The following is a 72,089-nucleotide window of genomic DNA, read 5'->3' as shown; positions in this document are numbered from 1 at the left end:
CGAGCATGCTATGAAATGATCACCGGCAATCTGGCACTATTTACTACGGAGCCCGTAAGAGGACATTGCAAGAAATCTTTTTCCTAAGTCGTTCCCTCGACTTACTAAGTCGTTCCCACGACTTATTAAGTCGTTCCCACGACTTACTAAGTCGTTCCCTCGACTTACGTAAGTCGTTCCCACGACTTACTAAGTCGTTCCCTCGACTTACGTAAGTCGTTCCCTCGACTTACGTATGTCGTTCCCTCGACTTACGTATGTCGTTCCCTCGACTTACATTCATGCATAAAAATGCTCCATATCTCAATGTGTTGAGTCTCTCCTGCGGTTGAGGTCTGCCGTGCGATCGCTGGGGATTCAAAACAGAGGAAGTTGAAAAATTGTCGATTTTGATCCCATTTATTGCTCATTTTGTCTTGTATTAGAAAGAGCTATTTCCTTAGACTTACTTTTTGGAGGAATTTTCGTGAAAATGAGAAACTTGTGTTTTCTAGAACTGACAAAGTTGTGGCCGTCGCGAACACTCTGTGGGCACGCAGTTCATCGATAATAGTCCCACACATTGCTTTTTGTGTTGGCATCTTTCTTGTTGCATTGGCAAGCTCCTTTTTCTGCTGCCAGGGCTCTATGTTTAGTACCGGTATGTACAGTATAGGCTAGATTTGAAAGAAAAAAAAATCAATATCAACTAGACTTTCTGGAAGTATGAAAGTGTGAAAAGGATGTGAAAATAATGTTTATTGTAAAAAACCGCTACTTTCAAGCAGGATTCAGGAGCTATCGGTAGAGTGCTGGTGCATGGTGATCCGTGATTAAAAGTGCTACTGCTAGGCCTACGGCTACGCCTAAAGGATTACCTGGTACATACCGGTACCCTAGTTAATTACTACCATATACATAGGCCTACCCCACCCCTTGGCTTCATTCCCCTCCTGTACATGTATAAAACTAGGCCCTACAAATCATGCTGTAGGCTAGTTATTATACTGCGACACGAAAGCTTGTCCAATTTAGTGTTGACTTGCTGGATCAATGAAAAGCTAGGACTTACAATGAACAAAGGCCACGTACATCTGTTTTTTTGGGGGGAGAGGGGAAGGGAAGAGAAATTGAACCATATCCATAGCAAGTAGCTGAAAGTGATTAGAGATGCAATGATGGTACTGTAGTACCAGTAAAACCTTAAGTTTTGTAATACAATGTGTAGGTCTATAGTCACCAGACATTTCAGACAAGAAGCGTACGATAAGATCAGCAAACTGACTGTAGGATATCCAAGCAAAAATATAGTGCTTTTGTTGAAAACAAGTGGTTGAAGGGGTTTTTGAAAGCTACAATGGCCTGGAATTCCAGTGATTTACTTGATGGAGTCATAGCTACACGTATGAGCACAACAAACTGGCTTCTTTATGCTCTTTGTTTGTGGAAAGAACAAATAGTCCTTGTTAAAATGCATTAAAACAAATGGTATTCTGGACACTTACCAATTTGATACCAGAGTTTGCATATCGGGTAGAAGTAGGCCTACTCTACTAATTTCAATAAAAGATGTGTGCCACCGTATAGTGTAGCTGTATGTAGGCCTACTCAAGCCCCACCCCTGGATTTAGGGGATGAAGAAACATGAGAGGAGAGTGCTTGCAATAGGCAGGGCACATGAGGGCCTGAAAGATATAGGATGTACAATGTATATAGAGTATTTTAAAAATAGATTTTTGTACATGTCTGCGTATGAATATGAGTGGGGCTGATGGATTGATGTACAGTCAACCGTGCCTAAGTAGAATTTATTTGGACTAAAGATATAGATTCGGCTACAAAAAGAAATTGGCTTTTGAGGGATCAAATTTAATAGAATATAAAAAGATAAGGATGAGAAAAGATTGTAGACTTTGGTGATCATGTGACTTTAATGACTGTATAGAGGGTTAATTTGTTACAGAGGGGAGGATATGAAAGCAGTTCAAACAATGTTCTTACATTATTGTAATACACGTATTGAGAAATAAAAAGTGTCTGCTTCTAAACATAAGATGTCCATTTTGTTCCTACATTGATTGATTGCAAATTTTCATTCCTCTTTTGTACTTCTGCATGATAAGACAATTTTATCTATTCTATCAACAGGCAAAGGAAGAAAAAGAGGGAAAAAACATGTTTCTTCATGGCCGAGACTCACACCAGCATAAGACTTCCAGCTAGTGCACACAGAAAGTAAGTGAACATTGTAAATTGTACAATTATTTCTAGTTATAGAGAGAGAATGAAAAGTTAAGAACCTCACAGCTTGAAATGTTTATAGATTGATTTGTTGGAATCTGTCTGTATTGTTTTCAGATAACTTCTGATATGACCTCTCATTTGAGGATACTTGTACATCTGTGACTTCATCCTCCTGAACAAGAAAATGTACAGCATGGCATAGTTATGAATAAAGAAGACTTCACAGCAGTTCATTCAAGATTGTAAGCAAAAATGATGCAACGAAATTTACATAACACAAATTTACCAATAATGAAAGGAGTGTTTTGTACAGTAATACATGTAGCTTATATTGTGTTTACTATATAAAAGAGTTTGGACATTCAAATTTCTTCATAAAGCCCTCTAAAAACTGAAAATGCTCCACATGTCATGACAGAAGTACAGGCCTTCGTGATTCAGGTACATTGTGTAATTTTGGTGCATGAAGTTGCATGTAATACTCATCAGTATCTCACTGATTGTTATGTGAAATTTCTTTCATTTTTAAATGAAGATGTTGGCACCATCATACCTTTATACAAAACACCTTTTAGATCTCCACAAAATGACTTTTTTAGTGCAATGTTGCCATTTTTATTTTCTTTTTCTTATTTCTTCATTATTTCTTATATCATGTATAGGTATAACTTCTGTGAATCAAGGGGAATGGCAGCTGAGGGCAGACAGGCCAAACTTGTCGTCAGGAGATGGTATACACTGCAAAGGCTGAGCAGCTCGCTGTCAACAATGAGGAGAAGAGCAAACAGAACAAGGCGCTGATTTTTTAAACACATTTCATCAGGCTGAGGTCATCACCCTTAAAAAGCAAGGGAAACACCAAGCAAGCAGTGTTTCAGAGCTTTGACAAGTGCATGGGCAGTAATAATCTCGGCTACATCAAATGCATCCAAGTGTGATGATTACAATGATAGAACATTGTGCTTTTCAAAGATATTGAAAAGTCCTCTGGATATTTTACCCCTGATGAAACTCATTTTTTCTGCAGTATTAGCACTGATAATGAGACACATCATCATTCTTTCACTGTTGTAATAATGAACATCGTTGAATTCAAAACTGCCAAGGTATATTGCGAGACATTTCATGTTTCTCGGTGGTTAAAAAAAAAATCTAATAAGTACTGGTTAAAATTATGATGATGTTGATCTTGTTTATTGTGAAGCACCACCTGGGGGCAGGTGAACCTTTGCTGTTGCAAGATGGCACTGAATTTGAGCAAATAAACCACTTATTGTATTGCATTCATGGGTCCAGGGGTGGTTCCTTCAGGTAGTTATGAGATACGTAATAAACCATATTTTCCAGCAAGCTGCGTCTGTTTCACACTAGCATAAAGGATCAGTAGACATACTGCTGTGGACCAAACCTCATATAAGATTACTAATCAGTTGTACAAAGTTATACAGTGTATAGTGAACACAATGGCAAATCTATTTTTGTTAATATGCTGTTTCTCAATTGACTTTGTGATATTGTAGGATAATTGTTCACATTTCTAGGGCATTAATTTTTGCATACACTTTTGAGCAAAATCAACAGTTCTGCATGTTGGAACTATTTTTCAGTGTAACATTTGGTTACCATAAACTTAATAAAGGCATGTTTGTATGAGTAGATCACAGCACAAGTATACAAATGCAGATAAGTTACATGTAGATAAGTTAACTTTATACCTGGTTGTATTGATATTCAGCTTATTTAATAGTACATCTTTGACCAAGCATGCTTAAAAGACGTGCATGAGTGTTTGACAGTGTGGAACACACACATGAGCCCATGTGTTCAGCCAAAGATGTGGGTTCATTTTGAGATCAGTGTAAATTGATGGTAGGATCTGGGATGTATAGGGTTTATGCAATGGGAAGAGAAACTCGGTGTAATTCAGATGTGATTGCATGATGTTGTCATGAAGATGTTCATGTCATACACTGTACATATGTATGTGTGCATTCGTGCTGAACTGCAGAGAAGATATTTGGTATAGAATACAGATTTTAATGTCGAGGCTTTGACACATTTAGCGATGGGCCTACATGTCCTTAGAAGAGAGAATGTGAAGTAATCCTATTCATGAGGATAGCTAGTTGACTGAAAGTTTCCAGCAGACTGTCACCCAGTTGGCAATTAAGCATGATACAAAGAACATTGAATTTATCAGTTTTAAGTATTCATGGGGTTAAACTGTTTATTGATTAAAAAAAACATACAAACAAATAGAAAAATCACAAGCAAGGGAGTAATGAAGTCATTACTCTCTGTTCACAGCTTTGATGGAGTCAATCACACAGTGAACAGGGAGCTATGTAAAGAGAAGCATGTTAGAAACATACGGATTATCAACAGTAAGGAATTATTGAAACTAGTAATTCTTTTTAATAGTTTAATGTTAAATATCATAACAATATTGACACTTTGATTTGCTCACCCCTTATCCTTTTGTAGGTGTAAACAGTGTTTCATATTGTGAGGAGTGTATGAATGGCTCTTCTGTACTCAGCAAGGTGTGCATTCTCATTAACTGCCTTTTCATATTAGTGGTATACGTACTTAATATGCTTTTCTTTTGCACATTTCTCTTTACCATCATTCGTTATATGATAATTTCTTTGAATATGAGATCAAAATTGAAGAAAAGAGGTCCAATGTAGGGGTCCTACATATCTGTGAGAGTGCACACTGTCTTGTTCTTGGTAAAGAGTGTACATTGCATAAGAGCATTCAGCATTATGAAAACAATACCAGTATCTATGTTCGACAAAACTGTAAAGAGACAGTGTGTCTTGTGTCTCCATCACGTCTTGTCATCAATCGCCCATCATCTAATAGGTTGGGGGAGGGGGAGGTTGAGGAGCAAGCTTAATTTGCTGTGCTGTATACGCCATATATTTAGCAAGTACATGTATTTATCAAGACTTTGAGACAATTGTGCAAGTACTTAAATTCATGATTGTGGGGTACACAGTATACTGAATGTACAAATACAATGTATATGTATGCAGATGCCTTCTCATGTCAGTGTCAGTGTCAGAGTTGATATTTTTGTGTGTTTATAAATTCATGGATACATGTAGCAGCTGTCTTGGGAAATTCGTGAAGATCACACCTTGCAGAATATTGAGCGTATACAGTAGGTTAATTTTAGTGTGGTATGGTGTATATGTATAGCGTGTAATGCATCATATTCATAATTTACATCTAAATTGAAAAAAAAAAGTCATTCTAGTGCTTACAGCTGCTTTAAAATACTTCTTGTACAGCTCTAAGTTACCATCTCGACATGTGCCAAAATTTCTTCTGAATTTCTTAAGAACTGCAGATGAATTTAAATCTACATTTTTAAACCTGATTTCAAAATGCACTGTTTCCATGGCAACAGAATTTCAACTGTACTCTTGACAAATGTGCCCAGCACAAATTTGCACTGACCTTGCTATGTGTGTGTGTGTGTGTGTGTGTTTGTCTGTGTGTATACATGTGTTTAGTACATTGTGAGTACCTGGTGAGTTTGACTGCTGCAGTAACCGTGGCAACACGTGAGGTACAAACACAGAGCGTCTTGCATAACTACACCTATAGATTATTGTAGGCCCTACATACTGAGTTTGAAATAAATTGCTTAAACACTGGAAATAGTTCACTCCACAATGTTTGGGGGAAATTGTGGTTACCATGGCAACGCTTTCTCCGACAAACGAACAAACGAACAAAAAATAATGTCTGGCATATCTACACCTCAATGTCATCATGTAAACCATATTTAAGTTCAATTGTCTCAAAATTGTGGAAGTAGTTCACTCCACAAGATTTTTCAAGAAATATTCAACAAGATTTTTCAAGAAAACATGCCGGTACCATGGCAACGCCTTGTAGGGTACAAACACAAAGTGTCTTACATAACTACACCTATAGATCATTATATTGTTACCATGGCAACGCTTACAAAACAAAAAACATGTCTTGCATATGTTCATCTCAATGTCATCATGTCACCAGTTTCATTGAAATTGCTTCAAAACTGTCGAAGGAGTTCACGACGCAAGATTTGCAACGGACCGTCCGACCTACCACACGCTGATTCCTATTATACCCCCTTAAACGCTTTGTGTATGCGGGGGGTATTAAAAAAAAGTGTATCTCACACAATCATACATATCATTAAAATGTCATTTGTACGGAATATTTTCCTCTTTTTTTAACAAGAAATGAACAAATTTGGAGATTTGTCCCCCAGCATTTATATAAGCAGCTGCTGTTATGACATTTGCAATCTATCCTTGAATCTAATGCAAAGTTGCAATTGATTTAATAGCAATAATCATCTTTTTGATAGTGTTTTAGAACCAACACTTGCTGTCGGGCGAAAGCTCGGTGGTCTAGTGGAGATGACGCCTGTCCGGTGATCAGGAGGTCGTAGGATCGAATCCTGCCCATGATTTTTATCATGGCTACTACTAAAAAACACTGATCAATTCAGTACTTATTTACGTCGATGTAGGGCAATTTGCCAACCAGTTGCAATGAAAGTACATCTCGACGGAAGAATTTGATGACTTTAAAAGAACCTCTATACAGGTATAGGTAATTTGTGTGTTCGGATTAAATTCAATTCAATTCGATTCAATTTTATTGTCCGTTTCTGGAAATTTGTTTTGTTTGCATGCATATCCGGTTACATACATAATATACAAAGCACACGTATGCGTTGTAACATAGATACATAGGCATGATAGACATACAAAAGATATAAATCAATACAATATCACTATCATTGTCATAAATATATAACATCAAGAAATACTAATCTGTATAAGTCAACATTGTATTGGATGTGGTGTGCATAATTGTTATATACGGGTGTATAGATAATATGTGTCAATTGATAATTGGTATGTTTGAATGCATATCCGGTTACATCAATACATTATACATATTATACAAAGCACACACATACATTGTAGCACCTTCGGAATAACGAACAGCACCCGATTTGGTATGCATGCCCCTGAAAGATGAATTTCTGGCCAGCATGCTCCCCAAAGAGTTGGAAAGGTGGATTTCGCAAGTGCAGGAATTGTAATATATCTAGTTACTGGAGTATCAATAAGGTTTTCTGCTGAAGGATTCATGTACCATCTTTCTAATCACCATAAAGAGGATCTGCTTTGTCAAACAATGTTGATGAATCAATTTCACATGTACGTTCCATCAGGACTGGTGTCGACCTATAGCTTCACTTTTTTGATGGAGCATGCCTGAGGATTCTCTCTATTTCGAAGTTAATAAGTAAATGGTATTATTCTCAAATGACCTTTACACATTCGCAAAACTTCCGTAAAGCTGTAAAATTCTTAGAGATGATTTACTTCGTGTAAGGTGCTGTACAATATATATAAAATGAAAACATTATTATAAAATATTGTATGTTGATACCTCTGCACGTTAAGAATATAGTGTTGTGGATGTTGCCCCCAAAACTGGGGGAGATCCTCCTCCACCCCCCGTACAATAGCTATGTTGTTTTTAATTGTGGAGATATCAATAGAATACTTGAATGGATTCTTTTATTCAGACAGGCACAATAGCCGTATAATCCAAGCCAATCTAATTCATAACTAAATTTCAGGAGAATGAACTCCAGCCTCCTGTCCTGCATGTGGACATTTTCACGCTTAGATGTGTATCATTCCTTATTTCACCTTTATAATGTGACTTACGTAAGTCGTGGGAACGACTTAGTAAGTCGAGGGAACGACTTACGTAAGTCGAGGGAACGACATAGTAAGTCGAGGGAAGGACTTAGTAAGTCGTGGGAACGACTTAGTAAGTCGAGGGAACGACGTAGTAAGTCGAGGGAACGACTTAGTAAGTGGAGGGAACGACTTAGTATGTCGTGGGAACTACTTAGTAAGTCGAGGGAACGACTTAGGAAAAACATTTCTTGACATGTCCCCTTAGGGGCTCCGTACTATCTGCTCTTTTCATCAAGATAAAATGATGAGATCAAAAGTAGTTTGATTTTTTTTTTTTAATGTCATCGCCTTGCTTCACAAAGTACACACGGTATAGTTTGTGTGTTCAACAGTAGTTGTGGGCGTGTCTCTATGAGATTATGCGTAAGTCGAGGGAACGACTTATAAGTCGTGGGAACGACTTACGTAAGTCGAGGGAACGACTTACTAAGTCGAGGGAACGACTTACGTAAGTCGAGGGAACGACATAGTAAGTCGAGGGAAGGACTTCGTAAGTCGTGGGAACGACGTAGTAAGTCGAGGGAACGACGTAGTAAGTCGAGGGAACGACTTAGTAAGTGGAGGGAACGACTTAGTATGTCGTGGGAAGACTTAGTATGTCGTGGGAACTACTTAGTAAGTCGAGGGAACGACTTAGGAAAAACATTTCTTGACATGTCCCCTTAGGGGCTCCGTACTATCTGCTCTTTTCATCAAGACAAAATGATGAGATCAAAAGTAGTTTGATTTTTCTTTTTTTAATGTCATCGCTTTGCTTCACAAAGTACACATGGTATAGTTTGTGTGTTCAACAAATGGCTTCCGCGTTGATTTTTGAGGAATGTGTATATATTGAAAGCACACCTCAAATAACAAGCGTGTGTAGCGAAATTCCATTGAGTGTAAGAATCTCTTTAACACATTTACTATTGACAGCAGTCACCCATGTCTACTAAATTTGTGCTTTATTTCACACTCTGCCGTGGGAGATTGATTTCCAGATTCCCAGACAAAATGCAAGAAGGCTCTTCAAGAACATTATCAATCGGATGAGTCACCTTAAACATGTTCGGAAAGAGTCAATTTTCTTGCTCATTCATGCCTATCGCGCTGAAATCATATATATAAGATTAAAAGCTTAATTTACTCTGTTGAAACAATTGCATCAATTCAGCTACAACTTTGCTTCCATTAATTACTACACTTTCATTTCCCTGGTAATTCATCCACCGCGAGATGGTTGTCGCAAACGCTATGCCGTCCAGTTGGTTTCTGTTCTTATTGATTGAGCTGTCCTAGAAAAACAACTATATGTACCAAAAAATGCAGCGTATTTTGAAAAGAGGGAAAAAAACAACTACAACTTAAATTTCAGTCATTGGAGAGGAGGTTAACCACTCGAAATGAACGATTCTCATAACGTGGTAAAGACAAAATTTATATACGACAAAATAATTTGATGTAAGGTCAGACCGGCAGTCTGAAGTAAACCGCGCAAATTTTCCGTTTTGCTGTTGCCTTGGCGATCAATGGCGTACAAGTGTCAGTTGCCATGACATGCTACACGGGACTTTCATCCTGGTATAGTGTATTTATTTTGATGAAAGTCCTCAATAAGGTTTACATTTTGTTGCTATACGATTATAAACTAAATAGCAAAATTACACTTTTTGCCAGATTGGTGTGGAAGGGGGGCCTTTTGAGTTCTCCGATCATAACTGATGGATATTATCCCGTCAGGATTTTGAAATTAGCTCTTGTTGGACCAAACTAATGCTTTTTATCTGCGACAAGAGGACGTTTGGCATTATCTCAAAACACTGAGATTGTGAATGACATAAGCAATGCTATATGTATTTTCGTGCGTAAATTTTGCAAAGGAGCTTATGTCACGTCATGGTAAATGTGCATGTGTTTTTGTTTTAAGGGGATGTTTTAGATCGATGTGAATTCATTTTTTTTTTTTCGTAACAAAGAGTTAAATTGGTAAGCAAAGATGAACGAGTGGATCAGTGGCACATGCTCATCAAACCGGTTCTAGGACAATTACCCCCTGGACAATCAATCATCCCAGATCCTTCCCCTGATCCTAACCCTAAATCCACATCGGTAATAGGTAAGACTTTTGTAAATTTTGTGTTCGACTTTAACAATCATCCACGGAATGAGCAGTTAAAGAGAGAGAAAGCATGAGCGCGAAGAATCTTGCTCGTACTTAGGAACACAATGCAATTTGCAGTTACGATGTACATTCCGCAAATCAAGCTATAAAGGGTCGCCGTGTTATTCTTTACGGAGTACACCAGCACCATAGCGATGCCCCATTTAATGACAGCCACTGCGTAGACGCTGGTAAGCGCCACGACGGTTTTCACTCCCTTGTGGCTCGAGGGTCTATCTTCCCCTCTGCGCTCTTTGGGTTCCTGCGCAACGTGCACCACGTTATCCCTGATTGCCCGCACTTGGCGGCACAGCGTCTTCACGAGACCAACATAGGAGATCGTGGTGACCGACGCAGTCAGAACGATCGGGAACATCAACAGGGTGAAAATGGCGAAATCGATGTTTTCAGGGAAAGCATCCAGGAGGCTGACAAGCTCGTCTTGCCGGCAAATTCCCGACAGTGCCAGGCGCGTGGAGCGGTGTCGGTTGAGGAGCACGGCCAAGACTGCGGACAAGAGAAATACCGCAGAGACAACGAGCTTGGCGCGGAACGGCGTGACGAGCAAGTGGTAGCGGAGGGGTCGTTTCACCATCAAGAGTCGATCCACATTCATCGTGCAGACAATCATGGCGAAGAGATACACAGAGAATGACATGAAGAAGTTGTCTGCCATGCACAGGGCTTGACCGAGTCTCACACGCGGGTAGATGATGAGCAGACCCATTACCGGGACGGTGGCGATCAACAGCAGTACGCTGAGCGTCAGAGCCACGAAGAAGATGCGAGGGGTCTCGAAGAAATCCCTCACCGTTCCAAGAACGTACAGCGTGAAGAGACCAACTAGCAGGTTGAACAGGAAAGACAGCGACAAGATACACGCGCCGATAATCTGGTTTTGATTAATAGAGCCAGAAATGCCATCTACTTCTACGGTGCTTGTGGAGTTCTCCATCCTTTAATGGCCCAGAGATCCGATTGTGTGTATCTATAGCCGATGAAAGGAACGCAATAAATCTTTAGTACATTATAATTGGTATTACGTAATATGTGCACTTGATAATCAAAACAAAATGAAAATCAGCATTAATTCGTAATGTATGACAAGAATGGCATTCCTATTAGTTGCTGCTGTTGGTGCTGCTGCTGGTGTTGCTGAATTCTGCTATTGTTTTCTTTATAATGCAATGAATGTTTACTTCCAGCGTGGCTTCATCATGAGAATATCCATGGTTTTAAGTATTTTCGTGTCCTTACATGACGTCTATCTCTTAAGCCGTATCATTCCGGCTTTGAAATGCAAGCATGAATGCTAACAAACGAGTGTAACCAGTATGCTCACTATCAAGGAATATATGGCACATCTTAATCCTTATCTGCTTGTATACTCGACAAAAGAAGATAAAATGGCGACGGATTTCCTCGCTTGTTACAGAAGAGGAGAAAGGTAATATCTCACTAAATTATAGTATTATTGCAACTGATATCAAATATCACAATTCTGGAATAAGTAGTACCAAATATCAAAACATTCCGTCAAATAAATTACGTGATGTATCGTGCGCAGAAGCACGCTCAGAACATTTTTTTTTTCCCTCTGAACGTCCGCGCGTCTAAAATTTAGAGCTCCCTATTAAGAATGGGCACCCAACGGGCTCATTACAGCTCATTCAAAATACAATGGTCCTTGATTCCGATTACGCTTTCGTCCTGCTCTGACTTTATATCGTTTAAAATGGGCACCTATTAAGAATGGGCACCCAACGGGCTCATTACAGCTCATTCAAAAGACAATGGTCCTTGATTCCGATTACGCTTTCGTCCTGCTCTGACTTTGATACATATATCGTTTTCACTAACCTGAGTTGCATGAAAGGAAAATGAGACAAAGGAACCTTTGACTCATTTTTTTTCAATTAATCCTTCGGGAACAAAAAAAAAAGGTAATGATCAGCGAAAGTTTACTTTGTCTCTGAAGGGATGCACCAATTTCAGGAACTCAAACAATCGATTCTTTTTGAAGAAACGCATAACACCAAACAGCTAAGAGAAAGGGAATGTATTGCTATAGTGGGACGAACACACATACCGGATGCCATTCAATTTTACCTTACTATTAGACGGTTGTTCGACTTCTCTTTGGTACAATTTTCATGTCACACACACATACACACACGTACACACACACACACACACACACACACACACACACACACACAGATATATATATATATATATATATATATATATATATATATAGGCGTACCTGTGCTTTGGCGTCTTGCCCGCTACCGGCGGTTTCACGCTGTGGCGATCTTCAGGCAAACTGACTTTCAAAGTGATCCTCAACAAACCGTATATTCCCGATGGATATATACCCAACGGATATATACGTAACACCCCTGTAGTGGTAACGGGGTGCTAGGATGATAAAAGGATGAGAAGAAACAGGTTGATGGTTGTGGTATCAGCGTGTATGTATGGAATCACACATTTATTACTCTCATTGAGTCTCAACAGACAAAACTCAAACATCATCAAATACTTAAGAGCAATAATGTTGTATAACAAAAGCGTAATGACTATTGAACTTACTACAAAGTTAATTCACACATCAGTTCTCAGTTTAACGCATTAACTAAACTGGACTACATAACTATTCAATTGTGTCATGATCAGTACAATGTACTTACATCAATATGTAAGTTTACTAACATTTCTAAATAATAATTAACAATCTGATTATCATTAAAATATTATTCAAACAAACTCGTTGATTTTACTTCTTTCCTTTCTATCAACAATAATCTTGTTCAACACATATTTTAATGATATCTTACTATTACACATAATTTCCTGTCTGTGCTTAATTCCGTTCCCATTCTAATTCCATATCTGTTCTAGTCTTTCTTCAAAAATAACATATAAATTCTTATTAATCAAAGTGTATTGTATAACACATTTAACCGTTCCCTTACATTAATGAAATCATTCTTAACATATAATCTATCCGATTAAACAACTCACTCACATTACGATTTCGAATCATATATTATAACTTTAAGTATGAGTCTTCAAACTAAATTCAAAGCTAAAACAGTAACTCAACCAATTATGTTCATTCCACAACCAGTAATCAATTATTCTCCTAATCATTTCATCTGAAGCTTTCCCATAAGGAAACATTTGAAATAAATAACTTCTCAACTTGATCAGATATTATATTCTTACACCAACTCACTTGCTTGTGTAAAACCAGCAAGCACAAATTGAGGGAGGAAGTCTATAAACTCTTTTCTAACAAAGAGAACCATGGCTCTTGCCCTCATGTATACATCAAGCTTCCCTTATCCTCCTACATACAAACTTACTCCACTCTGTGCTGGGAGGACAGCATCTTGTTGGAGACTAACATATTGTACAGCACTTTCTGTCCCCTTGATAGTCTATAACACAGACCTTACAGCTATTGACATACTCTAGTTCGCTTTATATACAGTTGTACATGTGTATGCATCTACTGAAATAGCCTACACAACTCTACTCTCTATGAATCAAAATCAATGATATACTAGCATCTGATATTCTCAATGATACCTATCAATACAGGTCAAGATTCAAGTAACATAATATATTCACATTAATAAAACATTTATGTACCTGTAAGAGGTCTGAACAATTCAGACTAGCTTCACAGATTAGGGTTCCAACACATGGGCCGTAACACTCTTAATCTCTGCCTACGCTAGTCAGTCCCTACATCTATTCAGTCTCTCAGAGAACAAAAGCCTACACCTCTTCACGGGCACAGTGACAAACATACTGGTACTCTTAAAGCTGCATCTAGGCATGAAACGAAGGACCAATTTACAAACCTGTGTCCCATGGTATACACTATGTAGAATACATATGTACAGATTGTATGTACATGCATTGCAAGATACACTCACATCCTAAACCTTATTGCTACAAACTAGACATCAACACAAACATACAAGTTATCTCCAAATTCTGCATTCATCTATACTTTAGCATGTTCAATATACCAACACCAGTGCATTTTCATCTATCACTAATAAATCAAAGTTAACATATAACAACACTCTCAGACTCAATGCATACTAGCATGGTCATCCAGATATATAGTACTTTATGACTGCATGAAAATTTCATGTTCTCTCAAAATACATCTTATTCATATCTTATGAGTGTGCGTGTATTATCAAGAATACGCATGTCAATGGTAAATGATTACTTTCCTTTTGCAACACCATAAGAAATATATCACATCAAAGATGAGAAGAGACTTACCTAGGATGATAAAAGGATGAGAAGAAACAGGTTGATGGTTGTGTTATCAGCGTTAATGTATAGAATGACACACAATCTGCTACGACTTCCTGCCACTGTTTTCCCTCACCCAAACTGTTTGGACTCCTCCATATTCTCCAAAGGGGGGGGGGGGGTATTATGTAATGGGAGGTACATGTATCTACTCCATCATTGAGGAAGCCTCTGAAGCCGTGGTCACAACTCGCCGTACTTGCAAAAACGTGGGCAAAATTTGGGAATCCGTACGTAGTAAGTGCCGCCTCAGTACGGATTTTGGAGCTCGCAGACACGCCGTAGCACATTTAGGACACGAGGAACTTTCGCTGCGTTCGGGCTACGGATTCACTCTAAGTGCGGGCAACGTACGTGCCCTCTGCAGCGAACGTGCGTACAACGCACTGACTCCGTGCGTCTTTTAAAATTTTCCCACCGTCACGTGCTCGACGGACGGCGCACGTAGCATGTACGTGTTGAGCACGTAATAAGTGCGCAGCACGTGCTTATTTGACACTTCCCTGAGTTCGACTGTTCAACAGAGCACGCAGACCGCACCGAACTTGCCGAATAAGCACCTGCTCCGCACTTAAAACGCAAGTTGTGCGCAGTGATTTCTGCAATGTACACGAGCCGAGCCGACGGACGAGTATCATCATTTCGTCTCCAAGATGTCCTGATGTTGGTAATTATATATTCATACTCTTCTATTTCACCTACCGGGCAGAAATGCCCTGTAAGGATTATGGGATCGAAAAAATCGCATACACAGAAAAATGATTGTTATATCACGAGAAAGGGCTTTCAAAACTCTTTCGAATTGTGTCACAAACCCAAATGTCATGCTATAGGACCCTTTTGCCTGATAGGCGATGAGCAATGACCATGGTTATATATATATATATATATATATATATATATATATATATACTTGTATCATATTTTGCGGCACGTAAGACACAGTCAGAAACTGCTTGAAGAAGCAAAGCATATCGAAATCTTGAGCTCTGAGTGGTCAGTACATGAAGTGACCAGGTTTTTGGAGTTTTGAAAAATCGTTACATTTAAGAGCTGCACAAGCGTGGTTAAAAGGCATTGACCATCATTGTGTATGCAGAACAGTGATAAAGAAGTACCATTTTCTGAAATTGAGAATGTGTATAATAATATTTTGAAATTAGGCAAGGAAGAAATTTCTATGACAGTATTACCTTATATAGGGCCTTAATTGCAAACGTGACACCTTCAGACTCAGATAAAACTGCAAAACCATAGGCCTACATTCATTGTTCTAGTAATATGCTGTTAAATCTAGCTCAAAAATACCTCCATGGCTGAAATGCCACTACCTCTGAAACTGGGTAGAAAGATGGCAGACTTCATAACAGCAAATCATAATTATGCATCTCACCTCCAGTGCCAATGTGTTAGGATGTTTCAACCAAAATAATGTTATACAATGTCATTGTATACCTGATATTGACAGCAGCCTATTAGCCTACATCAGGTATGTAATGCCGTTTTCGTTTACGTGATATAACCTATGTCCTATACCTGATAATTTTATAGTCTATTAACCCTTTCTCTGTCAGTGAATCAAATATGCACACATTTCACATATTTCATTTAGTTCATTTATTTAAATCTCATTTTCTTTCAACAAAATATAAAAACCTATATACATGAAATGAATATGACACACAGAAGGTTAAATTACCATTTACACGTATGGAGAAGACGTATGATTATACATCTGAAGAACCTCGGAAGGTGGTCCTATAATTAGGCCTACCCCTAGCATCTGACGGGGGAAAAAAATCATCGCACTTGCACGCACTTACAACATGCGACAGAGTAGGGATAGCGTACGTGAGCAGCACCTGTAATTACAGCCACCGCAAGAGAACGTGGCAATCGCACGCAGATTGTAAGTTGTAAGCACGTACAACTCACTTACCACGTGCACGACGTACGATGCACGTAACCCCTCATGGCCAGGCGTGGCGTGCGGGCCACGTACTTACACGCTGCGCAACCGTGCGAGTGTCGTGCGTTGACGTACTTCCTCCCTGCGCTAGTCACTTCTTCCCCACGTTTTTAGAAAAAAAAAAAACGTGAATGCCGTGGCCTCCGCCAAGAACGTACGGACTAAAAGCACGCACGGCGAGTTGTGACCAGGGGTTAAGTGTGTGTATACAACAAGTAAAACAACTCATTTGAAAAAATGGGGGGGGGGGGGGGTGGGGGCATCGTGATTTCACTCCCAGGATCATATAATTATATATATATAGGGCTCGACACAAATTTTGAGTGGTCGCGGGCCACCGCTAATGTGGAGGCCTGATTTATATAGCTCAGACTGCCTGAAAGAATAATCGTGGAACAATTGCTCTATTGGAAACATTGAACTTAAAATTCGTGGCACTCGATTATTATTGTTATATTGATTATCATATTACGCATAAATATGTGTATCAAAATAACTTTCTTTGAGACAATCATTCCATATGACTATTTGGCCCCTGTGGTTGTTGTCTTGCTGCAAATTTAATTCATCCCCTTTTTTTATTTAGAATTCTGTAAGAAAACTTACATCTCTGTTTCTTTTTATCATGATTTTTTTTTTCAGGAAATGGAAACGGCAAAAGGCTCGTCCGATCTATCCTTGAGGTGAGCGAACATATATCAAAATTAGAATGCTTAGATACTATGGGGGGGGGGGGAGGATTCATTTGTGGATTGCTTTCTTGTTACTTTACTTTCAAAGAGACAAATATATATATATATATATATATATATATATATATATATATATATATATATAGTGTGTGATGATGCTGATATTCCTACCGCACGCCTCTGTCATCTTAAGTGAAATTATAGTTGAGACAATGTAGATAACATGTTATCTACATTGTCTCAACTATATATATATATATATATATATATATATATATATATATATAAGTAGAGAAGAAGTATGGCAATTAGAATAAAATTATTCACATTGCAAATTATGTTTCTAGCACAGGAAGTGTGGTTTGCCTTCACTTCTATCTTTTTCCAAACGCTCTTACCAAACGCTCTTACCAAACAGGGCGGTGAGTTGGCTCAGTCGGTAGCGCGTCTGCCTCACGATCACGCGGCCCGGGTTCGAACCCGAGTCTGGACTGAGCAATGTTGTGTGTAAACATACCGTCCCCTCTAGCAAGAGGCAAAACACTCTGTCCCTCGGATAGGACATGAAATGGAGGTCCCGTGTATGAGAGAGTCACAGCTCATGCACGTAAAAGATCCCGCTTCATTCATTCATCGCAAAGAGCAGGGTGTCTAACCCGGTGAAGTGGTCCTACCCCACATCCAACTGGACCCCATGGAAGACCAGCTTAGTGTAGCTGAATATGGGCTATCCAGCCATCTTCACAGATGGAAAAATGAACAACAACAATCATTGGGTTTATTACGGCCGCCAATGATTGATCATTTTAGCTGAATTCAAGTCCATTTCCATGCCAAATTGCGGAGTTTTGTGTGCGTGTGTGTGTCTTTCACTTGGGAAATATTGATATTATTTTCATGCTTATCTGGTCGATATCATCCTGCATCATTGCAGGAACGGCAATTTGCTTCATTCAACAAAATTGTATAGAGATAAGACAATACAAGAAAAGAGAAATAAGAAAAATGAAATTGAATTAAAAAAAAAAGAAATGGGTATACCGCGCATGCGCCTGCATGTGTTACCGTCTGTAGGGTGAAAGATTGATCCTTTCTTCTACTGTTTTTTTCGCTATACCGCAGATCTCTCACAGACAAGGTGTGGATGAGCTCTTACTGATGGTGCAGCGGGGTAACGGGAAATCTCAGGCTCTTTTTAAACGATTTGGCGCCATCAACATAACTGCGTCAGAAAACCGCGTGGTGTGCATGGCTTTTACGGGCATTTAACAGGGGACCGCCCGGCTAAGAAAGACTTTTGTGTGTCTGTTTCTGCTTTGAAAACACTTGTCAATGAAATATCTTTAACACTTCTATAGTATGTCTGTAATTTCTGTGAAGATTGATGGCGTTTTCGAATATGTAGCCTGCTGTAAAGAACACAGTGTCCCACAGTGTGAAACACAATGTGAAACACAGTGTGAAATCTCTTCACATTAGTAAATTCCCTGGTTCTAACGTTGCGAACACATTGTGAACCATCAATTCACTCTGTGAAACAAAACATTGCTATGTGAATACTCTGTGAAAGAACCACAACACAGTGTGGGATCATCTTCACGCTTTAAATTCGAGCATTTTCACATAAAGTCGACTATAATACTGTAAACACAAACTGAACACACTGTGGGTCACTGTGTTCTTTCCAGCAAGGAAACCCGGTCAGGACATTCATCTGTTTCACAACTTCAAAAATCTTGCTACTTGCGCGAGTTGTTATGTAGGCTGATGACGATGAGGGTCTCATAACGTAAAAGTAGCAATCCACTGCCAATCAAAGGGATCAATATATTTTGATTGGCCAATAGAAATGACAAAATTATGTGCACTGGGAATCTGAGTAACGTCTTATTCTTCAATGCCCTGAGTAGTAGTCCAGTTGGAACCGAATTACAAGCGAAGTGCTTTGACCATACCACATATTTTACAAGCAAGTGTCTTGCATGGACTGCTATTCGTATAGTTCGTTTTTTCGAAGGTTCGTCATTCCGAAGGTTCGTCATTCCGAAAATGAAATAAGATTCGTTATTCCGAAGGTTCATTAATCCGCACACGAAATAAGGTTCGTAATTCCTAAGGTTCGTTTGTATATACCTACCTTAATTTCATTTGTGGATTAACGAACTCTTCGTATTTTTTTTTTTCAAACGAACCTTCAAAATAACGCCACGAAAATCTTCGATATTAAACAATTCTATTTCATTTTCGGATTAACAGACATCTATAAGGCATTCGGAACCTGTCACTTTCAAAATAATGAACCTTAGGCCAAACGAACTTCGGAATAACGACTTCCGTGCAGCTACTGTCAATTCGTGAAGGATTTCTGAAGATGCCACCCATGAAAGTGAAATACGAGATTAGGATCGGTCATCCCACGAGACCGACCCCTACGAATCATACAGCCCACGAGTCATGCAGCCCATGAGTTCGACACCATAAAACAGCCCTCGAGATCGGCATTACAACACGAGGCTGCGTCGGTGTTGTGGGCCTTGTTTGCTTAGTGTCGAACTCATGGGCTGTGTATGACTTGTGGGCTGTGTAACTCGTGGGCTGTATGACTCGTGGGCTGTATGATTAGTTGGTGTCGAACTCGTGACGTGCATCCATTCATCGTTAACCGAAATACTCCGTTAAATGTTTTGTTGAGGAGGTGTGTATGCTTTTATCTTAATTTCACAGATGCAATAAATTTGCTGACGTGATAAAAATGTCTGTTATATTATCATTTAATGACTCTAGTCCTTTCTTAGAAATCATAAATAATAGAACAGATTTTTTAACGATGCAAGTGTCAAGTGGGGTCTTCCCCCATCCTGTGTGTGTATGCGTGTGTATGGGGGAGGGGGAGGGGGGGGGGGGGAGAGGAGATTTTTGTTGCTGTGTATTCTTTTCACATCGATCGGTTTACAACAGAAATAAGTTTCGATCAATGTATAGAGAGAGTCATTAGGACGTCTGTGTACAACAAGTGAATAATGAAGAATTTTACACGTGTTTCTTCCATGTTATGTATGATATTATGTTTCATCCGTGCTCTTCTTTCTTTGATAATGTGCGTGTATTATGTAATATTTCCGCATGTATGTAGGTCACCCTATCATATTCCTGACACTGCATTAAATACAAAGCTTATCCTCCCAAAACCCGACACGAAAGACGGTGATTCTTCTGCATACTGTTCGTCTTGTTGAGAAGGTTGTGAATATGTGTACGTGTGTGTGCATGCGTGTTTGTGTGTGTGTGTGTGTGTGTGTGCGTGCATGTGTGTGTTAACACTCTCCAACGGCACAAAAATTATACCAGCTGTCGCTTTACTTCTTGTTTCTTGCAAAGGAGTTTCCGCCACCCATCCTCCCCATGATAACGCTGAGTCGTTGTGAAAAGGGTCACAGTTACATAATTAGTCATGAGATGGAAGGTCGCCTTCCCTGCTTTCAGGATGTTACTACCGAACAACCTCCACAAAGTTTTTCATTTTGGGCTCATCAATAGGGCTTGATCGTTAACTCTTGAGGACCAGGAGTACACTATTATTATATTTGCAATATCTTTCCGACTTCATGCCTCTGGCAAAGTTCAAGATCTTTTTGTTTGTTTTATAATCTCTCTCTCTCTCTCTCTCTCTCTGTCTATCCCTTTCCATATCAGCAGTGTCTTATGAGATTGTGCTCGCAAATAGAATACAAAGTCCGACACGGCGATCGAACATTGACGCCCCCCCCCCAAAAAAAAAAATCCCAAAAGTAAAGCTGACGAACATGCTTTTACTCCCATCATGCCCATGTGCATTATGTACTGTTAAAATGAGATGACGGACGGTAGTTCAGAACAAGATGTTACCCAAGCTCAAAGCATGGAACCCTACGCGATTCGCAAGGGGACGGTGGCAGATTTTCCGTCCATGTTCCGTCTGTTGCAAGATATGGTGTCTGAAGAACATCTGCAAGAGGATTTCACGAATTCCGAAAAAGGTTTTATATACCAAGTAGTAATAATCTCAGCAGGCCGCACCTGATATAATGTAGGGCAACATAGTATGAGCCTGTATATCACACAATAAGCCTACCTGTCGTTGATCTGTTGTTGATGTGAGTTTTCTATTACAGACTTGATAGTAATGACAAAGGACAAATCGAATCCTTAATCACGCCACATGCATGCAGGGCTGCATGGTTCTTGGGCTGGTTTTTATTTATTTATTTATTTATCTTTTTATTTGTCTGCGTTTGTGTGCGAGCCTGCGTGTATATGAGTGTGTGTGGAGGGGGGGAGAAGAACCATTCATGGTGAGGTCGAGGGGCTATCAACGCCCCTTTCCCCTTATGAAGTATAAGACAAACTACAGATGTGCACGATTTGAACATAATCAATAACCGACTCAATTTCAAGCAACAGGAACAATGGTTGGGACGTATAGAGAGTCATTAGGACGTCTGTACAATAAATGAAAATAAACAAATTTGCATGTTGTTTAACATGTTTTACATAATCACTGTGTTTCTTCCACGATTAGAAAACAACTTTTTATAATATGTTTTGATAATCTTACACTTCTTGTTGCATTGTTTATCCCATGCACGGATTGCACTGAAGGAGATAGAAAAGGCAATTAGTGGATAGAAAGATACCTTCTTTTTAGTGTATTTCTAAAGGAATCTGAGGGCCCGGTCACAACTGCCCAAAAGTCGCGTAAACGCATGAATCACTAAAGAAATTCGAGCCTTACGCGATACATGCACGATTTGCGCATTTCATGAGTTCGTCTGACGTAGAACCTTCGTAGTTGTCCGCCGATGTGCGCCGGATCGGCGCTTTACGCGATTCCATGGGGGCTCGGTCACACTGCCCAAGAGTCGCGTAAACGCATGAATCACGTAAGAAATTTGGTTTTGCGTGCTTGTCCGTCGGGAATTTGACCATTTTCGCTGATATACGCGATGAAAATCACCGATGAATTGCGCATGAACTATGCGGAAAGATCACGCAAAACACGGGTTTGATGTACACCCCTTGGCAGCAGGAACTGGCCTGACGGGAGATGATAAAATGGCAGTTTTAAAGGGATGGTACAGTATTGGTGGAAGTGAGAATTGGGTTTTTAACTTTTTGCGAGATACCAAGAAAACACTTATGAAATAGTACAGAGCATACCATTTTAAGAGAAATTCAAAGTTTATTTGATGCAAATCGGGTTTGAAATGACAGACACATCCAAAAACAAAGTAAAACAAAGCGATTGTAATAAAATATGGGTCCTTTATTAGAATAGCTCTGTTTTGGATATTTCAAAACCAATTTTTATCAAAAAAAATGAATTCCTCATGGAATTACATGCTCATTCATATTTCATAAGAGGGTTTCTCATTATCTCATCAAAAATGATAGAAACCTGAAATTAGGGTATCAACCAAAACTATACGATCCCTTTAATATAGCGCCAATCATACGTGAGTTGTTGGTGATACATCAGTGATTCATCAGTATTTCATAAGTATTACATGCGCTTATTTACGTGTTCTGTTAGAGATACATGCGCCAATATTTTTTTCCAGTGATTTTCAGTGATACGTACTAGGTGTTACAAGCGCGAAACATGCGTCATACTGTATAGCTACCCTGACACTTGCACGAATTTTGGTTTGCGTATGGTTTCAGCACTGACACGTCTCATTTCGTGCCAATGCGAGAAACATTCGTGGCAACCTGCGGGAGGATGCTGGCCAATGCGGTTAATGCGCGAAAGACGTGACAAAATTTTCGAACTGTTCAAAATTTTGGCACGACGAAATTTTTGGGCAAGTTTCGCGAACCCTTCGTGAACTATACACAACCTATGCCCAAACTAGCCATACCAGTACGTACTAATGCGTGTCCATCAACCTAGTGGCACGCAGGTCACGACTAAATCACGACTAATTCGCAACTAGTTCACGACTAACTTCCGTATCCTTTGCGCATAAAATGCGCATACTCCTGCATAGTTTTCGCATGTCAACCGCATAGTCTACGCATGATATGCGCGTTAAAGGAAACCCAAACCCAAATATGAATTTGGATTGAGTGAAAGCAGCAGTATTAGCTGATCATGATATCAGCCAAAGTTTGAGGAAAATCGGCTGTCGATTCAGAAGTCTGCGGTCAAAGACCAGTTGTTCAAAGGTCAAAGACAAGGGAAAAGGAGACAGTTGGTAGGTCAAGGAAGGACATTTCGGGATACACGATAATGTTGTTTGTTGAATTGTTCAAACACATTGCAGTAAAAGAAAAGAGGGAAAAGAGTTGGTTAGGATGTATAAACTATAAGCTTGGGCGCAACTAGGATTACAATTTTTCGTAGATATTCCGAATGTTTATTTATCCTAATGATGCAGGGTTCGTTAATTCCGAAAATTGGACAATGTTCCTTATTTAGAACGTTCGATAATATCAATAATATGAAGGTTCAATAACCCGATAATGACGTATGTTTCACAATTGAAATCATGAAATAACGTTCCTTTAGTGACAAAGTACGGTGATGTCATTAGAATTTGGAATAATGTTTGATATTAAAGGGAACACAAACCCAAAAAGCAATGTGGATTGAGTGAAAGCAGCAACATTAGTAGAACAAATCAGTGAAAGTTTGAAGAAAATCGGACAATCGATGCAAAAGTAATGAATTTTTAAAGTTTTGGCGTTGGAACCGCTGGATGAGGAGACTACTAAAGGTTACGACGTTTGAGTGGACAATATAAAGAAAATATAAAGAAAATTCCACAAAATTTCATTTTTTCATGAAAATTACAAATTCCATCAACTTGATACTGACGTATGTAAAGGGTAGCAATCATTCCCCCTGTTTTCTGAAAGCGGTTAGTCAACACGTCAAGAGCTCTTTCATAATGCTAGAAAAGTGAATGTTTGTTGAATTTCCTTTATATTTTCTTTGCATTGTTGTCCACTAGTACGTCATAACCTCTAGTAGTCTCCTCTTCCAGCTGTCCCTTATACAGCAAAACTTTAAAAATCATAACTTATGCATCGATTATCCAATTTTCCTCAAACTTTCACTGGTGTGTTCTACCAATGTTGCTGCTTTCCCTCAATCCACAGTGTTCTTTGGGTTTGCGTTCCCTTTAAGCAATGAAAAGTGGATGAGAAGTCGTACACACACACACACGCATATATATATATATATATATATATATATATATATATTATGGGCCTATATAATAGACAAATACAAACATACAATAAAGATTAACGCATTCATTTGCGAACTGGGATGCTATCGTAATTTGTAATAATTGAATTGATGAAAAAATATTCTTCTCCTCTCCTACATTATCATCAGGATGAGTCACGCATTTTTTTTTTTTTGTAAGAAAAAAACCAAACTCAAAGGCACCCCCGCCCCCCGCCCCGGAAAAAAAAAATACAGATGTGTGTACTAATCGTTACTTTTGATTGAAAGTAGTGTCCTTGCATCGAATACGAATATGTATGAATAATGCGTAAATGTGTCGTAAACATGACGTATCATTGGATTTTAATGAGAACACGCATATATTGAACTACAGTCAAACTCGGATACCTCGAATTCGTCGGGACTGAAGAAAATGGTTCGAGGTACGCGAATTTCGAGGTACGCGTACGTCGAATTTTCTTCGACTTATCCAAAGTTTATCGTTGTTCAACATATATCTGTTGTAGTGCCTACTGATTGTTTGCATGCTTGTCAATTGGAATTAAATCGACTTTTAAATGAATGAAGTGAATGAAAATCGGAATTGAAATTAAAATTTCAGAAATAAAGATTTTGGTGGCCCGATCGCGCCACCAAAAATATTCGGATGTTTGCCTTTACTTTTGAAAATGAATAGCGGTAACAATCGGCTACGCAAGATGCTAAAATAAATGTCAGATGTTTGCTTTTAATTTTGGAAATGAATAATGGTAATATTCGACTCGGTGTGATACTAAAATGCATGTCGGATGTTTGCTAATACTTTTGGAAATGAATAACGATAAGACTCAGCTCCGTATGGTGCTAAAACTAATGTCAGATATTTGATTTTGCGTTCGAAAATGAACAAGGATAACATTGGGCTCCGGAAGACGCTGGAATAAATGTCGAATATTTGCTTTGACGTTTGGAAATGAAAAACTAATATTCAACTCCATACGATGGTTTGATAAATGTCGGGTGTTTCCTTATACTTTCGAAAGGAAATAGCAATAACATTCGGCTCCGGAAGATGCTAAAATAGATGTCAGATGATCGCTTTTATGTTCGGAAGTGAATAGCAGTAATATTCTGCTCCATACGATGCTAAAATAACTTTCTGATGTTTGCTTTTAAATTTCGAAATGAATAACAGCAACATTTAACTGCGTTCAATGGTAAAAATTAATGTTTGATGTTTGCTTTGACGTTCGTAAATGAGTAACAATAATATTCAACTCCTAACGATAAAATAAATGCTGGATGTTTGTTTTGTAATTTGAAAGTAAATTGCAATAACATTTAGCTCCGGAAGATGCTAAAATAAATGTCGAATGTTTGCTTTAATGTTCTGGAATGAATAACAATAACATCAAACTCCGTACGATGATAAGATAAATGCCGTATGTTTGCTTTTACGTTAGAAAGTAAAATTGCAATACCATTCAGCTCCGCAAGTTATCAAAATACATGTCGAATGATTGCTTTTACGTTTGGCATGTTTGGAAATGAATGGCGGTAACATTCTGCCCCATACGTTGTTAAAAAAAAATATTGGATATTTGCTATTACATTTCGAAATGAATAACGGTAATTCAGCTACGTTTGATGGTAAAATAAATGTCTGATGTCTGCCTTGACGTTCAAAAATGAAAAACAGTAACATTCGGCTCCGTACAATGATAAAATAATTGTCAGATGATTCATTTCACTCTCGGAAGTGGACAGCAGTACCTTTCGGCTCCGGATACGATAATAAAATAAATGTCGGATGTTTGAAATGAATAACCGTAATATTCTGCTCCCTACGATGCAAGAATAAATAACAGATTGTTGCTTTTACATTTGGAAATGATTAACGGTATTAACCTACTCAGTTAGATGCTAAAACATATAGCGGATGTTTGCTTTCACGTTTGGAAATGGATAAGGATAGCATTCAGCTCCGCTAAGATGCTAAAATGAATGTCGGTTGCTTGCTTTTACATTTAAAAATGATTAACGGTTATATTCGGCTCCGTAAGGTGCTAACAATACATACTAATATATGTTGGATGATTGCTTTTACAATAAGAAAATAATAACGGTAACTTTCGGATGCTAAGAAATGTCAGCAAATGCTTTCTCATTTCAAACGTAAGTTTTAACCTCTTAGTATAAGCATCAACTTTTATAATAATCTCTACGCTTAATTGCTAAATCTTAAAACACAGAATAAGATGATTGAATTTTCTATTCATTTGTTTAAGACATGGGCATCTGTATCACTTCAATAATGCTTAATATCAATTTTTCTATGTTTAGTATGGCCGATTTAGTTTTTCTAATGTTTTCCTCGGGTTTTTTTTTTTTGAGTCAGCAGATTTTACTTTCGACCACCAAAAAATAAAAATCAATGACATTGGTGACCCGATAAAGTCAGTGTGGAGCCCTGTCTATTCCAGTCTTTATTATGCTCGGCCTATACTTCCGGATCCTATACCACACTATTTTCATAATCGCATTGCTGGAAAAAAAAAATCCAGAGCTTGCTTTCTCGGGGAAGAATAAATGAAACAAACTTCGTGAAAGGCCAAAAAAAAAAAATATAGGCACTACGCAGGAGATTGATGTTAGAACAGTGGACCGTCAACACCTAAGCAGGTGCGCCATGACGGTTAAGAAATCTACGCGCACGGTATGACTACTCGGTATCACGATCAAAAATCAGAACATTGTGGTTAAAGAAAAGAGCGTAGTGTTAACGTAAGCACTCCATTGGCACGGGTGCTATGTACATAATCGTGTACGTGTGTAGTAGGTAGGTGTTGGGGTTTTTTCTTGTTAGCTGTGTAGGCCTACCGGGTATTTCTTTGGGCGCGCGATTGTTAAGAATATTTACAGTCGAGTGTGAAAAGATTTGTGACATGTCTCCGCTGTCCACGCGTGCTTAATCGGAGATGCTGAGTGATGTTGCAATTTCGATTCGAGCAACATGCTGGGAAAAACAATAAGTTAATTAAGATGGGGACATTAGATTTCACTTCGAGGTAACCGAATTTCGAGTTATTTTCTTCGAGCTACGCGAATTTTAATACACAGAAACTCCATAGGAACAATCGGGACTTTCATTTTGCACCCGAGGTAAGTGATATTCGGCTTATCCGACGTCGAGGTATCCGAGGTTGACTGTATTCGTAAATTCAAAATGACCAAACTCTGCCTGCGCGCCACTAAATACCACGTACTGGCACGCCATAATGCGGTGCAGTGCGCAAGCCCAAATTCGTGCAAGTGTCAGGGTAGCTTAAGTCTGCTAATCGTCAGTGGAAAGTCGTTGGTGAACGCGATAGCGGCAACATTTTCGCGAACGATCACTGATATTCCACGCGTATTTCGCGCATTGTTCGCAGAAGAACTACGCAAACTACGCAAAAATTACGTAAAACAGCGCAACACTTCGTAAACTTTTACGCGAAGCCGAGTTTTGAGCTGTTCAAAACTTGGAATCGCGTAAAGCGCCGATCCGGCGCACATCGGCGGACAACTGCGAAGGTTCCACGTCAGACGAACTCATGAAATGCGCAAATCGCGCATGTATCGCGTAAGGCTCAAAAATTTTTACGTGGTTCATGCGTTTACGCGATTTTTGGGCATTGTAACCGGGCCTTGGCCAGGTTTGAGCAGCTCAAAACTCGGCTCCGCGTAAAAGTTTACGCAGTATTGCGCTGTTTTACGTAATTTTTGCGTACTTTGCGTCGTTCTTACGCGGACAATGCGCGAAAAATGCGTGAAATATCAGTGATCGTTCGCGAAAATGTTGCCGCTATCGCGTTCATGCGCAAATAATGCGCGATTCATATACAGTTCATTAGCGATAATGCGCAGATTATGCGTGGTTTACCGTGGACCTCAGTCCTCGAGCACAACCACGTGTATTCGCCCTATTTGGGGCCTTTGCGTGCCTATGCGCTGAAAGTGCGTGGTTTGTTTGTGATTTTTGCGTGATATTTCTGTAGTTCTTACGCAATTCATCGGCGATGTTCATCGCGTAAATCAGCGAAAATTCTCGACGAACAAGCACGCACAGCCAAATTTCTTGCGTGATTCATGCGTTTACGCGACTTTTGGACAGTGTGACGGAGCCCTGAAGCATCACTGGAACCCCATCCCTCCATCAGGTTAGTAAATACATAATACATACACATCTTCATCATGATATTATGTACTTTGTACGTACGTATGTATGTATGCATGTTTACATATATGCGTGTACACATGCATGTATCAGTTTGTATGTATGTCTGTATGTCTGTATGTACGCCTATAATTGCATACGTTTATCATCTTTTCTCTGTAGGCCTGAGGGATGATTTCGTCAGCGGACAATATAACTTTTTCATAGTTGAGGCCACGTCAACCGAGCAGGTCGACCCCGGGAAAGTGCCAATAGGATGCATGCTGTACTCAATCACTTACGATTATGTGGTTGGACCAACAGTTTTCTTCCAGCGCTATCTGAAGGCCGACTACAGGGGTAATCGTTGTCACATCGATATGAAAAACGCGATAATATAACTTAGGTCCGTAAACGTAAAAAAAGAAGAAGCAATAATTAAAAGAAAATTAAACAAAATTAATATGTAAGATATAACGTGAAAATATCTTACTGTAAAAGAGGAATGTCAGAGCTTATTTATCTTTTTGTTTTCTTATCTAACATTGTTTTTTATTCTAATTTTCATTTATCATCATTTCTAGTTCAACATGTACTCTCTAAAAAAAATCGAGTGAAAATATTCACTCTTAAAGGAGTGAATACAAAAAAGAGTGAATTTAGAGTGAAATTAGAGTGAATTTTGAGTGAAAATGTTCATTTTCACTCGTTTTGGAGTGACCTCAGGGATCACTCTTAAATCTTCGAGTGATCCCTGAGGTCACTCCAAAATGAGTGAAAATGAACATTTTCATTCAAAATTCACTCCAATTTCACTCTAAATTCACTCTTTTTTGTATTCACTCCTTTAAGAGTGAATATTTTCACTCGATTTTTTTTAGAGAGTAAGTTATGATCTGAAGTCTTCTCAATTAATTGACTCGGGTCTGCACCTATATTAAGCAATATTACGGCAATAAAATTCCACAAGTAAAAATCGATTATCAATAAAGTCGGAACACCGAACCTATCAGTCAAAAGTAATATACTCTCTTCAAAATTCATGCTCACGCTCAGTCATCATCGTAACAGGAGCAAAAGGTGAGATAAGTGCCACGAGAAATATATCCACAATACAAATTGGTAGTATATACATGTATGTACATTGAAATGCAAGTGCTGGTCACGACGTATGTTTTCATGTTTGTTGTTTGGAAAAAAATGCAGAAATGCACAGAACTCAAATCCAAATTACTCTCCCTTTTGTACAAGGTACTAATGTTGAAAAGGATGTGATTAACGAAGCAAGGAAGGTAAGCTAGCTTTTGAAAACTTGAAGAGACCCTTTATCGAACGATTTAGTACAGTGCACAGCAGTCTTTTGTTTGTCTGTTTTTTGTTTCTGTGTTTGTGTTTGTTTTTATTTTCTTAACGACGGCAACTGGTATATACACAGATGTCAATTTCCTTTAACATTCTAAAAACAATAATCTGAAGATTATCGATCATAAAAAGGGGAGTATAGTTTTGGTTGAGATGGGGGATTCAGATTTTAACTTTGTGCGAGATGATTTGAAATCACCTATGAAAAAGATTATCAAAGAGCATACAATTCTAAGGGGTATTTCAAGGTTATTTGATGAAAATCGGTTTTTGAAATGGCTGAGATATCAAAAAACAAAAACAAAAACAAAACCAACAACAAACAAACAAAGTAATACAAAATGGTCGTAATAAAAGGTGCTTGGGTCTCGCCCTTTTTCAAGACCTTTTTGTTTCTGGATATCTCAGCCATTTCAAAACCAATTTTCATCAAATAAATTTTGAATTCCTCTTAGAATTATATGCTCTTTCATATTTCATAGCAGGATTTTCATTATCTCTCAAAAAAGTTGGAAACCTGAAGCCCATCTCAACCAAAAGTATACCATCCCTTTACTGCTTTTATATCACTGGTCTTGTGATCATTAAAAAACTTATGTACACCGATCTGCAGGGTGTTCTTTGCCTTCCAGTTAAGAGATCTGCCATCGTTGTTTATACTTACTATATTATACTTTAAAGTGTCTGACGGTGTCTGTATTTCAGACAGGACCTATGCTGAACGTGCAATCATTAATATGTTCCTCCTTTAATTCGGTGTGGACATCGAGAGTACGACGAACGAAACAGATAGTTGTCGTTCTAGCTTACAATTAAAGAGCAAACTCCCACTTTACCAGATAAAGGTACATATTTTCTCCATCTTTAATACCCTCTCATATGAGACCCTCACTTTTTTTTCTTGTCTTTCCCTGCGCTTTTCATCCTCGCACTCGACCTAAAGACCGACCTGTGTCAAAGGTTTAACTGAAGTAGGGCCCGAGCAAAAACGTTCTTTTTAGCCAAGAACATTTCTGGAAATGGTACATTAATAGTCTTATACCAAAATTTGAATTGTGCTATGGTACCAAAATGACGGAAAATCTTTATAATGCTACGAGGCGAAAGTTCTCTTGGTCCAGCCCTCGTGGATAGCTATAACGATTGCATCATTGCATTTATGTGTTAAATTTCGCTCATGGAAGTAATACTGCATGGCTCATCACTATGAACTTTACTGTCATAACTGAGTGTCGTGTGTGCCAGCAGGTTTTGACAGAGAGCAACGTCATTCCTTTATATACCTAAAACGAAATGATTAAAGCAAAGAAGATATTGTCAGTGTCGCGTCACTATCATTCGGTATGAATCATCTCCACCGATAACTAAACACAACGAGAATTAAAAACAGCAACATTATACTGCATTTGAAAATAAAGCACATTCTAAATTCATTTCACTCTTGAACACGAATATCGTGTAGCTTGAGTTCTGTGAATAATAATTTTTTGAAGTCTGTTGTAAATTTCTAAAATGTTGATTCTTCAAGCTGGTGATGTAGATCCCAATCCCGACCCAGTAACTGGAGACGAGCTTGATGGGGAAGGCCAGTCGTTTGGACTATGTGCAAGAAGGAGAATTCAGTTTAATGCTGGTGCCCTCTACAAACTGCAGCCCCCCTTTCTTCATGCTAGTCACAATAGACTCCCTGTCAGGTATGGGAGACCATCTCATCACTTGGTATTGCTCGGAGGAGGCGTACACGACGCGGGAAAGGGGGTAACCGGAGCGGACACACAGATAGAAAGGTTGCTATTCGCTGTGTTAAAGCAGTTCGGAGTGATGATTGTTCCCGTGATCAAATTGATTGTCAGATCGGTCAACAAGCTCCCATCTGATTTCATCTAAATACTAACGCGAGGAGTTGTTCACATATCGGGCTTTGGAATGCCCGTTCCATGTCAAATAAGAATACTTGCATATGCGATTTGATACTCAGTACTGGATAAACAACTTGATGTCCTTGTCCTGACCGAAACCTGGTTAACAGGAGACCAGGGGGATGACTTTGCCATTGGTGATATGACATCAACACTTCCTAATTATGATTTGCTGCACTGTCCTCGCTTTGGCTTTAATAAAAGGAGGTGGAATCTGCATTGTGTATCGTGCTTCGGCCAAGGTGACTCTGAACAGTAAGGCTGAATATGCCACTTTTGAGCTCATGGATGTTACGATCCGGTTCTCCCCAGCTTCAGTTTTGAGATGCTATGCAGTATACAGACCTCCGCCTTCAGCAAGCAACAAGTTTACATACAGGATGTTCCTGCAGGAGTTTCTTACACTTCTTGAGTCTGCTGCATTATCGGACAACATGCCCCTCATCCTAGGCGATTTTAACATCCACATTGATGATGAGCACGACACCCAGGCCATGACCTTCATGAACTCCATCGACTCACTGGGTTTCTGTCAACATGTGAACGGACAGACCCATCAGGCCGGCCACACGTTGGACCTTATCTTGTCAAGAAGAATAGACGATATCATCTCATCTGTCCGCATTCTGCCTGGACTTCCGTCTGATCATTCGGATATTGTTGCTGACGTCAATCTTGCCGCTCCCACAAACACACACACAAAAAAACTTGTGCAATACAGGAAACTCGGAACATTGACTTTGCATCTTTTACTCAAGACATTCGGAATTCTCCAGTAGCTACGGCAATGCCAAAGGACTCTTCTGAAGCAGTCGGTGGGTATAATGATACTCTGATTAAGCTCATCAACAAACATGCCCCGATGATGAGAAAGACTATCACAGTTCGACCGTCTGCTCCCTGGTACACAGAAGAGTTGAGAGAAGCCAAGAGAGTCTGACGTCGTGCAGAACGACGGATGTTGAGTTCTGGCCTCTCGATCGACAAACAACTATACCAGAAAGAGTGTCTGTCTTATTACAATACCCTCCATGAAGCCAAATCCAAGCATTTGACTACTGAGATCGCTGAAGCTGACACCAGAGAGCTTTTTCACATTGTCAAGAGACTTATTTCTCCTTCCAGCCAGGAAAATGTCCTCCCTGAACACCGGTCTGATGTAGCATTGGCCAATGAATTTGGAAGCTACTTTAATAATAGGATTGCCAGTATCGTGACGGGACTTCCGACATCTCAAGCAAATCCACAGTTTTCTTCTGGAGCAAATAGAGTGTCTCAAACGGGTACGGACAAATGCCTTTCAGCATTTGCACCAGTCTCCGTAAGTCAAGTGAAGAAACTCATTGTCTCTTTCAAGCCTAAATCATGCAGCCTGGATCCGGTACCATCATGGCTCGTAAAGGCTTGCATTGACGACCTTCTGCCTATCATTACATCAACAATTAACCTCTCCCTTACGTCTGGTGAAGTTCCTGAAGCGTTTAAGACCTGTCTTATCACGCCCCTATTGAAGAAGTCCTCTCTTGACAGGAATGACTTTATTCCTTTTAAAGAACTACAGACCCATTGCCAACCTTCCTTTCCTTGGCAAGGTATTGGAGAGGTTCGTTTCAATACAGGTCTTATCTGGAGTCCAATATGACTTATTCCCAGTAAACCAGTCAGGTTATCGACACTACCACTTAACTGAGACAGCCTTGGTAAAGGTTGTCAATGACCTTCTACCAGCAGCTGACAATGGACTGGAAGCCTGTCTAGTCCTGTTAGACTTTTCATCTGCTTTTGATTGCCTGGACCACACGACTCTCTTCAATCAGCTCGAATCCTGCTACGGCATAAAGGGATCTGCGCTTGAGTGGATAAAGTCCTATCTCACTGGTCGTCTTCAGAGAGTTACAGCGAGAGGGTCATTGTCACAATCCTTCTCTCGCTGTTGGGGGTTCCACAGGGGTCAGTTGTTGGCCCTCTGCTCTTCACCCTCTACACTGGCCCTCTTTGTGATGTAATCAGTTCACATCATGGTATACAGCACGCCATGTACGCGGATGATTACCCAACTTTACCTCGTTATGAGAACTGATGTCAGCGACAGAAGTGAAGCTATTAGAAGACTCACAGATTGCTTACGCGATGTCAAGATCTGGTCCTCAGCCAACAACCTGAAACTCAATGAAGCGAAGACTGAATTGTTGCATGTATCTTCTAGATTCAGACAGCGGTTTGACGATGTTATTCCCCTGGACCTATCTACGGGTTGTGTGCAGAAGTCTGAGTGTGTCCGAGATCTTGCTATAACCTTTGATAAGCACCTCTCCCTTGCCCAGCACATCTACAACAAGTGCAGGACAGCTTCGTGTGGGATAGCTAAGATTAACAGGATCCGCAAGTACCTCGACGCTTCTGCCACAGAAAAGCTTATCCATGCATTCGTGTCATCTCACCTTGATTATTGTAACAGTCTCCTAGCCGGTTTACCCCAATCCCATATTGCACCCCTTCAACGCATCCAGAACACCGGCGCCAGACTAGTCACACGTTCCAAGAAGTCTGAACACATTACCCCAATCATCCAGTCACTTCATTGGTTGCCAATAAAGGAACGTGTTATCTTCAAAGTTCTCCTCCATGTCTACAAAGCCATCCATAACCAAGCCCCTTCATACCTACAGAACCTAATCTCTCTCCGATCCTCATCAACCTCTTCTGCATCTAGACGTCTGCGCTCCCATGCTACTACCCATCTTCAACTGTTACCCGGACCTCGCACTATAGGACACGCTACGGAGAACGCTCATTCGCGGTTATTGCACCCAAGCTTTGGAACAATCTACCCATTCATATACGACAAGCCCCATTAGTAGAATCATTTAAGGCACTTCTTAAAACTCATCTTTTCCCATATTGATTCCTTCCCTAAGTTAAAGTGCTGAGTATAACCCATTGTATGTATTTAATTACTGGTATACATTGATTCATGTCATGTTTTCCTTACTTGTGTTTTGACCTGTCTGTTTTCCCTCACTTTTCATCTTTCCTTTCGTCTTTTCCCTGTGCGCTTAGAAACATTGTATTAAGCGCATTACAAATGTAATGTTGTATTATCATTGAAGAAAATGATCGACATTTCGTAGATATTGTTTAATGGTTTTTTTTTTCGATAAAGATAATATGCTGCACTTTGATCATACACATCATTCTACCCGCTCCTCCCGCATCAACTCTTTTGTTGTATGTGTGAACTAATAAGGTGGCGTCGGATGCGCGAATCAAAAATTTGCTGACCATCACTTCTACGGGCAGTGCACCACCAATGACTGTCCTGGTGGCACACGATGTGTTCGGCATGACCTTCGATCCGGCCAAAGTCCAAGGGACGGTAAGTTGAAACCCATTTTCGCGACTATTTGACAACCCGTGACTGATTACCTTGCTCGTCCTACACTGCCTCATCAGTCGGACATGAGATCAGTGTAGCAAGGCGGTGTTTACTATACAGCAACGGTCTTTGAATCGGATCTCGATGTATGTGTAGGCCTATTTATGTTCTCAACAGTGATCATTTTCGGTAAAAGACATTGTACAAACTTTCTCTTTTGGAAGATATGTTGTAAATGATATCAAAACGTTGTAATATTGTGACACTTGCTACTGACAGAATCTATTGTCCGGCAGGGCAAAACGCAAAATAGTTGCATGTATTCATCATGCATTCACTTTACTTGTTTATTCATTGATTTACTATTCCCTTCAAAATAAGTCTCTACACTATTTATGTATTCACTTACATACCAAGTCATTTATATCATCTACACTCATGTGACGAATAGCCCTATTCACCTTTAAGTTGTATTACACTGGGCCATGCACACCGACGCCAATAAAAGTGTAAAATATTAACGTATCAAAGTTTATCAAAATAACTCGTGATAAGGTAAAAGAAGACAAAGCGAGCATACGTAAGACTGGGTGTAACATTTGTATTAGAAAAGTAAGACAATTACAAAATTGCGACATATATGTTCAGTCAACAAAAATAAAAGATCCAGTAGCTTATAAGCGAAGTAGGAATGGTTGGTATTTGATTTGATATTTTGATTGTAGGCTGATCTGAGTACGGACAACTATGCGGTTCGAGAAGGAAACCAAGGAGATTTAAGTGAAATTCATGATTTCTTGACAGAACTGGCTGTCTACGAGAAGATTGATGGCGAATTTACTGTGAGTAAAGACGGTAAGTCGATTACTTTATTCTGTGCAAAATACAAAACAAACAAACGAGCAAGCAAACACAATTGTGGACGCAAAACTCCAGTCTGGAATTAGAGCTACTCAAACGAGGACAGTCTAATGAGATTTTGTCAATGAAGTTGACGATAGAAGTGAGTATACAACGGAAGGGTTGGGCACACCAAAAACCTTAAATAACAATTAAATCATTTTGTTGGTCTAATCATAAATATCATAAATGTGTGTGTGTGTGTGTGTGTGAGTGTGTATTTCCCTGTGATATAACAGGGAATCCGCTATAACAAAGTAATATTCATTGTCCTAAGGTCCTTGTTATACCGACGTTACACTGTATTTTGACGTTGGTATATTACAATTGCGAATGTTTCTGCTTCCAAAAATTTGGTCGTCCATTACCTAGTTAGTGTCAATTTACCAGCTGCATTAATTCCTGCAGCTTAAGTATATGTGTACTTCAATACAACAATATGTAAGTTGTACCCTTCTAACATGCTGTTTAATGTTCACTTTCAACACAGCAGTAATCCGTCATTGTGATAATATCGGTAACACCTCACATCTATATGAGCTAGGTAAAAGGGGTTGAGAACTGAAAAGTAAAAGATCAGGAGCCCATTACAGGCCCTATGTGTATACTACGGCAAATTACCAATTCATACAAAATGCCCAGACCTAAAATATATTGCGGTAACCGACGTGTATCAATCTTGCAGCTCCAGAAACGAATCGTATGCATGTGTATATAACTCCGTATATTCCTAGAATTCTGTGCAGCGGGAGATGACGACCGATACCTATTTCGGACGGTCGTGCTCGAGTATCGATCGGTCAATCAGTCACCGGAAATCGTCGGTTCCATCGTTGTTTCCAGATTCTACAACTTTCTGAAGGGGGAGACGTACTTTTTGCAGGGTCTATACATTCAGCCTAGTTACAGAGGTGAGCAGACGACTTTTAGATTGGTTCCCGTTGTTCCACGCTTTATCTGTCTAATGTGTACAGTCTCCATAGCAATCCTCTTTCTCGCAGATCTTCACCAAGTTTCTGTTTGAAACGAAATTTTAAAACGAAGTCGTAAATAGATTGCCTTTTCTCACTTAGTTTTAATACAGTTGTGATGATCAAGCTGAAACGATTTCGATGGGTAATACAATTGTTCTGTTATTGATAAATAATATCAAGTTGTGACTAGTTTAATGTATATACAAGCCAATGGAAAAGTCCGAAGGCGATCAGATCAAATCCAAGTTGCTTTAGGCCTACATGTAATTGTGAGCGCTTTCACTATTTCGTGAAAATAAAATGTTAACTTCAAACTTCCTAAGCTTTTGTTTTGCTGTCAAGCTTTAATGATACTTATACTGAGTTATAATTTGGTTGCTATCAAAGCCGATTTGAACGCTAGAGCACGATCCTAAATTCGTAGATATTATCTGACATCATATTTTGGATAAAAAGTGTATCCTCTCGTTATTGGTTGAAACAGCTTCGCGTGAATATATATTCAGCCACGTCAGAATGTTGACACGCTTGACACTCGTGGCGTTATACTGTATACAAAATGACGTCACTTGTGAAATGATGTCACAAAACAATTCCGACATTGCGCCCTGCTTCGATAATTCGTACCGTCGACTCTGTGAAATGTAACAACTTCTAACAAAACAATCGTGATATCACAAAGCAATTCTGACATCGTGTGCTGCTTCGTACGGTCAATTGAGGATCCCTGCACATGAACAGGGTATAGCATCCACCACACGACTTCTCACTTTGATAAAAAAAAATATGAAACAAATATACTCTGTCTAGTTTCTGGTTAAAATGATAGGTCTCAAAAATACTACTCACTTCGGATCTGCGTCTCTCAGTGAATAGCATATCCTATTTTGAAGTCACATCTGCCCATAATACCAGAAACTATTAAGGCAAAGTACATTTGTATACTAGTATTATCTGAAATGACGTCGCACACTACTGTTCCGAACTACATTGCACCCGTTGTTTCTGCTCAGACTAGCTGATATCGCATACTTCGGTCTGCATCGTAAAGCTATCACTGATGAGGTTTTAAATGCGTGACGTGATTTAAAATGCGTTACAATGTAAATTGGTTGACTTCAGGGAATATGCGTTTTGTCTCATTCCGAACTGTTATACCGCATGATGCTGCCTCCATGTGATTCTATGTCATGTACCTATAATATAGTAAGTGTAAATTGTATATTGTGTGAACCCTTGAGCCCTTTTCTTTCTACTTACGTGTGTACTTTTTGTCCAACCATGCTTACATATTTCAGTGACTTCCTAGCGTGATTTGTTTTCGTTCTCGTTTCCGTTTTTTTTTAAATCTTTGTTTTATTCATCTTTGTCAGGCAAAGGAAATGGTAGCAGAATGGTGCGGTCTATTCTGAAGGTAATAGCTTCACTGAATTCACGCACGCACGCACGCACGCACACCCGCCCACCCACACCCGTCCACACACACACACACACACACACACACACACACACCATAATCACTCGATCCCGACGCCAGTGTGAATAATGCTGCAATGCAATGGTAGACAATGAAAACTGTTATAAGTAGCCTTGAATCATTATGGTATATACGGAGATTGTGGTAAACATTGAACTCATGCATTGATAAGCCTTTGTAAACATGTTCCAGAATTTGCTGCTTCTTCTTTGGTTGGATCATGCCCTAATGCCAGGGATTCATAATTACCTCCGCCTAGAAGGTTATGTGTTTGCAGGCGTTGGTTTTGTTCGTCTGTTTAATTGTTTGCAAAGTAATATTAAACGTTACTAACGGATCTGGATGAAATTTTCATCAAAAGTTGATAATGACACAATAGTAATAATATTTTTAATTCTACATTTCTTGAAGGATTCTTTTTCATTGGGAAATGGGTCATTTTCAGCATATGTGCCTAGCGGATGTCTGCGATCTCTGAATGTTTTCGTTTTTTCCTAGCTATCTCAAAATTATATATACACTAAAGAGGCATCAAACAAACATAAAGACACTCAGAATACACATAAACATATACAAACAATTTCATACACACACGCATACATACAAATATAATGCATGTAGATACATTAACATGATACCACGCGATACATCCCCACATTTGTTACCTATAGATCTGTTTTATTATCCCGAGAATGCCTCAAAGAACTGATTCTTTATCATGTGTACCATCTAACACCAATGATATCTTTTAATTACTAAAATTTGTTGAAGTTTAACATAAATTGTTAATCATTCCAAAGATTACAATCAAATTAACGATCCTCTTTTTGATAGAACAGGTTTCAACTTCAAAATTTAATGTAATCTCATTGCAAATTACATTGGACAGCATGACTGTCAAAACAGGGTTACTTCCTCTTTCATCATGTAGTTTGAAATCAATTGCAATTCATTTTTGGTCTATCATTACTTGACATGGACAGATGACATTGTGACACTGAAGATATGAACACATTCACACATGGTCACAGAGCTCTGAACTTTGACAAATGAAAAATATTTGGGACTGAAATCAAAACAAATGCACCTTCATTATATTATTATACACTATTATGATAACAACCCCCCCCCCCCTCAAAAAAGAGAGACTAATATCAGGGCAAACTTTGTGCCAAAACCCAGTTTCATATCGCACTCCTCACTATACGATTCTTTGCTATCACTTACTTCACCTGATCCTAGCTGTAGTTATCCTCACTTTTATCACTATACTATCAATGTCACCCTAAGTAATCACTAATATAGTTGCAGTAGAAATAGGGGTTGTACTGTCACTAAAGGGGCTATTTCACTATTAAAGCTCTAAAATTAGTCCTAAGTTCTATTCAACTGATTTGGGGGACAATATTTTGAGATCAATCAATCCATCCTCAAACGTTAGGAATTATTTGAATAAGCTATTTAGGAACAATGTCTTGCACCCACCTTGTCACGCTCTAGAATACATCGTGAATGTAGATGCATCCTTCCCAACTAGATCTTATCTTAATCTCTTTCAACTTTGGGTTTCTCATTTGGCCCGATATAGTCCCTATGTTAGGGAAACAGGGCCTCGAAGTGCCAGTAGTGTTATTCTTGTCAATCATATTCATCCCTACCACCGCTACGCACAGCATCATTGACACTTGAATTAATACACCTGATGGGAAGAATAAAACTCATTGAGATGAAAGTGGAAACAACGTGGAGTAGAAGGCAGAAACTTGACCGCATTTTAAAATCATGTTTTGTTCTCAATAATTGCAGATCTTCCAAGCGAAAGGTGGGAACGAGTTCATGTTCATAATCCAGCGAGGCAACACCCAATCCCAAGCTCTCTTCAAACGCTTTGGCGCCACCAATAGGACGCTATCGGAGAAGGGCGAGGCGTGGATGGTTTTTAATGAAGTCTAGCCGGCATCTTTGGGAGGTGGATTTCAAGTGGAGCAGGCAATCCAGTGAACATCCTATACCCTGTACTTCAAAATTTCCTCACAAAAGGATTGATGTTATGTGCATCCATCCATTTAGCAACACTTTTTTGTCTATATATATATATATATGTATATATTATAGAATTGTCACATAATTATGATATTTCACCCCAAGCATGGGTGAGGAGATACATATTATCTATTGTTTTAAGATAAATATTCCTACCTAGCATGCAGTGAAATACAGTTAAACCATATGAAATCCGTAAGATGAACATCTAATTATGTCATACATTTCATCTATAGTATTCATGTTCAAAATGATTGAATTTCCTTGGATAGAATCAATTGGCAATGATTGTCTACTAAGTTTTAAAAAAAAGTCGGGCAGTACAAAGAACAGTCGCATGTCAGAGCAGAGTGTACTTTTCATAGCTTTAAATGCCTGAAGGCATTTATTTCTTGTCAGTCGACTTTTTTATCTTTAAAAAAGCTCAATTATGTATACAACTGAAATAACAAGAAGTATTGCAGAAGCATTGTTTTGAATTTATATCCTGCAAGAATGAAACCTCATTAGAAGATCCTTTCTGCATCACAAGGACTATTAGTATTACTAGTCCAGTGCATGGTGTTTCATAACCTTTCACCACCACTTAGCAGTAGAATACATTGTACATATAGACCGATTCAAGCGACTGTTCATGGAAGTGCGCCCTCTTAAGGCGACGCCATAACTGGGGGCCAAAAAGGCTGGGTCGGCAAGCGCCCTGCGTGCGTAGCAAGGGTGCCAGCGGCAGCCAGTGCTAGGTTACCACCCGGCGCCAGCCGGCCAGCTAGCTATCTCTGGCGCTGGCAGCGATCGACGCATCTGGCTTTGTGACAACAAGAGTCTACTTTTTTTTTTCGCTAGCTAATTAAAAAAAAAAAAATTAAACAACTTATACCGACTATGAGCGAATGGGTAGATGACATACGGCTGTAGCCAAAACTTGAATTTCAAGGTAAATATCGGCACGATCCGTGAATGTTTGTAGACTATTTCTTTGGCGATGACTTGGGTACTCGCGTGTAAGCCCCGTAGATTCACATTTGTGGAAGAGAATAAAAACCGCTGGGGAGAATTATTGCTAGGCGCAGGCAGACGTCTTGCTAATAAGCCTAGGCTGTTGACAAGCTAACTGATATATAATTAAATACAAATAATGAATAAGAATCTTGAGCTAGATATGGCGCAATAAATTGCAAGCTATCAGTTAACTTAACCTAATTTTAGGGCAGGCTAGGCTTTACTCGGGAGTGTCGGGCCAGCAGGGTACAATCTGTCTAACGTTAGATCTTGTCTAGAAATCTAGGCAAGAGTCCAGACTAGATCTAGACCTATTGACTTCTAGAACCCGTCCCTACACGACGGTTGTCGATAACTTCAGGCAAGCCTAACTAAGCAAACCAAACGGAATATAAATCTAGGCGTTTCTGATAGGCTGTATATGCCTAAACTTACGAAACGACTACGTCGCCTGATGTCTACAACCAAAACTTCTACTGTTTTAGGTCTAAGTAACCTTGCATAACATCACGCTAACGCCTAATATCATAATCTACAAAAGTGATTTTTAAATCATACTTTCTTAGTATGATTATGAAACGGATGTTTGCCACCATCCATGATTTAATATTTATAAGTATCACTTTATCAAAAGTCAAATTCAGAGTTCCAGGCCAAAATTGAATAGGCCTATGGTTAATTCAGTGCTGAACATTGAAGAAGTGCAAACAATATAAGAATTTAACGCATCTTGAAACATTTATTTAGCTGTAGTGTAGGCTGTAAAATGTTTGTCATAATAATAAAGTCTAGCCAGGAAGTGTATTCTAACTTTGGCAAGTAGGACACGAAGGATTTGTAAAAAAAAAAGAAAATAAAAAAAAAAGAAAATAAAAAATCAGTGAATTATCAAATTCTTTGATCTTTGATCTAAACTTGTCTTCTAAGATGAACAACATATTTTACGAATATGCAGTGATAACCTAATTGAATAGAGAATCTAGTAGACATAGTTTGTTTCGAAATCTGTGCATTTTTATACCGTTGTATTTCACTTAATTGTCTTTAATTTTGCCTTGATTTATTATGCGTCAGCGGTGTCTGAATTTCACACACTGCCGTGCAGTTTCCATTTCCATTTTTCTGTTATTTGTGTACCCAACAACTGCACGATGTGTTTTCCTGATCCTTCCTTTGAAGCTTTCAAAGTAGATCAATATGTCTGAATCATTCAATTTGTCCAAAAGAAGGGCATTAAAAGCCGCTGAATGACTTTTCCACACAGTGAGTAAACAATCACAATTATAATACAAGTTGTATTAGCGCGGCGCCGGCGGTCGCCGGCCGCGGCGCAGCGGCCAGGCCCGGCTAACTATGCGCGATGGGTACGCTAGGCTGCTAGCTGCAAGTGCAACTCGCTGGGTAGCTAGCTCGCGGAAGCCCCCGTTGGCCCCCAGTTATGGCGACCGTTATAGCGCCGCTAGCGGCGGTAGGTGAATAGGTCATCGAAATTAAATCGGTCTATATGGTGCATCATCACATTACCTGTATAAAGTCGGAGAAGAAGGACGATCGGAAAATGTGTGTAAAGCTGACTTTGGCAATACATGTATACCCCTAACAGTTTTCTGACTTCTGTTTTATTTTTTTCCCTTGCAATGAAGTACTGGTAGGCCATTTAACGGTATATACGATTTACAGCACAGCATCTCGGAAACTCATATCTGTAGAAATATATATATATACATGTATATATATTCCAGACTTATATGGCTTTCATGATGCATCACATAAGATAATTATTGACTGAATTTCATCTTCCTCATTTCACTAAAATTTATGAGAGAATTCTGTAACTTTTGTTGATGTGTCTGCATGTATGCATTTTCAATACCACAATGTGCATTGGACTCGCCATGTGTGTCACTGACTTGGGGCAGCTGCATTGTTCGCAAATGCATACCTCAGATAATGATAATGATAATGAATAACATTTATATAGCGCTTAATACTGATGTTTCTATGTGCATCAATCCGGAAAGAAAGAAAAAAGTATGACATAAAAGTAAAATACAGCATTATGTACATATTATGATACAACAACAGCAACAACAACAACAGAATTAAGGTTGTGTATAAACAGATAAGTTTTCAACCATGACTTGAATCTATCAACATTTTCAGCATTACGAATATAAAGAGGGAGTTTATTCCAAAGAAATGGGGAAAGAACAGAAAAGGCCCTATCACCATAACGGGTACAGGTGCGGGGACCACGTGATAATTGGAGAGTGGAGGAAGAACGGAGAGAACGGGTTGAAGTGGAGGAGCGGAAGGAAATTAAGTCTTTAAGATAAGATGGGGCAAGATTATTGCATAGGAGAAGAGAAGAGCCCTTGAAAAGAATTTCCTTCATTCACTTAAAAGACCATCATGTTTTGTTGCCGCACATATTCTCCATAGACTCTACCCAGAGGAATTAAGACTTCACCTAATCCTAATGCTGCAAAATGTCTGGAGCTCAGACATCACAATCTGATGGCATGTTTACATGTAGATAAATAATTACAGTAAACGGCCCACATAAATACTGGTCACTAGTTGGACATAATGCAATCACGTCGTGACTATTGCAGTGAGGATATGCAAGAAGTGACATCACGTCATGTGATACATTAATATTCCAGAATTTGGCTGGCTGCCAAAGGGGGCTGGAATGAAATAATGTGTATTTTTGCAGACCATATATCATACTGTAACATATTGCCTTGTCTCATCTGTTGTTCTTAAAGAACACTTGACATTCCCTTTGGATGTTATATTTTCACCTAAAGACAGTGGTTCCCTCAGCACTGCGTGCTTCGAGAATATATAATCTCTTGGGGAAATGTAACTCCCGCAGGGATGTTATTAAAGTGTTAATTACACCTCTAAAAAGGCAATATTCTTATGACACTTGTATAAGACCCAGGACTATGCCTGCCTAGAATATGATGGTCTCTTTTTGGCTAATGTCTCAAAGTTGAACTGATAGTCTGACATCAAATAGATACTTAGGTATGTTGTCTGACAGAAAAAAAAAATAGTGTGAAGGAATACAAACTCTATTGCACACTTTGAGAATGCTGAATGAATGTCTTATTGTGCTGGTTGTAAAGAAGGAGAAACACATATAATATCCATGATAAATATTTTCTGACCCTGAACAAAGCTACCAACACTACTTTACTATGTGGTTGTTAGTCGAGGATATACCCAAACTATTGTACAATCATTCTTGTAAGACGACTGCTTCTTTCTGCCATGTGTTGCAATGAAATAAATAGTGTATAGACATTTACAAGAAATGAAACCTTAGTAACAAAATGTGCGTTTCCTTTTCTTGTTCAGCGTGTTGATTAAGAATTAGAATCACAATTGCATCGCATATTTTATCCTCCAAGACTGATGCCATACTGTAAACTTGGCAATAGTTTTGCAAATTGATTTTTTTTTTTTTTTGCAGTCAACTTGAGAGATGACACTCACATTTTACCAGTACAGTGCACTCTCGTTATAATGAACACGGTTATACAAAACTCCCATTACAACAAAGTAAAAAATCAGGTGCCAAAATTACCATATCTATATCTATCTATATATCTTTACATGTATTACTGTTCGGTTATAATGAAATGTTGATATAAAGAAAGAAAACCGCCGGTCCCGAGGACTCCGTTATAACGGGAGTGCACTATAATGCAATAAATTATAGCGGTTTACACAGGGTGAACAAAATACTGAATTGTGTGTCGCCGGACTTTGAGAAAAAAATTCAGACCATGAAATACATCATGTTTTTGGTATTTGACAAACAAACGAATACCAAATTATGCTGTGTGTTTGGAAATATTTGCCTTGGTTTGTTGCAATAAATCTTATTACCCATTGTGTCCCAGATCAACTGGCATTAAAAAAACCTGATGAATCAAGTATTGAATTCATTCACAAGCAGCTCTTTGTGCCTGATTTGGATTAAATCACATCTATGAAAAACAACTATAGTAGCATTCCACTGACAAACTTAAAGGGATGGTACAGTATTGGTAGAGGTGAGAATTGGGCTTTTAACTTTTGGCGAGATATCAAGACACCGTTTGTAAAATAGTACAGAGCGTACCAAAGTTTGTTTGTTTCAAAGTTTGTTTGATGAAAATTGGTTTTGGAATGACTGAGACATCCGAAAATAAAGTAAAACAAAGCGATCGTGATAAAAGCTGGGTCCCAAGTTTTATTAGAATTGCTCTTTGGGGTATCTCAGCAATTTCAAAAACCAGTTTTCATCAAATAAACATTGAATTCCTTTTGGAATTACATGCTCTTTCATATTTCATAAGAGGCTCCTCATAATCTCACCCCAAAATGGTAGAAACCCGAACATCGGATTAACGAACATCACCCATTAATGCGGGCACGCTATTCCTTGTACTGACGGTCAATTCGTGAAGGATTTCTGAAAATGCCACCCTCGGAAATGAAATACAGTGGTCGACTCCCGTTATAACGAAGTCCTCGGGACCGGCATTTTCTTTCGTTATATCGAAATTTCGTTATAACCGAACAGATAAACAATAAAAAAACATAAAGCGGATAATGTTGCGGCCTGAATTTTTACTTCGTTGTACCCGGAATTTCGTTGTAACCGTTTTCGTTATAACGGGAGTGTACTGTACGAGATAATTGGTCATTCAACGAGACCGACACTATCGAGTTATAGTCATACAGCCAATGAGTTCGACATTATAAAAACAGCCTACGAGATCGACATTACAACACGGGGCTGAATGTGCGGGTGTTGTGGGCCTTGTTTGCTGGTGTCAAACTCCGGGGCTGTATGACTCATGGGCTGTATCACTCGAGGGATGTATGATTCATTGGTGTCGAGTTCGTGCGTGTACCCGTTGATCGTTAACCGAAATACTCCGACAGAGTTTAACCCTTACATATTTGTTGAGGATGTGTGTTTGCTTTTCATATCGTTTCATAGATGAAATAAATTTGCTGACTTGATAGGAATGTCGATTATATCATAAAATAACTCTAGTCCTTTCTTAGAAATCGTAAATCATAGAACAGATTTTTTTACGGTGCAAGTGTAAAGGGGGGTCTTCCCCCTCCTGGGTGTATTAGCGTGTGAGTGCGCATTCGTGAGTGCGTACTGTATTGGGGGATGGTGCTGTTATGTTGCTGTGTATTCTTTTTATATCGATCGGTTGAGAAATAAGTTTCGGTCCCTGCTGATTGGAAAGTGAACAGCAACGTCGATTTCTCTCTTCTTTCTTTGATGATGTGCGTATACACTGTAAATTATGTAATATTTCCGCATCTATGTAGGTCATCCTATTATATTCCTGACACCGCATTAAATACAGAGCTTATCCTCCCCAAACCCGACACGAAAGACGGTGATTCTTCTGTATACGGTTCGTTTTGTGGAGAAGGTTGTGAATGTGTGTGTGTGTGTGTGTTTGCGTGTGTGCTGACGTTCTTCAAATGCACAGAAATGATTCAACTTCTTGCAAAAGAGTTTACGCCACCTTTACTGACCTCTCCGTGATAATGCTGGGTCGAACATGGTAAAAAGGGTCAAAGTTACACAATAAGTCATTGTGCCGTGGAGAAGGCTGCCTTCATCCCTGCCCAGGATGTTACCACAACCTACACAAAATTTTGCATTTTGGGCTCATTTTATAGGGCTCTATCGTTCTGCTAATTTTCGAGGACCAGGAGTTAACTATGTATTAGCGATACCTTTCCGATTTCATGCCTCTGGCAAAGTTCAAGATCTTTTTATTTGTTTTATAATCTAACTCTCTCTCTCTCTCCCTCTCTCTCTCTCTCTCACTGCCTTTTCATATCAGTAGTGTCTTGCGAGATTGCGTTAGCAAATAGAATACAAAGTCCGACACGGCGATCGGACATTGACGCCCCAACCCCCCCCCCCCCCCAAAAAAAAAAAAAAAACTCCCAAAAGTAAGCTGACAAACAGGCTTTACTCCCATGTGCATTGTCTACTGGTAGAATGAGATGACGGACGACAGTTCAGAACAAGACGTTGCCCTAGCTCAAGCATGGAACCATACGTGATTCGCGAGGGATCGTTGGCAGATTTTCCGTCCATGTTCCGTCTGTTGCAAGATATGGTGTCTGAAGAACATCTGCAAGAGGATTTCACGAATTCTGAAAACGGTAGGCCTTATACCAAGTAGTAATAATCCCAACAGGCACCTGAAATTATATAGGCCTAGGGGCAATTGAAATATCCGGAACTAGTTTAGTTTCTCTATACATAGTCCATAGTACAAGTCTGTTTATCACACTACCATTCGTGGATCTGGTGTTGATGTAAGTTATCTATTACAGACTTGATATAGTGATGATAAAGGACGAATGCAGGGACGCATGGTTCTTAGGTTGGGGTTTTTATTTATTTATTTATTTATCTTTTTATTTGTTGGCGTTTGTGTGCCCGCGCCTGCGCGTATAACGCGAGTGTGTGTGTGTGGGGGGGGGGGGGGGGTATTCATGATGAGTCGAGCAGCTATCAACGCCCCCTTTCTCCTTGTGAAGTATAGGACAAACCACAGATGTGCACGTTTTGAACATAATTGATATTAGAATAACTTTCAAGCAAAAGGAACGATGGTTGGAACGTACAGAGAGACTGCGGAGTCATCGAGACGTCTGTACAATTAATGAAAACATACAAATTTGCATGTTGTTTAACATGTTTTACATAATGTTCCATCCATGATTAGTAAATAACTTCTCTTTTTGGGCAATCTTACACCTGTTGCATTGTTTATCTCACGGATTGCACTGAAGGAGATAGAAAAGGCGATAAAGTGAATATATATATATATATATATATATATATATATATATATATTAATTGCCAACAGTGACGAGATTGATCTCATTATTTCACAATATCTAGTTGTGTTATTTATCAATAATTATTCAGCAACTAACTTACGTAATAACTATAGCACATATAAGAAAACGCATTATACTGTATAAGTGAAGTGACATGATATAGATATTGATAACACATGCTACTAAAATAACAAGAAAGCCCATTTCAGAATCACATTCAGTAAAATGTCATGTTTGTATACTTTCACGATGTCCGTTTATGAGCATATTTATTCATATAATAACAATAAAAAAGAAAGCACAACTACCGTATCAAAATCATTACACATGAGCGATATCATTAAACAAGTAAAAGGACAAGTCTACCTTCATCATGTGGATTGTGTGAATGCAACAATATTAGTAGAACACATCAGTGAAAGTTTGGGGAAAATCGGACAATCCGTTCAAAAGTTACGAATTTTTAAAGTATCTGTGCAGTTACTGCTGGATGAGAAGACTATACTACAGTGTATGATGTCATGTGCGTATAACGATATAAAGACAATAAAGAGAATTTCACAAAACTTCACTTTTCGAATAAAGTGCACATTTCTTCGACTTGTTTCTGACATAACACGTTATGGGTAATATTACTATCCCTGCCTTCTCAAAGACAAGAGTCAAGTGTTCTTTTTTTTATGCGAGAAAAATGAAAATATGTTGAATTTTCTCTATTTTTTCTTTACATCGTTGTACACATGTGACATCACGACCTATAGTAGTCTTCTCATCCAGCCTTGAGTGAGCAGAAACTTCAAAAATTCAGAACTTTTGAACGGATTGTCCAATTTCCCTCAAACTCTCATTGATGTGTTCTTCTAATATTGCTGCATTCACTCAACCCACATGTCTATGAAGGTGAACTTGTCCTTTAATTTAAAAAGGAATCTGAGGTATCACTGGAACCATATCCCTCCCTTATACTCCATCAACTTAAGGGCTTTTTACACTTGTAAATTTTTGCTTAGCCCCGGACCAACGGTGGGGCTAAGGGGGGGGGGGGGGGCCTTAGCCCCACCGTTGGTACGGGACTATCCTTAGCCCACTTTCTGTTTACACTCGTTTTTGCCAAAGTGGGCTAGCCCCACCGATAGTACGGTACTATCTGGCCCTGCAAAATAGCAGGGGTTAGCACCGCAATTGCGGTGCTAGCACCGCAATTGCGGTGCCAAGCAAGTGAGTGTAAACAGAACGAAAAAATAATCCTGGGCTAAGCGACGGAGACGAAGTCCGACCTTCACTGACCAATCAGAAACGAGGTAATCAAGTACTGCCGGTGCGTGCGTGTACGTGTACAGTACACAGCGTAATTATGAATATTCATGTGGTTTGGAAAGTCCGGGGCTAAGAAATACAAGTGTAAAAAGGTCAGTTTTCTCCTTAGCCCCGGACAAGAGATAGTACGGGACTAATTGGCGAGTGTAAAAAGCTGAAAAAAATTGGTACGGGACTAACGATAGTCCTGGGTCAGAGAAAGTCCGGGGTTAAGAAACACAAGTGTAAAAAGCCCTTTAGTAAAATACAATACGTCATATACACGTCTTCATCATGATATTTTGTATGTACGTACGTATGACTGTATGCATGTTTACATTTTCGATTATGCGTGTACACATGCATGTAGGCACCCATATCAGTTTGTATGTTCGTATGTGTGTGTGTCTGTATGTATGACTATAATACACTGTAATTGTATTTATACATTTACAATCTCTCTTCTGTAGGCTTGCGGGATGATTTCATCAGCGGACATTATAACTTTTTCATAGTTGAGGCCACGTCAACCGAGCAGGTCGACCCCGGGAAAGTGCCAATAGGATGTATGCTTTACTCAGTCACTTATGAATATGTGGTCGGACCTACACTTTTCTTCCAGCGCTATCTGAAGACCGACTACAGGGGTAATCATCACATCGATATGAAAAGCACGATAATGTAACTTAGGCCCGTAAACGTAAAGAAAAAAACAGAGAAAATTAAGCAACATATTATGAAATATATATCGTAAAAATATCTTACTTTAAAAGAGGAATATCAGAGCTTATCTATCTTTTTGGGTTTTTTTTTAAATCTAACATTGCATTTTTTATCATAATTTTCATTTATCATCATTTTGAGATCAAAAGTTATGATATGAAGTCTTCTCAATAAATCCGCCCCTATATGATGCAATCTTACGTCAATAAAGAAATTTCACAACTAAAAAATCGATCATCAATGAAGTCGTAACACCGAACCTATGCAGCCAAAAGTAATAATTATACTCTCTTCAAAATCCATGCTCACGCTTAGTCATTATCGTAACAGGAGCAAAAGGTGAGATACGTGCCACGAGGAATATGTCTACTATACAAGTGGTATAGTACATTGAAATGTAAGTGCTGGTCACGATGTATGTTTGTTGTTTGAAAAAAAAAATGCAGAAATGCACAGAACTCAAATCCAAATTACCCTCTTTTCTTTACAAGGTACTGATGTTGAAAAGGATTTGATCAACGAAGCAAGAAAGGTGAGTCAGCTATTGAAAACTCGAAGAAACCCTTTATCATACGATTTAGTACAGTGTACACAACAGTCTTTGGTTTGTCTGTTTTTGTTTCTGTGTTTGTATTTGTTTTTGTTTTCTCAACTGGTATATACACAGGTGACAATTTTCCTTCAACATTCTAAAAACAGTAATCTGTCTGAATATCATCTATTATGAAAGGGGGTATAGTTTTGGTCGAGATGGGGGATTCAGATTTAGACTTTGTGCGAGATGATTTGAAGTCACTTATGAAAAATATTGTTAAAGAGCATACACATATTGTAAGAGGTATTCAAAATTTATTTGATGAAAATCTGTTTTGAAATGGCTGAGATATCCCCCCAAAACTAAGTAAAACAAAATTGTCATAAAAAGTGCATGGGTCTTGCCTTTTATCAAGACCTCTTTGTTTGTGGATATCTCAGCCATTTCAAAACCAAATTTCATCAAATTGTTGAATTCCTCTTAGAATTGTATGCTCTTTCATATCTCATGACAGGTTTTTCGTTATCTCACGAAAAAAAAACAAAGTTGGAAACCTGAAGCCAATCTCAACCAAAAGTCAGGAGTACAATCCCTTTATACTGCTTTTGTTTATATCATTGGTCTTCTGATTATTAAAAACTCAAGTTATGCACACCGATCTGCAGAGTGTTCTTTGCCTTCCAGTGAAGAGATCTGTCATCGTTAACCTGTTGTATATTTCAAAGTGTCTGATGGTGCCTGTATTGCAGACTGAACCCTCTGCTAACGTTCAAATCTTTCATGAATACGTTCCTCCTCGAATTCGGTGTGGACATCGAAAGGACGACGAACGAAACAGAAAGTTGTCACTCTAGATTACAATTAAAAAGTAAATTTCCACTTTACCAGATACAGGCACGTATTTTTGCCATCTTTAATACACTCTCATCTGAAATACTCACTTTTTTTTTCTTGTCTTTTCCTGCGCTTTTTTTTTTAAAATTCGCACTCAACCTAAAGACCGACCTGTGCCAAAGGTCTAAATGAAGTAGGGCCCGAGCAAAAAACCTTCTTTTTAGCCATCAGCATTTCTAGAAATGGTACATTAACAATCTTATACCAAAATTTGAATTGTGAGTACAAAGAAAAAGACCAAAAATCTTTATAATGCTACGAGGCGAAATTTCTCTTTGTCCATCCCTCGTGGATAGCTATAACGATTGCATCATTGCATTTTATGCGTTAAATTTCGCTCATGGAAGTTAAGACTGCATGGTTCATCACCATAGACTTTAGTGTCATAACCGAGTGCCGTGCCTGCCTGCGGGTTTTGACAGAGAGCAACGTCATTGTACTACCTAAAACAAAATGATAAAAGCAAAGCAGATATTGTCCATGTCGCGGCATAATCATTAGGTAAATCATCTCCACCGGTAACTAAACACATTGAGAATCAAATACAGTAACATTATACTGCATTTGAAAATAAAGCACATTAAATTAAGTTTATTTCACTTTTGGACACGAATATCGTGTAGCTTGAGTTCTGTGAATAATATTTTTTGAAGTCTGTTGTATAGGCCTATAGATTTCTAATATGTTGAAGAAATGATCGACATTGCATTAAATACGTCTATCAAACAATTCGTAGACATGTAATGGCACAGAAATCGTAGGCGTGAACTTCTGAAAAAGAATCATTTTTTTTTTCTTTAGCCCACAAACTTTGTTCGTTACTGCGTTCCTTCTTTTTATCTGTTGTTGTGGCTGGTTTTTTTTTTTTTTTTTCGAGAAAGATATGTAATGCACTTTGATCATACACATCATTCTACCTGCTCCTCCCGCATCAACTCTTTTGTTGTATGTGTGAACTAATAAGGTGGCTTCGGATGCGCGAGTTAAAAATTTGCTGACCTTTACTTCTACGGGCAGTGCACCACCAATGACTGTCCTGGTGGCACACGATGTGTTCGGCATGACCTTCGATCCGGCCAAAGTCCAAGGGACGGTAAGTTGAAACCCATTTTCGCGTCTATCTGCGAGCACCTCGCTCGTCGTTATAAGTCATATACTGCCTCATCAGTTGGACATGAGATCAGTGTGGCATGGCGATGTTTGCTACAGCAACGGTCTTTGAATCGAATTTTGATGTGTGTGTAGGCCTATTTATGTTTTCATTAGAGATCATTTTTGGTTAAAGACATTTTCTCATTTGGAAGATATATTTTGTTTGACAATATCAAACACGTTGTAATATTGTGATACTTGCTACTGGCAGAATCTACTGGCAGGCAAGGCAAAACGCAAAAAGTTGCAGTATTCATCATGCATTCACTTTACTTGTTGACTCATTAATGTATTAATTTGCTATTCGCTTCAAAATAAACCTCTACACTATTTATGTACTTAGTATTCACTTACATATCAAGTCATTTATATCATCTACACTCATGTGACGAATAGCCCTATTCACCTTTAAATCGTACTACACCGGGCCATACACACCGACGCCAATAAAAGTGTAAAATGTTAACGTATCAAAGTTTATCAAAATAACTCGAGATAAGGTAAAAGAAGACCGAGCGAGCATACGTAAGACTATTATATATTAGAAAAGTATATGAAAGTATATCAAGGTATATTAGAAAAGTAAGACAATTACAAAATTGCGACGTATCATGTTCAGTCGACAAAAATAAAAGATCCAGTAGCTTATAAGCGAAATAGAAATTGTTGGTGTTTGATTTAATATTTTGCTTGTAGGCTGATCTGACTACGGACAACTATGCGGTTCGAGAAGGACACCAGGAAGATTTAAGTGAAATCCATGATCTCTTGACAGAACTGGCTGTCATGGAGAAGATTGATGGTGAATTTACTGTGAGTAAAGACGGTAAGTCGCATACTTTATTCTGTGCAAAATAATATAAAAGAAACAAACAAACAAACAAACAAACAAACGAGCAAGCTAATCAAACGAGGACAGCCTAATTGGGATTTTGTAAATGAAGTTTTTTGTTTTTTGTTGGTTTTTTTGACGATAGAAGTGAGTATAAAACGGAACCCATATGTCAGGAAGGGTTGGGCATACCAAAAATTACAGTATAACAATTAAATCATTCTGTCGGTCTAATCGATTATAAAGGTGTGTGTAGTGTGTGTGTGTGTGTGTGTGTGTGTGTGTGCGTGTGTGTGTGTGTGTGTGTGTGTGTGTGTGTGTGTTTTCCCCCGTGATATAACAAGGAATCCGCTATAACAAAATAATATTCATGGTCCCATGGTCCTTGTAATATCGAGGTTACACTGTATTATGACGTTTGTATATTACAATTGCGAATGTTTCTACTTCCAAAGACTTGGTCGTCCATTACTTAGTGACAATTTACCAGCTGCATTGGGTCCTACGGCTTAAGACTATGTGTACTTAAATACAACATTATTATGTGAGTTGTACCCTCCAAACATGGTGTATAATGTGCACTTTCAACACGGCAGTAATCCGTCAATTTGATAATACTGCTGACACCTAACATCTAGGAATTAAGTAAATATCTAAGGGGTGAGAACTGATGAGGAGCCCATAGGCCCTTGTGTGTACGGCAAATTACCAATTCACACAAAATGCCCAGGCCTAAAATGTATAGCGGTTACTGACGTATGTCAATCTTGTCGCTCCAGAAACGAATCGTGTGCATGTGTGTACTCCGTATTATTCCCAGAATTCTGTGCAGCGGGAGATGACGACCGATACCTATTTCGGACGGTCGTGCTCGAGTATCGATCGGTCAATCAGTCACCGAAAATCGTCGGCTGCATCGTCGTTTCCAGATTCTACAACTTTCTGAAGGGGGAGACGTACTTTTTGCAGGGTCTGTACATTCAGCCTAATTACAGAGGTGAGCAGACGGCTTTTAAATTGGTTCCCTTTGTTTCATCCTTTACATCTCTAATGTGCACAGTCTCCATAGCAATCCTCTTTCTCGCAGATCTTCACTAAGCATCTGTTTGAAACGAATTTTAAAACGAAATCATAAATAGGTTGCCTATTTTTACTTAGTTTCAATACAATTGCGATGATCAAGCCGAAACGATTTTAATGGGTAATACAGTTATATATTATTAATAAAGAGTATTATATTGTGACTACTGTAATATACAAGCCAATGGAAAAGTCCGAAGGCGATCAGATCATCGCTTCATCCAAGTTGCTTCATTGTGAGCCCTTTCACTATTTCGTGAAAATATTATATGTTAACTTCAAACTTCTTAAGCTTTCGTGTTTTGCTGTCAAACTTTACTGAAGCTTATATAGTTATAATGTGGTTGCTATTAACGCCAATCTGAACGCTAGACCCCGAGGCACCGTCCTAAATTAGTTAATTATCTGATATTATATTTTGGATAAAAAATGTATCCTCTCGTGATTGGTTGAAAGAGCTTAACGTGATTATAGGTATTTTCAGCTATGTCAGAACGTTGGCGTACTATTTACAAAGTGGCGTCGCTTTTGATACGACATTTTCCAAATACAATGGTATGCTCTTTGTGAAGTGATGTCACAAAGCAATTCTGACATCGTGCCCTGCTTCGAACAGTCACTGTGTGTAACTGTATTTAATAATATCTAATAAAACAATCGTGACATCACAAAGCTGCTTCGTACGGTCAGTTTATCTACTACGGATCCCTCCACATTAACATCGCATCCACAACACAACTTCTCGCCTAACATTTCCCCTTCTTCCCCTTCTTTTTCTCTTTTTTTTTTTACATTTTTGATCCAAAATATGAAAGAAAAATACTCGACCTAATTTCAAGTTTCTGGTTAAAACTATAGGCCTCGGCGCCTCCGAAAGTACCATTCACCTCGGAGCGGCGTCTCTAAGTGAATAGTACTATTTTGCCCATAATTTTAACAAGAAACGGTTGTATGAAAGGCAAAAGTACATTTGTAAACAAATATTATATGAAATGACGTCGCACACTATTGTTCCGAATTGCATTGTAGGGGACCTACCCGATTGTTGTTGTTGTTTTTTCTTCTCAGACTGGCCTATAATATGATTTTATAAAATGAGCTTTAGAATCTCTGCAATCTGATTGGTCAATTGTCATGCATTGATTTTTACTGATCTACACTGAGCCATGCGTCCGAACGCATGGCTCACGTTTCGTATAGCGTTGTAGGTGTACTTGACGCATGATGGGGAAAATGGTTGTATTTCAAGAATTTACGGGCCCATTTTATAACACAAATGATGCATAATAGGCCAATTTTGTGGATCAATGAGAATTAGATGCTCTCGTTTAACTTTGGAACAGTCTAAAACCCACTCGCTGCGTTCGTGGGTTTAAACAGTTCCAAATTTAAACTCGCGCATCCAATTCTCACCGATCCACTCTGACCCGTGTATCATTTGTATATTATCACATACTTCAGTCTGCATTACGGATTTATGAAGGTTTGAAATGCGCGACACGATTAAAATGCGTTACAATGTAAATTGGTTGTCTCACCCCCCGTTCAGACTAGAGAGTTCTCGTATGGATATACGACGCATGGATATACGACGTATGGATGTAGGACGTTTTTATGTGTCTGAATGTTCACATATCGAAACGTCGTATGATATCCATACGTCATATGAATATACCATAACTCGATGTGTCTGACAGCGCCCTCAGTCAGATCGCGTACTGCTATACCGCATTATTTTGCTGCCTCTATGTAATTCTATGTCATGTAGCTATGATAATATATATTAGGTGTAAACTGCATTAGTATTGTGTTAACTTTTCATCCCTTTCGATCTACTTCTGTGTATCTTTCTGTCCAACAATGCTTACATATTTCGCAGACTTCCTAACGTAATTATTTTTTTTTTCGTTTTATTTATTCGGTCTTTTAATTCTTGTTTAATTACATTCATCTTTATTTTGTCAGGCAAAGGAAACGGTAGCAGAATGGTGCGGTCTATTCTACAGGTAATACATGTAGTTTCGTTGCAGTCACACACACACACACACGCACACACACACGCACACACATGCACACACACACGCATACGCACACCACACACAATCCACCCGACTCCAGTGAGAATAATGCAGCACGCCACTGCAATGGTAGACAATCAAAAACTATGAGCATGATGAGTAACCCTGTATCACGATTGTTACAAATACTGTGATAAACATCGAACGCATGCATGCTATGCCTTTGTATCACATGTTCCAGAATTTGTTGCTTCTTAAAGTTTTGATGGTTGGATCATGCCCCGGCGCCGGGATTTCATGCAATTACCTCCGCCGAGAAGGTCATGTTTTTGCAGGCGTTGGCTTGTTCGTCTATCTGATATTATTGTTTGAAAAATAATACAAAAGGTTATGACCGGATCTGCATGAAATTTTCACGAAAACTTTGAATAGGGTCATTTTCAGCATAATGTGCTTATAGCGGAGGTCTGCGCTCTGTGAATGATTTTCTACTTAGCCTTAATGGGCTCAGTTTCTTTTTCCCAGCTGAAAAAAAAAATATATCTCAAAATTATATATAGGGCCTACACTTGAGACATTAATAATCTACGACAGAGGCTATAGTACCGTATGTCCCCCCCCCCCCAAAAAAAAAAAAAAAATACAACGGGGCCCTACGCAATGATATCTTTAAAAATATTGCATCAATCTCAATACAAATTCAGGGTATGAAAATATAACTCATTGCCCACATCTTACAGAAAACCCATTCGATTTGCTTCAGTGGTCAAAGAGAAATGAGGAATTTTGTAGAGGATGTCAGGAATCTCTTTTGTCCAAGTTCGGTCTATTGTTCACACACAAAATCATCGAAGTGCTAAGCTTGGAAGAATCAGACTCATGACATGCTTTACTACAATCCCAATTTCTCTGTGACCGCTTAACCAAATCGACCCTGAAGTAGCAATGAAAAAAAATAATCATATTGGATGTTATCAATGCGAAAATCTGATTGTAATTTTTGTGGGACATACTGCAGTATGTCCCTCAAAAATTACAATCAAATTTTCGAATTGATAACATCCAAAATGATCGACCTGTCTAAGTGCTACTTCGGGGCCTTAAAATATAACATCTTAGCTCTATTTTGCAGAAAACCTCATTCAATTTGGTTAAGCGGTCACAGAGAAATGTAGATTGTTGTAAAGCATGTCATGAGTCTAATTTTTCAAATTTTAGCAATTCAATGCTCTAGTGCGTGAATAATAGACGGAACTTGGACAAAAAAGATTCCCGACATCCTCTACAAAATTCCTCATTTCTCTTTGACCACTGAAGCAAATCAAATGGGGTTTTCTGTAAGATGTGGGCAATGAGTTATAGTTTCATACCCTGAATTTGTATTTAGATTGTTTCACTATTTCTAAAGATATCATTGCGGGGGGTCCCGTTGTAATTTTTTTGGGAACATACTGTATAACATGTAATACTTCTATACACAGGTAGCCAATTCGTATCTACAAGTTTTATAAAGCCCTACTCATAATCACATTCTGTGCATATTCCCACACTATACATAATCATATTCATATCACCATTATACATATAACCATTATCGTTTGTACAGTCTGTATCTATCAGTTATTAATGTTGACTGGTACAACTGTCAATTATTCAATTAGCTATAGAGATTTATGAACACAGATATAGGTTCTAGTTTTAGTCGATCACAGTTGTACCCCCCATACATAATTAAGTGCAATCATGATAACATGCACATAATTACAAACAAAACACGCATACACAAAATCATACAAACATGTTCATACACACATGCATCCATACAAACATACATACATACAAGTAGATAGGTCCTACATAAACATGATACATCATTATACATTCTCACATCTGTAGTCTAGATCTGTTTTTATAAGACTGAGAATGTCTGACAGTACTGATTCTTTGTAATGCGTACAATTTAACATCAATGGCATCTTATAATCGCTCAAAACTTGTTTAAGTTTAAGATGAATTGTTTAGCATTCAAAAGATCACAATCAGATTAACGATCCTCTTTTGATAGAACAGGTTTCAACTTCAAAATTTAATGTAATCTCACTGCAAATTGCAATGGACAGTATGACTGTCAAAACAGAGTTACCTCCTCTTTCAACATGTAGTTTCAAATCAATTGCAATTCATTTTTGGTCTATCATTTGACATGGACAGATAGCATTTGTGATACTGAAAATATGAACACATTCACACAAGGTCACAGAGCTCTGAACTTTGACAAAAAGTGCAATATTTCGGACTGAAGTCAAAACAGATCGTGATCCACCTTCATTATAGTATATACTATTATAATAACCCCTCCCTTCTCCCAAAAAAAAAAGAAAAAAAGAAAAAGGAAGAAACCAGTATCAGGGCAAACTTTGTGCCAAAACCCAGTTTCATATTGCACTCCTCACTATACTATTCTTTGCTATCACTTACTTCACCTGATCCTAGCTGTAGTTATCATCACTTTCATCACTAGTACTATCAATGTCGCCCTAAGCAATCACTAATACAGTTGCAGTAGAAATAGGGGTTGTACTGTCACCAAGGGGCCATTTCACTATTAAAGCTCTCAAATCAACCGTAAGTTCAGTTTAACTGATTTTGGGGACATTTTTTTTAGATCAATCCATCCTGAAAAACAATTAACTATTTTAATAAGCCATTTAGGAATAATATCTTGCACCCACCTTACCACGTTCTAGAATATATCTTGAATCTGTATGCACCCTTCCCAACTAGATCACATCAGATCTAGAGTCTGTTGCAACTTTGGGTTCGTCATTTGGCCCGATACAGTCCCTATGTTACTGAAACTGGGCCTCGAAATGTCAGTGGTGTTATTCTTGTCAATCATATTCATCCCTATAGCACTGTACTGCTACACACAGCATCTTTGACACTTGAATTAATACACCTGATGGGAAGAATAAAACTAACTGAGATGAAAGTAGAAACAACGTGAGGTAGAGGGCAGACTCTTCACTGTATCTTAAAATATATTTTGTTCTTAATAATTGCAGATCTTCCAAGCGAAAGGTGGGAACGAGTTCATGTTCATGATCCAGCGAGGCAACGCCCAATCCCAAGCCCTCTTCAAACGCTTTGGTGCCACCAATAGGACGCTATCAGAGAAGGGCGAGGCATGGATGTTTTTTAATGAAATCTAGCCGACACCTTTGGGAGGTGGATTTCAACCGGAGCACGCAATCCAGTGAACATTCTATACTTCAAAATTTCCCCACAAAAGGATTGATGTTATGTGCATCCATCCATTCAGCAACACTTTTTTGTCAATATATATGTATATATTATAGACTTGTCACATAATTATACTATTTCACCCCAAAGCATGGGTGAGAAGATACAGATTATCCATTGTTTTAAAATAAACATTCTTACTTAGCATGCAGTGAAATACAGTTACACCCTTTGAAATCTGTAAGATGAATATATGTGTCATACATTACATCCATAGTATTAATGTTCAAAATGATTGAATTTCCTTGGATAGAATCAGTTGGCGATGATTGTCTCCAAAGTTGTTGTTTTTTAAAGTCAGGCAGTACAAAAAACAGTCACTATCAGAGCACAGTGTACTTTTCAAAGGCATTTATTTCACGTCAGTCAACATTTTTATCTTTAAAAAAGCTCAATTATGTATACAACTGAAATAACAAGAGGTATTGCAGAAGCATCCTGCAAGGATGAAACCTCGTTTGAAGATCCTTTCTGAATTACAAGGACTATTACTAGTCCAGTGCACGGTGTAACCTTTCACCACCACTTAGCAGTAGAATATATTGTACATACATGTATATGGTGCATCATCACATTACCTGTATAAAGTCTGAGGTCATGAAAGGAAGAAAAAGTGTGTATCACTCTCTGACTTTGGCAATACTTGTATAGCCATAACAGTTTTCTAACTTTTATCTTATTCTTTTGAATATTTTCTTTGTAATGAGGTAGGCATACTGGTAGGCCAATTATATATAAAATAAAGCATAGCATCTCCCAAATTTATATCAGCAAAAAAAGAGAGGAAGATCTGTATATATTTTTTAGACTTATATAGCTTTTGTGATGCATCACATATATTGACTGAACTTAATCTTCCTCATTACTAACATTCCCAAGAAAATTCTGTAACTTTTGTTGCTGTGTCTGCATGTATGCATTTTCAATACCACAATGTGCATTGGACTCGCCATGTGTGTCACACACTTGAGGAAGCTCCATCATTGTTCCCAAATGCATACCTCAGATAGGAATGTGCAGCGATAATCATTTTGCGATGGAAATTATTGCCGGAGTCAAACGGGTAACTGGTTTAAAAATGGCCAGCAGGAGAAGAGCCCTTTGAAAAAAAATAAAATCTTTTATTCATCAAAGCCCATCACTTTTTGTTGCAAGACACATTCTCCATAGACTTGACCCAGAGAGGAACACTCACCATACTAGGTGGTTGAATGATTCATTTATTTTTTAGAACTGTATCCTGGGTGACCCCAAAACTGCGTGAAAGTAAATTTTAGTGGTTTATGCTAGAAAATTTTGTTGTGTTCAGCAATCTAGCAAAGCATTAAATGAATGTTTATGCATAAAAGATATCCTGTAATCTGTTCTTTTTTTCTGTCTGTTATTATGGTACCAAACGGTACCAAACGGTAAAAAATGTTCTGCCACTGTAGCATGGTACTACTGCACAATGCATTACTGCTATCAGTCCATACACAGAAACAATAATGTACTGAGCTTGTTGATTGAAATGATATTAATCTTAATTACTGTCCAAATTACAATAATGTTTATAGAAAAAAAAATCAAAAGATTTATCATTATTGTAATTACTCAGTTAACAGAAGAATTGTTATTGAATTTGTCATTGCTGATTGATAGAATTTGGCCACTTTCATAGTAGGATACCAGTATACCAGTGTGGCTTTACAAATTGTTGTAACCCAGGTATGATGGTATCCAGGGTTATGGCGTGTTGAATCAAATCCTAATGCTATAGAATGTCTGGAGCTAAGACATGACAATCTGATGCAGAGATACAAACCTTGTGTGGGGATGTACTAATTATGTAGAGACATCAGCAACAGAGGGGCGCCCCCATGTGGCAGGCACCTCTCTGCTTGCTGTTCACAGGACTCCTGCTGAGTGTTTGTCTTTATTGACTGCACGACTTTCCACCCGAACCCACGTGCCGTATAACCATCTCCATCATAGTCACACATACACACACACCGTCTTCACATCATCCCGCCTTCTCCATTTCTCTCTCATCCGCCCAATTCGGTCCCCCTACAACTGGTGACGAGGATGGGATGGGAGGATACAGCATAGTTGGATGTCACTACTGAGAGGACTTGGGCTGAGTTAATGCGGCCTGGATGCTCCTAGACGGCTTAGTGAAAGATGCAGCGGAAAGTATAGGACATAAAGGGGGAGTTCCAGTGGGGTCTTTTCTGAAGATCGGGTGGTGATGTGCTCCTGGGCGTATAGGACAGGTAGACAGGAAGAACTGGTGGTGAAGGGGATCCAGAGATGGACAGGAGATGGTTCCAGGTAGCTGCAGGACTGTTTGCGGATGACGAGGTGGTGATGTAGAGGACTCGAAGTTCAGCTGCAGTGGATGAAGTAGCGGCAGGCAGGCGATTTCGAGTAGACGGATGTGAACTTGAACTGGTGCAGTCTGACATTATTAGATACTAGAAGGGATGATTATTATCCCTGTTGGACTGGTAGATAGCCTGTTTAGGTAGTTTTTACCATCTTTCATGGAGAAAGGACATGGTGTGATTTGAGGTTGATGTAACCTGCTGAGCTAATGGACGTTTCTGTGTGATTTACATACAGTTTTGACCTATCCTGTTGATTGTGTGGATAGAGTTATTACCGGATTTAAGGGCAAGGGTAAATAGGTAATTGGTCGATGGACTCAGTTTTGAAGTGTCGGTCCTAAGATTTAAGCTACTTGGTACAGTATTGATACGGAGTGTACAGAGTATTGCAGACACTGCGAGTATACACAGGGGATAATTTATGAATGTGGGACTGACTGTAGTGATTATACTGTGAAGGGCTATTGAAGTTAGACCTGTCATGTTTTGGGCAGGTTTGCTATTTTTTAATACATTGTGTATTACTGCAGTAGGTCATGAGGTAGTGTTGTACTGCTTTGATGTGGATATTTGTGCCTGTATTAAAATGCAACCAGCGATAAAAGTGTATTGGAACATCTCTTTCAAGGTGTATTATTAGTGTCCTTTCCATTCAGTGGAGTGTTAATGTTGGACACTACTCATTAGGATTTGGTTATAGAGCTGGTTTCCCTTATTACTGATCCTTCTCAGATAGGACTGTATAATCTTTTGGGAACTTTAATTGTATTTCAGAGATATTTGGCATTTACTTGTATGTGCTGACTTCAATAGTGTTTTGGGGGTGTATTCCTTCATACACACTGATGCCTTAGTAGTTTTTTTCTCTGCATTGTGAGTGGATATTTGAGACATATTGCTTGCATTGTTTTAATTTGTGAGCATATGGTTTAAGCGAAAGCTGTCTGGCTTGGGATATTTGTGATACATTGATATATATTCAGGATATGGTAAAGATGTTATTTTTACAGATTGAAGATGGCCCAGGGGATGTCACAGAATATCCTTTGGAGAAGGAAGGTCATCTCTTGCGGGAAGTGCTACAAGCGGTACATCCTCGTGCAAATGGCCTGGTCTACATGGCAGAGGATGAAAGGAAGAGAAGGACAGTTGCCATACAGGGACATATCTGGCCACCACCTGATGGCTGGTGTACTCGCCCTACACTCCAGCGGCAGATCAAAATGACGTAGACCAGGAGCTGTCGGACCTGAAGACCCAGATCAGGGAACTTATGATGAGGCCCCCCAAACTGGTGATGACGCCTGAGAGGAAAATGCCGGTGTTCGATGGGAAGGCAGGAGATGTAGAGGAGTTTACTTCCAGCATGAAGTCAGCCTTTTCCCCGCTATGGGGTACTGGAAGAGGAAAGGGCTTCTTACTTGCTAGACTACATTCGAGGAGTGCCAAAGATAGAGGTGAGGGCCCTGATCAAAGAGGGGAAGCAAGCGGAGGAAATATTGCAATTTCTGGGAGATTCGTATGCTGGTGTGCAAAATCTGGGTGAGCTCCAGAGGCTCTTTCTGGAGCGCAAGCAGAGGAGAGGGGAACCACTTCGTGATTTTGCAGTAGATCTAGAACGAAGGTTCAACAATCTGTGTGGTCGCGAGGCCAAGCTATAAGCTGACCCCAACGGGATCTTAGTCGAACAGTTCATTGAAGGTTTAGAGGACCCTGTCCTGCGAAGTGCTTGCAGGGATCGGTATGAGCGGGATGGTAACACAAACTTCAGGGTCTTACGTGAGTTTGCCATCCGTAGGTCAGGGCAAGAGGAGCGTCACACGCAAGGCCGCGAGGGTGCACGCCAGGCTGCTGTGCGGGCTCGACAGGGGGAACTCAACCATCAGACGTCCTCTTGACAATTCAGGAGATGGGTGACAAGATAGTACAAGCCGTCAGAGATGCGATGCCTACGGCCCCCTCGGCACCACCAGCGGTGCGAACGTGGAACCCTCGTGTGAGGCAGCAGAGAGGTGCCTGCTTTTCATGTGGGAATTTAGGACACTTTGCTAGAGACTGTCCCAGTAGAGACTATGGTGGAACACAGTTTCGGCCTGCTGATCAGAGTTGGCAGCATGGATTTCCACAGCCTGATGCGCCTCATTTCAACGAGTTGTACAGGAACAGGAATTACTCTCCCAATCCACATTGGACTAATGGCAGAGACAGTAGAGGCCAGGATTTTCCCCCCGAGAACAGGAATGACCTTCCTCCAGGGAGGACCAGATGGGTATCGGGGTCATTCTGATTTTGCAGAGCAGAGGGGAAGTTTGCAAAGGCAAGACATGCCTAGACATCAACCCGATTCCAGTAGACAGGAAGCCCCCCAGGCATCCCATACCCCAAATACCCAGAAGAATGTGAGTCCACCAGATCATGCAGGTGGTGGAACCACCAGACAAGGGAGTCCCTCCGCAGCGCCACATAGATCAGGTGCCCCAGTTGGACGTATGTCAGAGGTGGAGGCGGTCCCCAAAGGTACTAGAGGAGATGACGAGTTTGTGTCCAGGGCCGTTGGAGTGTTATTCTGTTGACGTTGAGTTTGGGGGTGTCACCATGCCCTGTCTCCTAGATCCCGGCTCCCAAGTAACTACCATAGGAGAGACGTACTTCAAAGAAAAGTTAGAACCGGCGGGTATTCAGATGAAGGACGTCCCAGTGTCCTTCTCCTTGGTCTCAGCAAGTGGGGATGATATCCCATATGTGGGGTGTTTTGAGGTCGATGTCAATGTCTTGAGACATCTGATCGCAGCTAGGATTGTCTTGGTTTTGAAAGATGACATGGCCATGAGGCGTGGTCAGAGTTCCGTGCAAGGGATACTAGGAATGAACGTACTGCAGGTTTTGGGTCAGTTAGTAGGTGTCGGGCAGTAACACATGAACAAGATACTCTGGCCTACCCCAGATCCAGTATGGCAAGAGGCACTACAAGCTATTCATACCCGGCAGAGGGAGGATGCAGTGGGCAAGGCATATTTGAGGCCGGATTCCCCTCGCGTACTCTTGGCCAGGCAGATGGAAGTTGTGGAGTCTCAGAGTCGTGGAGTCAGTGGGTCCTATGAGGCAGTCCTCGAACCTGAACATTGTGGTAATGTTTTCCCCGGAGTGTTAGTTGCTCCATGCTTGGTCGATGTACAGAATGAGACTTTCTCTGTAGCCCTGTGCAACGAGAACAACGAAGAAGTGGAGATCCCGAGGAAGCTGCTGCTTGGCACTCTGTACAATGCAGCTGTGGTCAGGAGAGGGGCCACTGGTAGTGATGTGGAGGATCAGGATAAGGCAAACAACCAAAGAGACTCTACCGCCATTGACGTAGATAGGACGTCTTTGAGTCAGGAGCAGTGTGGCAAGCTACAGGGCCTTCTTGAAAAGCATCATGATGCCTTTTCTCATGGTGACATGGACTTCGGTTACATTAGGCATTAGGCATTAGGCTTTGTGTTGACTATCGACACCTGAACTGTATTACACGGTGGGATTCCTTCCCGTTGCTGAGGATGGAAGAGTCTCTGCAAGCCCTTGGTGGATCTGCTTGCTTCAGCGTCTTAGACTTGACTAGTGGCTACTATCAGGTCGCCATGCACCCAGAAGATGTCGAGAAAACAGCCTTTGTTGTGCCCTTTTGACTATTTGAATATGTGAGGCTTCCTTTTGGATTGAGTGACGCACCTGCAACGTTCCAGAGAATGATGCAGCGATGCTTGGGGGATTTGTGCTACACTGGCGTACTGATCTACTTGGACAATATTATTGTCTTTTCCCCCGATTTTGACTCCCATATTGAGCGATTGGATCGGGTGCTGACCAGGCTAAAGGAGTACGGCTGAGAGCTTAAGCCTGCCATGTGCCATCTGATGAGACAAGAGGTGCAATACCTAGGATATAGAGTCTCTGCATCAGGGATTGCAGTGGACCCAGAAAAGGTCTCCGTGGTTCAAGGATGGGCAGAACCAAAGACTGTCAGAGATATCCGAGCCTTCCTAGGCTTCACAGGATTTTTCAGGGGGTTCATACAGGACTATGCTACAATCGCAGCTCCGCTCTACCGTTACTTGAAGGCAGGTCCAGGCCAGAAGAAGAAGGGCAAGAAGATGGTGGTGCCGGGCTCTAGGAAGGTGCAGCTGGACGATGAGGATCGAACCGCCTTCAAGGGTCTGATTGGACGTTTGACTAGTGCCCCGATTCTGTCTTATGCAGACTTCTCGAGACCATTCCGTGTAGAAACAGATGCCAGTTCGACAGGTTTGGGGGCTGTGCTCCTACAGGAGGACGATCGAGGCAGCCAGCGTGTCATTGCCTATGCTTCTAGGGCATTGAGGCCTGCAGAGCGAAGTGGGAGGTACAGCGCCTTCAAGTTGGAACTCCTAGCAGCAAAATGGGCAGTGACTGAGGCATTTCGAGATTACCTGCTGGGACAGAAGTGTACTATCATTACTGATCACCATCCCCTCCAGTTCCTGGATAGAGCAAAGCTTGGTTGCACTGAGCTGTGTTGGGTTCAGCAGTTGAGTTCATTTGACTACAAGACACAGTACAGGCCGGGTAAGCAGAACCAAGCCCCCGATGCCCTATCCCGTCTGGTTCCTCCTGAGGGAGGACAGATGATTGTGAGTAGTGACACAATCTGTGCCAAGTTTGACTTAGTTTCTCAAGGAACAGATATACCAGTTGTTTTGAGTACCTGCATTGAGGAGAGACGTCTAGGTGGAGAAGCGTGCATGCCTGGGTTCTCAGCGGAGTATCTGCAGGAGGTTCAAGAGAGGGATGATCTTGTCAATCAAGTGTGCTCCTTTGTGTCAAGGGGTACACCACTCTCGCGTGAGAAGGGCAGTTGTTTATCGGGAAGTCTGGCTCTCCTGCGAGACTGGAAGAGGCTCTTCATCCGGAATGGTGTTCTTTTGCGGAGGAGGCGCCGCCTGAACGATGGTACAGAGCACCTGCAGGTCATTGCCCCGCAGAACATTCAAGAGGAGGCTATCACCCGGTTTCATGACAAGGCAGGGCATTTCGGGTTCAGACGTACCTATCGTCTGGTTGGAGACAGGTTCTTCTGGCATGGGATGGAGGAGTCGGTGAAACAATGGTGTGCCAAGTGTAAGCGCTGTGCTGTTAGCAAGCCTCCTGTTCGGAAGACAAGGCTGCCATTTTCATCACTCACTGCGACTGCCCCTATGGAAGTGTTGGCTATGGATTAAACGGTGTTGGAGACTTCAAGTAATGGACATGAGGACCTGCTCGTGGTCACGGACGTGTTCACAAAATATGCATGGGCGATTCCGACTCGGGATCAGAAGGCCAACACAGTAGCGAAGGCTCTGGTGAAGTACGTCATCATGCCGTATGGATGCCCCTTACGACTGCATTCAGATCAGGGTCGTTTCCAAGCTGCAGTTGTCAGAGAACTATGTGCTTTCTATGGGATTCAGAGAAGCCATACGACACCATACCATCCTGCTGGCAACGGCCAATGTGAGCGCCTGAATAGAACCTTGCACAATATGTTGGTGTCCTTGCCAGAATACTTGCCAGCCCTTGTATTTGCGTACAACAACACAATCCACTCAACGACAGGATATGAACCCTTCTTCCTGATGTTCGGAAGAATTGGACGCTTCCCACGTGATCTGAGCTTAAGCGGGGAAGTGAAGCAGGGAGCTCACCGTGGTGCGCAGTGGTATGTTCGACAGCATCAGTCCCGAATGCGAACAGCGAGAAGGATAGCAGCCAAGAATGCGGAATCTGTAGCTGTGGCACGGTGGGCATTACAGGCAAGACGGACTTATTAGAAACCTGTGGGGCTAGGTCAATACGTGCTCGTCAGGCGGCATGGCTTCAAGGGTCACTCGAAGATGGCAGACTTTTGGGAGGAGCAGCCCTACATGGTTGTAAAGCAACCTTTTGCTGAACAGCCTGTCTACGTGGTCCGCAATCACCTTGGGAGAGAAAGGGTCCTGCATCGTATGCAGCTCAAACTCTGCCCTTGCCTGCCAAAAGGAGCTCCGGAGGCCGTAGACAGGACTTCAAGTGAAGGTGGTTTGTCCTCTGAAAGCTCGGAACCCCATGGATATGTGCTGCGCCCGTACCCAGCCAGAGCCTTACCAGAGTCCCAGAATGGTGATGGTGGAGAGCCCTTAGAGGCACCTTCAGGGGAGGGCTTTGGTAATGATGGGGACGAGATATTCTCCAAGGGGCAAGTCGAACTACCCCATTCTTCCAGCCAACATGAGGGTTCCTCACAGGAAGACGACCAGAGACCATTTAATCCTCCTGGGTCTATGTCAGGAGACTCAGAGTTAGTGCGTTGGAGGTACCCAGTGAGAACCACTAAGGGAATACCTCCTAGTAGATATGCAGATTTCTATTTCCATTCTTAGTTGATTCTTGGGTGAGGCTATGTTGGGAATAGGAGGAGTTGATCTCCCTAAGAAGTTTTATTCGTTTGTGAAGTTTATCCAGTTTGGATAACATTACATTGGCTATTGTTTATCTCGTAGTTATTGCATTTGTTATTCATGAATTTTGTTGTGGCTGCTGAAGTCCTGAGTATAGTTTATAGGACTTATGAATGCAAATTTGTGTGCATTCAAATCACAGGATCACAGTGGTATACATAAAGTGGGACTCGGTTTTGAAACCAGATGGATGTAGTTATTGTGAAAGCCCAAAGTTAAAGTTCAGTTGGTCTAATAACGTTCCTTTATTGTAGGAAGCAGCATTGTTTTCTTGAAGTGTTTGAATAGGTGAGGTACTTATAAGTGGAGTAATTTCTCGTCCATAGTATCCCATAAAGTACATGTATGTGTACGTACATATAAATTTACATAATATGGTCATCAGGCACAATGACCTCTAAGCGGGGAAGAGTTGTGGGGATGTACTAATTATGTAGAGACATCAGCAACAGAGGGGCGCCCCCATGTGGCAGGCACCTCTCTGCTTGCTGTTCACAGGACTCCTGCCGAGTGTTTGTCTTTATTGACTGCACGACTTTCCACCCGAACCCACGTGCCGTATAACCATCTCCATCATAGTCACACATACACACACACCGTCTTCACATCATCCCGCCTTCTCCATTTCTCTCTCATCCACCCATTCGGCCCCCCTACACTTGTATAAAACAATACTGCAGTATTCTGGGGGCTGAAAAGGCATACATTTGGTGAAAAAACAGCATTTGTACTCTTTCTGCAATAGACACGTGCAGTCATACAATTTGGAGTCACAGCACTTCCATGATACCTGCAGTATGTTTGTAAAAAAAAATAATAATAATGATAAATAAATTGTACAAAACGCTGCAAAAAAGAGAGTAACTGTTCGCATCTCTGATAATAGCATGTAGATTTGTAAAGATACAAGATCAGGACTATACCCATCTAGAATAAAGCCTGCCGCACACAATACGACTCACGACTACACGACTGACACACTTTCGATCCGAAATAAATCATAATGGCCTCGGAATAAATGCGCTTGTTCATTTCAGATCCAAAGTCTGTCAGTCGTATCGTCATGAGTTGTATAGTGTGCAGCAGGCTCTACCAATGATGGTCTCTGTTTGGGCTAATGTCTCAAAGTTTGAACAGATAACATACCAAATGGAAAGTAAGTTACCGGTATGCTGTTTGACAAAAACAGAGTGAAAAATAAAAAAACTCTACTGTACGTACATGCTGATGATGCTGAACGAGTGTCCAGCTGTGCTGCTTGTACTACAGGAATAGAGAAACACAGGTAATGCCCATGATAAATGTTCTCTGACCCTGTATAAAGCTACCAACAATACCTCACCATGTGGTTGTTAAGGATATACCAAAACCATGGTATAGTCATTCTTCTCAGAAAACTGCTCCTTTCTGCCATATGTTGCAGCTACATAAAATAAATAGTGTAGAAACACTTTACAAGAAATTAAACCCTATTCTTGTTCAGTAAATTGATTAGGTTTAATTACATCTGTATTGCATATTTCATCATTCATAACTGATGCCATACTGTAAAATTAGCAATTTTTGTGCAACTTGAATTTTTGGAGTCAACTCATAAGATGAGACTCACATTTTTTTCGGTAATACTATAAATTAAAGTGTTTTAAAAAAGGTGCACAAATTATTTAACTGTTAGCCCACTGTGAAAAAAACCCCAAAACAAACCATGAAATGTTTTTGGTATTTGAGAAACAAGAAAATATCATAATTACCATGCTGTGGTTTTGGAATGATATGCCTAAGTTTTAAATTATCTTATTAACCATTGTGTCACTGATCAACTGGTGTGAGGCTATTGATGAACCAAATTAATTCTCTCACAAGCACCTCTTTGTTCATGATTTGAATTACATCAGATCTATAAACTGACAAGCTTAACCCGTTCCTTCTGCAATTTTCTGAGTGCCTCAAACGCCCCAAAAACGAGATTCTTTTTGCCCGTCGACAGAGAACAGACAGGTTGGTAATCCACCTGTGCAAAAGCAGTTAAGTGGTACATGTATCCCCTTTCTACAGTCAACTACATGTGCCATAAAATAATGAAAATATCGATCAGGCACGAGGTATGGATAGACTGTGCACTGATGGGCTCACAAACTCTTTTGTTCTACATGAGCACTTGAATGGGATGACTGGGGTCAGCGAACACAGATACAACTACTGAGCTCAGCTTCAATCGCCATGTACATGTTCATACGAGTTTTACGGCAGAACAAGCGGAAAAGAACTCAGAGAAAAGGTAAATAACACTGTGATACTCGCATCTTTCCAATAGAAAGAAAACATATGGAGATAGAATAAACTCTTATCTTTTATCAAACCCATTTTTCTTGGCATTATAACACAAAGAAACATGAATTTAGGCCATGAAAGCAGGCAGTCTTGTCGTCATCTTGGGAACCTGGTATACCAGGTTCCCGTAAGGAACAGGTTAAAGTCCATGGCAAGTTTACCCTCCCAATCATGATTCCTGAGCAGCATGGAGGGGTCATCTGAAGTCGGGAGATCCAACAATAGTCATCCCCCTCTGCTGGATAGACTGAATGGCCGCATAGTGACCACATCTGATACAGTCTTCTATGCCCTTCTTCTTGACCAGCTGAGAGAGAAATCCTGCAATGGGTGATAGTCATGAAATTATGTAAAATAAATTTACACTAAATTTAAGCATAAAAGAATTTCGTACAACAGGTAAAGCCTACTATAACGAGATCATTTACAATGAGGCTCAGAAATATTATAGTTGTGGTTGAGATGGGGATTTAGATTTTTTAACTTTTTGTGACATAATTAGACACCACTTACACAAAATATCAAAGAGCATACAATTCTAAGAGGAATTCAA

At 39.7% G+C, this 72,089-nt stretch overlaps 4 protein-coding genes across 5 annotated transcripts in view; 3 read left to right on the top strand and 1 right to left on the bottom strand.

Annotated features, from left to right (window-relative positions):
- LOC139727111 (uncharacterized) overlaps positions 1-2,998 on the top strand; it is a 6,786-nt gene extending 3,788 nt beyond the window's left edge. Inside the window, exons 5-6 of the mRNA XM_071638089.1 lie at positions 2,128-2,214; positions 2,886-2,998. Of these exons, the coding sequence (XP_071494190.1) occupies positions 2,128-2,189 (62 nt within the window). The 3' untranslated portion in view covers positions 2,190-2,214; positions 2,886-2,998. The remainder of the gene's footprint in view (positions 1-2,127; positions 2,215-2,885) is intronic.
- A 31,987-nt stretch (positions 2,999-34,985) lies between these two features.
- LOC139727109 (thialysine N-epsilon-acetyltransferase-like) lies at positions 34,986-41,226 on the top strand. The gene is made up of 5 exons (XM_071638088.1): positions 34,986-35,225; positions 35,951-36,080; positions 36,860-37,036; positions 38,473-38,513; positions 40,383-41,226. The coding sequence occupies exons 1-5, from the start codon at positions 35,160-35,162 to the stop codon at positions 40,527-40,529; spliced, it is 561 nt and encodes a 186-aa protein (XP_071494189.1). The 5' UTR covers positions 34,986-35,159; the 3' UTR covers positions 40,530-41,226.
- Positions 41,227-47,674: 6,448 nt separating this feature from the next.
- LOC139727108 (uncharacterized) lies at positions 47,675-60,359 on the top strand. 2 transcript variants are annotated; one of them, XM_071638086.1, is made up of 8 exons: positions 47,675-47,825; positions 50,279-50,455; positions 51,023-51,063; positions 52,925-53,053; positions 53,809-53,938; positions 54,765-54,941; positions 56,990-57,030; positions 60,108-60,359. In XM_071638086.1, exons 1-8 carry the CDS (start codon positions 47,708-47,710, stop codon positions 60,252-60,254), a joined length of 960 nt encoding a protein of 319 aa, XP_071494187.1. In that variant the 5' UTR covers positions 47,675-47,707; the 3' UTR covers positions 60,255-60,359. The 2 variants fall into 2 exon arrangements, with proteins under 2 accessions (XP_071494187.1, XP_071494188.1); XM_071638087.1 differs by lacking the exon at positions 56,990-57,030 and having other exon boundaries at positions 60,108-60,330.
- An 11,353-nt stretch (positions 60,360-71,712) lies between these two features.
- LOC139727147 (uncharacterized) overlaps positions 71,713-72,089 on the bottom strand; it is a 9,741-nt gene continuing 9,364 nt past the window's right edge. Inside the window, exon 10 of the mRNA XM_071638128.1 lies at positions 71,713-71,857. Coding sequence (XP_071494229.1) covers positions 71,733-71,857 — 125 coding nt within the window. The 3' untranslated portion in view covers positions 71,713-71,732. The remainder of the gene's footprint in view (positions 71,858-72,089) is intronic.

The sequence above is a fragment of the Diadema antillarum genome, unplaced genomic scaffold (genome assembly GCF_040938485.1).
Source record: "Diadema antillarum isolate AM-2024a unplaced genomic scaffold, OU_Dant_1.0 seq00000119_RagTag, whole genome shotgun sequence".
NCBI classification, from domain to species: Eukaryota; Metazoa; Echinodermata; class Echinoidea; order Diadematoida; family Diadematidae; genus Diadema; species Diadema antillarum.
The sequence above is the reverse complement of the archived record's forward strand: the minus strand, read 5'-3'. Positions and strand labels throughout refer to the sequence as shown.

Coding starts and splice junctions, on each gene's coding strand:
- LOC139727109 (XM_071638088.1), top strand. CDS start 35,160: ATGACTGTCCTGGTGGCACACGATGTGTTCGGCATGACCTTCGATCCG. Junction 37,037..38,472: donor CATTCAGCCTAGTTACAGAG/GTGAGCAGACGA, acceptor CATCTTTGTCAG/GCAAAGGAAATGGTAGCAGA. Junction 38,514..40,382: donor TGGTGCGGTCTATTCTGAAG/GTAATAGCTTCA, acceptor CAATAATTGCAG/ATCTTCCAAGCGAAAGGTGG.
- LOC139727108 (XM_071638086.1), top strand. CDS start 47,708: ATGGAACCATACGTGATTCGCGAGGGATCGTTGGCAGATTTTCCGTCC. Junction 47,826..50,278: donor TTTCACGAATTCTGAAAACG/GTAGGCCTTATA, acceptor TCTCTTCTGTAG/GCTTGCGGGATGATTTCATC. Junction 53,054..53,808: donor CGGCCAAAGTCCAAGGGACG/GTAAGTTGAAAC, acceptor TTTTGCTTGTAG/GCTGATCTGACTACGGACAA.